This window comes from Uloborus diversus, chromosome 3 (genome assembly GCF_026930045.1).
Source record: "Uloborus diversus isolate 005 chromosome 3, Udiv.v.3.1, whole genome shotgun sequence".
NCBI classification, from domain to species: Eukaryota; Metazoa; Arthropoda; class Arachnida; order Araneae; family Uloboridae; genus Uloborus; species Uloborus diversus.
This window is the reverse complement of record NC_072733.1, coordinates 10,384,973-10,457,061: the sequence shown is the minus strand read 5'-3', so window position 1 is coordinate 10,457,061 and position 72,089 is coordinate 10,384,973. Positions and strand designations below refer to the sequence as shown.

Sequence of the window (72,089 nt, the reverse complement as noted above, 5' to 3'; positions counted from 1 at the left end):
GCAAATCTGATCCGTGTGGCATTATGTTTTGCATTGAATTACAGATACAAAAGAACGATTTATGGCAATGTTACAAACTTAGAGCCAAGTACCGTGAAACTTACCTAAGTCAACCTTAGATAAGACAAAAACTGTGGTTAGTCGAAGTGAATATTTATTCCTGTTTAACTGAATATCTAACGTATGTTACTTATTTTTGCTAAGCTGAATTTCGTCGAGTCGAAATATTCAATAAGCTGAATTTGATTTCACGATTGTTGTCAAATTTCCTTCAGTAACAACGTAACTGTAGAAGTTCTAGCCATTGCAGTCCATCTCTACATGTTTGTTTCCCAAAATGCTCTGTTTAACTTTATTTTACAGTTATTTTAAGTCAAATGTTATTTTCACTGTAATGGAAAATTAATCAAGTTTTTTTATTACAGAGAGGAGACTCCTAAAACTGAGGCACATCCATTCTACTCTGAAGAAGAGTGTTGACTGTAGCACATGTCTACGCATTAGTTTATTTCATGCAACAGTTTAAAAATTAAAATTTAGTTTTTGTAAAAACAATTTTTAAACACGCCAGCATTGACAGCTGCCAGTCCTAAGCCTGGATAAAGTGTGAAGGAAAATTGTAGCATTTTTATCACATTTGTTTGCAGTTCCTTTCATTACCGAATGGCATATAACAGGGAGATTTGGTTTTAATTAATACCAACCTTTCTGTTTATGCTTTTCAGTTTGCATATACCTTAAAGAATTCTACACAAAGAAGCGGATGGATTTCAAGAAAGAAGCTTTGTATTGCAGCATCTGAAGAAATTGATGTCACTGAAGATTTAAAATAATAAAACAAAGTTGTGTTACTCTCCTTTATATCAAACAATCAGATCTTTCAACATATAATTTTATTTTTAAAAAGGTTATTCAAAAACCTAGTACCTAGCAAGAAAGAATCCCAGATCAAAAGTTAAACTTGACCCATTAAACTTTTTAAGATCTATTTTTTAAGTATGTGTGTGATGCTAATAAAATATTTTTTTTTTAATTGAAAACGTGTGTGTTTATTATTATTTCACAACAATCTCCCTGGGGATATTTTCCCCTTTTCTTTTGATACAAAACTGAATATTTCTCTACTTTTTATGTCATCCGTATACTTTGGGCGTTCAGTTTTCTGAACTGGTGTTGATTTTGATCAACTCAGGAAATTAGGATTTAACTGTTCTCAGAAGATCACAGAAAAAAACAATGCATGGTGCAAATTCGAATTCATTGCAAATATTCTTTTTACTGGTACTGTCAAAGCACACTTTTACTCAAATGATTAATGTACGAATGTTCTCTAATAATGAAATGTGAAAATGTTTTGATATTTCAATTCATTTTTGATTATTTATTTGATAATCAATTACATCTCCTAAAATGTATTGTTTAACATTCTGGGTTCCTTTTTGTCAGCGAGAACCTGGAATCATCAGGAAAAGTTATTTGTTTTATTAAAAACTCATAAAATTGAAAACACCTAGAAGAACATCTTTTGCATCATAAACTGCAGCAGTAAGTAGGTTATTTTTTTTACCCACTGCTTTGAAACCAGAATGAATAAATAGTCCCTTGTGAAACGAGTACGTTCCCCAAGAGTTGCAATATCAGTGGAAATAAGCATTAAATTAAAGAATGAGTATCAATTTTTGTTGAAATGCTGTACTTTGTTTTTGCCTGTTTTAAAAGAAATCATAATTTACACTTCAAGTTAAACATATTACAGCTTTTATTTAATTCCTTTTTCTAAAACCAAGTTGTTAATAAGTTGATTTTACGTTCTTTAAGAAAAAAGTACAGTATAATCCGACTTAACAATTGCCAAGGGAATCGTTGAATCCAGGAGCATGAACATTCAATGCAAGTGAAATCCGGAAAAGTGTATCATTAAATTGAGGAAATCGGGTGTTGTTAAACCAAAGTTGTACTGTATATTCATTACCCTTTTTTCTTCTCAAGTTATGAAAATACAGCTAACTTCCGGTTATTCTTAGAACAGGGCAGCAAGAAAAACATCGGATAAGCTAATTTGCCGGATAATCCGAAAAGCTAATATATAAAAGAGAAGCTAATATATACAATAGCTTAGATTACCAGTAACATTAACACATGCATTGAAACTAAAAACAAAACATGTGAAAAACAAGAAAGATAGGCTCATCATTACAAAAGGATCATACGCATATGCAGAGGCAGACTGGGTACCCTAAGAGGCCGCAAATTAAAAACAAAAAATGCACAGGTGCATAAAATCTGAAGTTGCACAGGTTTGTTGAAGGGCAAAGAAAAAGAAGGCGCTCGGGTTCGAAGGTGGGAAAAAAATATACCGAAGAAGCACAGGTTTAAAGGTGCAGTTCTTATGCAAAAATGTCTTAATTTTTGTCTTAGGAAAATTACACTGAAAAAAAAAGACTTTTTCTTGGGAAATCAATTTAGTAGGTACTTCTACGTGTAACAATTAAGAAACCATTCATACAGTTGGTTCTCCTTTCAGAGACATCCTTGCTAAATATATAAAAAATGCAATTTTTTCGCAATAAAAAAATTGTTTTTGCAGAAAAATGAGCATGAAAGTGAGAGGTTGCAATATAAATGGGTGTGGTCTGACAATATGTCACAAAGTGAATTTTATTGTGTACTTGAAACAAATGATTTGTATAGCATTTCATTATCGAAAGACTTTTTAAAAATGTTTTTCTGTGGGGAATTCGTGAGCACTCAGGGAAGAAATATGATCTTCATTTAAATTGCTTATTAAACAATATTTGAGAGGTACGAAGTTGGAGAACAAGAATCCCTAAAAGGCAGAATTAGGCTATATTTGGCTAATTAAGGGGGAAGGGGGTCTTATAATAACTTGAAATAATTATAAGTACTTACATTGAAAAGCAACCGTTTCAAATCGAAATAATTGTGCTGAGGAAAAGAAAAGGATTTATATCCTTCTCGAAAGCAGTGATTGACGACTACGAAAGCTTTTTGAACAGAAATATAAATAAAAACAGGTTCTAAGGTAAATACACCCATAGTGGCCAGTGCTTCAGTCGTGGCTATTTCAAGGTTTATATTTCAAAAATTAGGATTCCAGGTATCCCAATGGAATTACAATTTCATCAAATGTGCACTTACGATATTACCTCCTGCATGTTTGAATCCATTGGAAAACCTGGAACCCTATTTTTTTCAAATATAAACGTTGAAGTGGGCACTGTTGAAGCAGTGGCCACTACCGATATGTTCACCTTAATTGGATACATGTCAAATGCACTCAGCTGTGCAAAATGTAGACCAATGCACTGTAGATAAATTAAAAAGATTAGTGTATGATCTGTAGAATTGAAAAAGTTCTAATTCATAAATACATATTCTCCATTCGGAAAAAAAGAACAAAGTGAAAATTTTTATTATTATTTTTATGTATTCATGAGAGTGACTGATCAAAATATTAGCTTCACTTTCAAGATTAAAAAAAAATTAAAAAGTCGATTTTTGCTCGTTTGTAATTACAAATTCCTAAATTTTTCCAGGTAACTAAGAACACTTTTATTCTGGTCTAAACATTTTGAGATATTTATCAACCGAAAAATTTTACTTGTGTCAAAACTAGACAGTGCGTTTCACCTTTGAATTGTTATTGATGTACAAAATCTACTTTCTTCTCATCTATGAAACGTAAACATGAAGGAAAATGTAAAGGAAATCATTTATTTCCCAACAATGAAGTTTCAAAACACTCTATTAATCTGATTTCAAGTTCAAAGCTTTGATTTTGAAGGGGTTTTTTTTTCGTGCACAAAATCAATGCTTTGAACATAAATTGCTTAAAAATAAATAAGAATCGTACAAACTGCTAAATATATTTCGCAATGTGCTTAGAAAATATGATTCAGTCTTGAATATTATTTTCTTTAATAACAAAAACAGTGTAAGCGAGCATGAAAATAAAAAAGCAACGACGTTACAGCAGAATGACAGAATGTAAACAAACAAAAAGTTACGGTTAAACGTGTTTAAACTAACGCTAGTGTAAACGCCCGTTTCGGCTCGCGGTTTAACTTTAACACCGTTTAAAAATAAACTAGTATATCTCGGCCAGTGTAAACGGGGTATAAGTGTAAAAAGGTTCGGCGTCGCATAAACGGCATGAAGTCCGTCGCCAGGACGACCCAGGGACCAGGGTAGAGGGCTGGAACCCGGGTTGAGTAAAAGGGTCCTCAAATGGTCAGTGTTATGTCGTCCCAGGGACTAACTAAACTGACGTTATAAGACCAAACTGGAAAAAAAAGGTTTTAATTAGTAATTAAACTTTTGTGAAGTAAAATATACGTTTTTCATCTATTTTCAACAATTTTATCATCTTTTGACTCATTTTCTGCGCTAAATTTTACTAAAAATAAAAGTAGAGGCGCCCTCCAGACGTCAAACATACGACCATTATGGGACGTCTCGCCAACCAGTTCTGCTGAGTGGGTACATAGGTAAAAGAAAAATAACTCAGTGTAAAAGGCGCGGCATTTTACATTGCCGCTCATTTTGCAATCCCGCTTGTGATATTAATTTATTTGCATTCGCACTAAAATTAATTTTTGAAACGAAGATTGTTTTCCCCATTAATACGGTTCCTGATCTCATCTAGGAAAAATTAACGAATGAATGAATATTTGCAATAAATAAATTTATAAATTCGTTTTATTTTTAGAAAAATGTTCGATTTTGAAAATTGATGATTTCAAAAAAGGAAGGAAAAAAAGATAGCCTGCATGACCACACTGAATTTTAACGAAATGAACTCCAAATTCTAACCAAAAAATATTCTTTAAAAATGGATGATCCTACTTAATTATATTTGAAAAATCGAGTGCCGAATAAAAGTGGGGACTAACTAGTTATCGGTTGGCGAAATTTTTTCACTTCCTCTGCCTGTTTGCCACTCTCCCCAACCCCATCCGAGTTGGCAGAAAACATTCTTAAAAATGAAACTAGATCCTCTTTGCATAGTTAATACTTGATTGTACAATAAACATTAATGCCACTAATTAGTTACATTAACCTTTATTTGAACTGATAATATTTATATTTTAGTGCTAAATTAAATACTACTTTGTTGGTTAGTTACCTGTTTTACAAATGCAGTGGCGACTAGAAAAAAATGTGGCTACTATAAATGCCTTTTCTCACCACTGGTGACCAGAAAATTCCCCTAATCTTTATCTTTGAATCCTTTTCTTTTTGAAAAAATATTTATTTATTTATCTAATTACTATATGCAGATGAGAAGGCTACGATAGCATTTCTCAAGGGGTTGTTATGGTGAAAGTTCTTTCAAATTGAGCATAACAACGGCAAAGTCGCGGACGGCTACGGATAAGGATTTCCTGAATTTGAAAAATTAAAGATTTTTCTCTGATCTTTGTATGCAGGGGTGCTCACCCTGCTCCAAGCTCAAAGGCAAAAATCACTCCTTCCCCCACTCTCAATGTTTGTAAACTATCTTGCGTTGAAATTTTGGAATAAAACTAAACCTAGCACTTTTAGAGTCTCAGATTCCCAGTTACTAAATTCGGCAAAATACATGAGGTATTACATACACTATATGACCAAAAGTATTGGGACACTTTCAAAAATTCACAATTTTACGGATTTCTCAAAAAATAAAAGACCAATTGCTGTCTGCTCTGTAATTTTTTTCTCATGAAAAGTATACTCCAGACGTCAAATCCAACAACAATTAAGTCTGCTATTCATTTAGGGGACCAGAAACAAATAATCTGTTCTTATCATGAATCACTCTATAACGATGGCAGGAAAGTGTTGCCAGTTTGCTATCCCTTACCATTCGTCGCCTATCCTAGAATTATAGAAATTCGGCTCATTAGATCGGTGATAACTTTTTAAAATTTAAAGAAATTGCGGTGGAATTTTTTTCATGGATTGTAGGATGTATCTGAGCTTTGAATTATGAACGTTATAAATTGCTATCTTTCGTGCCTGCGCAGTGAAAAATTAATAGCTTTAACTGTTCATATTTCATCAAATTTTCAATATTTTAACTTCAAATATTATTATTATGTTTCTCTAAAATGCTGTCAAATATTTTAAAAGTTTAGAAAAGTTTGACGAAATACTCTGCGTAATATAAGGCGAAAACCTTCAAAAAAATTTTGCATTTTTGAAAGAAATGCTTATATTTCCATGGGTATAAGAGATACTTTCACTTTTTGATAGACTTTTAACTCATTTCTGAAAATTATAGCTTATTCCCAGCAATTTGCAATGAAAAATGATCAAAAAACTTTTTTCCTCAATTTGTTGTCGGTCCCCTAAATGAATAGCAGACTTAATTTTTATTGGAAAATGACAACTAGAGCATACATTTTATGCGAAACAAATTATAGAGCAATTGGTCTATTATTTCTCGAGAAATCCCTAAACATGTGAATTTTTGAAAGTGTCCCAATGCTTTTGGTCATATAGTGTATATAGTGCTTCTACTTCAACACATTGAGTTTTTATTAAAATTTTCTAATAAGTCTTGTGAGTATCTGATCCTCGTTAGTTGTCATAATAAATATTAAGGGTTGTCCTTTTTCTCAGGAGGCACGAAAATATTACCTACATGTATATTAGACCGGGATCTGAAGGGGGTTGAGCATACATGGAAAGGCTGACGCAATATTATTTCTTATTATTGTTACAGGCACGATGGTGATTATGAAACCACATGTCGTCGCCCCCCTGGGTGGTCGACAACCCTGGGGGAGGGAGGAAAGCAGTGGGGGAGCCGTTTGCTGAAACACTCATAACTCGCGAAATATTTGAGATAAAACACTGAAAAAAGAGGCAATCGACGCAACAAAACAAGGGCTTCATAAAAGCTAAATATGGTTATGGACCTATCTTTGTTGGTTTCTGAGTAAAATTCCATTTTTCGCAAACAAGCAAAATTTTTGAATAAAATGCGCAAAACAAACTTTTTTCGACCAAAATAAATTCCAAATCAAAATTGTTTGATTTTTTTTTTCAAATAAAGTTCAAAATATCATTGTTCAGTTTGTTAAAATCATTTAAGTACTGTTAACGCGTTGAAAAACAAAATGACAGTAGCAAGCTCGAACACGATTTGCATTTATAGTTCAGGATCTGAAGGGGTATTTTGAGCATGCATGGAAGACCTGAAGCAAAATTATTTCACAGGCACTGTAGTGATTATGAAACCACATGTCTTCGCCCCCCTGGATGTTCGCTAACCCCCGGGGAGGGGGGAAAGCAGTGGGGTGGAGCTGTTTGCTAAAACACTCATAACTTGCGAACTATTTGAAACAAAACACTGAAAAAAGTGGCAATCGACGCAACAAAACAGGGGCTTTATAAAAGCTAAATATGACTATGATCATATCTTTGTTAATTTCTGAGTAAAATTCTATTTTTCGCAAACAAGCAAAAAATTTGAATAAAATACGCATTTTTTTTTCAAATTATCAAAATTATTTAACTGTTTAAGGAACCAATAAAATCTGAAATATCATTATCCAGTTAGTTTAAAATTACTTAAATATTATCAAAGCGTTGAAAAGTGAAATAAAAGCAAGCTGAAAAAGCATTTGAGATATAATTCACAAAAGGAAAAAAAAAAATAATAATTGCGGAATGTACCTTGAAGACTCGACGTAAACCAAAGTAAATCTTGTGACTCTCTTGTTTTGGCGGTTGTATTTCGTAATGTTATCAAAACAATGTCCTAGTTAAGTGATTACTTAACCTTTAACGCATTATAGCTGCTTAGTATGGGTCACAATGGCACTTTTTTAAAAATTAAAACATTCAAGTTTGCAAGTACGAAGTAATTACGGAAAGGATAAATGATCAGGATAACCTTTTTGCAGATTTTACACCTGAGTTATGAAACATAGTGAGCGAGGCTATTGCCACATAAGCAGCATCAAAATTTCAGTCGAACGTTAAAGAAAATGTGAATAGTCTCTTATCCAGAGAAGTCCTGCAATGGCAATGTCTTCAATAGCGACTGCAAAACAGCAAAAGAAAACCAAAAACACATTTAACCTGGGAAACGTTAGCTCAAAAGTGATGTTAGTACATCTAAATAATCATTCCCATATAATAAGCCCAATGCTAGGTTAGGTTCATCAGAATGGTTCACTGAAGCAAAGCGCGAGGTCCGATTTCGTGAATGTAATTGAAAATGATACTTCTTGCAGCAAAACTCTGGAAGAAGCACCCTATTTTAAGAACAAAGTTCAAGTTATCGATGGAATGACTCTGGTCCATAATGTCCTGAACACTACTTTCAAATGTAGCAAAGATTTTGCTGGTCTCCAAATAAAAAATAATAAAATTTTCTCTCCAATAGTCAAACTACAAGAGTGGACCTTAAACACGATCGGTACATCTCACTGTCGTTTTCATAACTTGAAAACCAGAAGTTCCGAAAAGTACATTACACACACACACACACACAATAATTTCTTGTCATTTCCATCAGAAATAAATATAATACCAGCTCTTTACCATGCTCCTGCAATTCTTCCCAACATGTGCTAAGAAGTATTGCTCAACTCTACTATTGAATCAATTCCCCTGTACCTTAGCAGTGCCTTTAGATGTAACCAAGTTTGGGTTTCACTTGAATAAAAATAAAACAATAAAACCCCACACCTTATGATGCAGCCAATGTTACCAGAGAGTTTAATTCCACCATGCGCAGGCAAGAACTGTAAATAATCTTGTAGTTTTTTTATTAATAATTCATCTTGCTGTAAATACTTTGCTTTTAAGACTAAAGCAAAAACCCATAAACTACAAAATACTCGGAAGAGAACGATTCAATAGAACAATTACAAGTCAACAAAAATGAGTATGATCCAGCTTTCAGAATTTCTGATATATTAATGCTTTATGTATGCATATTGATGTTCTACAGTTATTTTTTAATGCGCATTATTTTACTAATTTTATTTAATTAGTTTTTTAAAAACTCTAGTGTATAATTTTATATTTATATTCGTTTTCATAAAAACTCAAGCTTCTCATTTTTTATATTTATTTAGTACATATTATTTCTTGTATCATTGTTCTTTATTGAGTAATAAAAAGCAATATCCGCAAAACAATACCCGCAATATTCTTTTGTGCAAATTAAAAACATAAATTAATAGAAATAAATTAAAATTATATTTGAATTAAAACTACTCTGGGCCTGGTTCCCTAGTTCCTCTCAAATTTAAAGCAGTATATAACAAAATTAAAGCCATAGTTGAATACTTTGCAATTAAAATAAGTTTGTAAACTGAAGAATGAATAGTTCGTCATAAGTATAATAAGGCTATTTTTTTCTCCTTAGCATACTGCCGTTTTATTCAATGCGCTAACTTAGGCAAGTGCTTGCATTTTCTATTTCGCTTTTTAACGCTCACGTTCGTAATAATTAAGTAGTTTTAAACAAACTGAGTAATGAAGTTTCAGGTTTTATTGATTCCCTAAACGGTTAAATAATTTAAAAAAAGAACTTATATTTCAAAAAAAAGCTTTTCGTATTTTATTCAAAATTTTTGCATGGCTGCTAAAAAAGGAATTTTAATTAAAAACCAACAAAGATAGCACCATAAACATGTTTAGGTTTTTCAAGCCCTTGTTCTGTTGCATCTTTTGCCACTTTTTTCAGTGTTTTATTTCAAATAGTTCGCGAGTTATGAGTGTTTTAGCAAACGGCTCCCCCACTGCTTTCCCCCCTCCCCCAGGGTTGTCGACCACCCAGGGGGGCGACGACATGTGGTTTCATAATCACTATAGTGCCTGTGACATTAATCAGAAATAATTTTGCGTCAGGTCTTCCATGCATGCTCAAAATACCCCTTCAGATCCTGAACTATAATGCAAATCGTGTTCGAGCTTGCTACTGTCATTTTGTTTTTCAACGCGTTAACAGTACTTAAATGATTTTAACAAACTGAATAATGATATTTTGGACTTTGTTTGAAAAAAAAATCAAACAATTTTGATTTGGAATTTATTTTGGTCGAAAAAAGTTTGTTTTGCGCATTTTATTCAAAAATTTTGCTTGTTTGCGAAAAATGGAATTTTACTCAGAAACCAACAAAGATAGTTCCATAATCATATTTAGCTTTTATGAAGCCCTTGTTTTGTTGCGTCGATTGCCACTTTTTTCAATGTTTTATCTCAAATAGTGCGCGAGTTATGAGTGTTTTAGAAAACGGCTCCCCCACTGCTTTCCCCCCTCCCCCGGGGTTGTCGACCACCCAGGGGGGCGACGACATGTGGTTTCATAATCACCATCGTGCCTGTAACAATAATCAGAAATAATATTGCGTCAGCCTTTCCATGCATGCTCAACGCCCTTCAGATCCTGGACTATATCTGCCTGAAAAAAAAAAAAAAAAAAACCTCGAAATACTTAGGTGAAAAAAAATCTCAACGCCTCGCTCTGCCAGATTTTAAAGTTTTTATCGCTCTGCCTCATTTTCATGCATCTTGCATTTAATGAATCAATAATAAAAAATAAAAAAAAAGGGCAAGAAACAGATTTGCAGGAAATACATAAAGTTAAAACAAAAATGATAGAAAGCTTACATTTAGGAAAGCAATTATAAGTACAAGTAAGGGTTCACAATTTATAAAAAAAAAAAAAAAAAAAAAAAAAAAGACAACCTTTTTCTTTTTAAGTTCTGTGTTACGCACTTCTGTGCCGAAAAATTATCGTATCGTGTCTTCAGTCACAGAATAAAATGAATGTTCTAATCAAATGATTATCAAGTAATTTTCATTCGTATAGAACAAAAAGTTTTTTGAGATCCCACATTTTCTATTCTATTGACTCGTAGTAATACGTAAATACAGCGAGAGAAAGGATTTAGCTTCTTGTTTAGGAGAGGGAACCATTTCTATATTTAATTAACATGAACTTTATCGTAAGCATACTATTTACTCAGAAATACTCCCTATTTTCCCAAGCACTCTGTTTGGGGGCTATGCCTTTTAATTTTCTCGAAAATAAAATTTTCAAAATGCACTTTTAGACGATCTCTGGTAGTATTTGGAAGTAAGTAAGAGGTCCTGTGATCTTCCACCAGCAAATTTTTGAACTTGAAACGCCAAAAACACAATTTCAGGTTCTTCAATTCTGTTAGGAAACGGGGAGTTCGGAAGCTTTCCTCGAAATTTTTCGAAATAGTCTAAAAACGCAGTCTTAGTGTGATGTTGGGGGGAGGCAAAATTTTCAAAGTGTTATTAGGCCATCTTTAATAACGTTGGGGACATGCAGGCTTTTGAAATCCAAAAATGCAATTTTAGACGACTTTTCTTTTTTTATGGTCAAAGAAGGATTTTTCACAAACTCCCTTCCCGATTTTTTTTTGAAATTAAAGCCATAAAAACGAAATTTAAGACGATCTTCAATGATGTTTATTAAGGGAGGGGGGGGGGGGGTGCTTATGTGACCTGAAAACCTTTATGCCTCTAATTAATTTTTTCTACATTGTATTAAAATGCTGATCTAGCTTCTGAGAATGAAAATAGTGAAAACTTGTAACCCCCATTCTATATTTAGTCCAGTCAATAGATACATTTTACCTTGCAAAAAATGGGGTCAAAGATTTTATTTTTTAAATTTGTGCATATTGGTGCCGACATGGAAAAACCAAGTTATCCAACACGAAAGATCCCGGAAGAACTTTTGGGGGCCGAAAAACCACAAAAATTTATGACTTTTTTGTTTTTTCCAAAATATCTCCGAAATGGTTCAACTTAGAAAAAAGCTTTCAATGTAAAGTTTAAAGAACATAAAATTTCCTACAACTTTTGTATTTACAACTTTTTTGTAGCACAAATACCAAGCTTGCTATAGCTCTTTGAAAATAGGCAGTTTTTCTCCACTCCGAAAAAAAAAAAGCTTTCATACTGAAAGCAAGGCGTCATAATTATTAGAACTTGAATAGAAACTGTAGTTTCAGAGAGTTTATCGACAGTTAGAGTAGTTTGAGTTTCTTGCTCCCCCCTCCCCCCCCCCCGCTGGACACAGTAGCAGTTCTGGCTGACAGATTAGTTCCCACTAGACTCCAAAAACAAACGATGTATTATGAAACTGAAATACATATATACGCATTCATTTAAAGCACATACGACGATGCGATAATAATTTTAAAAAAAAACCTTCCCCACTGCTCACAAACTAACTTTTCTGATCTGACAGAGGTAGTCTTCATCAGACTCCAATAATAGATGATATATTGTTATTTGTAACTGGATTACACAATATATACATTCATTTGAGGGATATAATTCGTACATTCTAGTCTAATTATTGCAGACAAAGATGGGATTTTTAAATATTAATGTGAAGGAATGAATATTAGGCAGCTAATAAGCAAACAATCAACACAGTCATGCAACCTATGCTCTGATACAATAATAATAATAAACCCTCCCCCACCGCTCACGAACTAATATTTCTAGTCTGACAGAGGTAATCTTCAGTCAGACTCCAATAACATATGATTTATATTGCAGTTTGTAATTGAATTACATATACTTCTCATTCATTTAAAGCACATAATTCGTACCATCTATTCTATTACAAGCGAAAATGCAACATTCGAATATAAATATGAATGAATAAATATTAGGGTGATAATAAGCAAACAATAGACATAATAATGAATAAATAAAGGTATAATAGTAATACGTAATGAACACTTTGAAAAAATTCTGCAGAAACCGACTTTTTGAGACATGAAAAACCCAAAAGAATTACCTTACAAAATGAAAATCCAACTGTAGAAGATTAATACATACATCTAAATTACAGAGAGATTCATTCGACCTTAAAGCAAATAGAGAAATGACAACAAAATGCGCTGTTTATCTTCTTCGAAGCCGTTTTGAAGGTCCAGGTTCTTCCGGTTCAGAATCTGTAGGGGGTAGAAAGAAGCTATGGTCCTTTAATTGTTCATCTCCTTGTTGCGGTAATTCCAAAAGCTCCTGGAACAAATCATCTTCTTCGGCAGTCTCATCCAAAGATGAAATTTCTGCAACATTTTCACAATTTGTGCCACTGCAGTGTTTGCACGTGCTGGAGCATTTTAAACCTGCCTTGTGACAAGAACAGGCTCCAGTACAATTTTTCTTGCAGGTACAAGGTACAATCTTCAAAAGATTCTGAGTAACTGAATCTCTTTTCGTGTTAACATGCATTAGACCTTGCGTCTTGCGTTCCCAACCCCATTTCTCTGGATCAATTATGTTGCCCAACCAACTTTGAATTACGTCACCTGTGTATAATATTTGCAAAATGTTTTCTCCAGCTGCAGCTAAGGAAGGCATCATGATGACAGATTGGGTCCATAAATACTTCAACAGCTTCCTTAATTTCATGATTTTTTTTATTTATTTATTTATTTATTTATTTTTTTTTTTTTTTTGACTATTTTGTACAACTTAATTTTGCCCTGGCCAAAGATTGCCGAAGTCGTATCACACCCACTAAACGCATGGATGAAAAGAATATTGCTGGAGTCAAACTTAAAAGATTTAGTGGGGAAAAAAACAAATCACAAGCATTCCCTCTTCCAGGTTTTAAAAAGAACAAGTTGCTGGAAGGCTGTCCTAAAGCTGTCATCAATTTTCTCGCCTACTATAACAACCTTTTCAGTTTCTTTTGCCTTTGAAAGAGCAGAAAGTAAGTCAACATCATCTTGAGTCTGCCTGACTTCAATGCCACACTCTTCGAAATATGTCTCAAGAAGTAGACTAAGACAATTATTTTTGTTACAATTTGCCAGAAACCTTTCTTGTGGAATTTAGTTAACATGTTAGGTTCAACCATTACTTCAAGGGAAGAGATTGATTGCTCATTGATATAGCATTTGTGACAGGCAGTGTGAATTGTCACTTCTTTTAAGAACTTCAAAAAACGCTGATGTTTTTCATTTTGCCGTTTTGCGCTGCATCTTTGAAGATTTTCTGTTCCCTTCTCCTTCACAATCTTTATTTCGCATTCATGCAAACTGATTTCGCAAATAATAATGATAATAATAAAAAACACCTTGGTCAGGCGTAATCATGTCTAGGAAAAAAAATGTAATTCAGAACATACAAATTGATAAAACATACTCTCGCTCAAACCCTGAAGTGACCAACATGAGTAGCTATTGAGTCGATTCATCTCATTTGGAGAAAAAAAGGGAGGGGGGGGGGGTGGAATGGGGGTGTTTTGTTTAACTTAAAGGGAACGGAGGCATTTACCCTCAGCTGTGAAAGACAAATGATTTCCAAGGTCAGACTGCCGGCTTTTCTCCTTTTTTCCTCCGTTATCCGATGCGCTTTCACGCACTTCGCTGAAGGGGTTCAGAAAAAGTGTGACTTTCAAGAGGCTGTAACTCGCTTGCTTTTCATGCTACAAAAATGTTGTAATGACAAAAGTTGAAGGAAATTTAATCCTCTTTATCATTTGCATTGGAAGTTTTTTTGTAATTGTAACCATTTTTGAGATATTTTGAGAATACTACAAAAAGTCACAAATTTTTGGGGTTTTTCGGCCCCCAAAAGTTCTCCCGAGGTCTTTCGTGTTGGATAACTTGGTTTTTTCATATTGGCACTAGTGTACACAAATTTAAAAAATAAAATCTTTGACCCCATTTTTTGTAAGGCAAGCCCGTTTTTTTCTACCTATTGACTGGACTAATTGTTCACATCTTAGTTAGCTTTGTCGGCAACATAAAGCTGAAAACGTCATTAAAACTAATACATACAATGCTTAGTAATTCTACCACGGTGTGTTTTTTATATTAACCGAATCATATTAAATTGCTAATATATTTTTCATGATTTTCTATGTATTGAATGAGTATATTGGTGTACAGAATGTTTTCCGCAATTGAATTTTCCGCCTCCCAAACCTTCTAAAGAAATTTGACGAGTCTGGCTCTTAAAGACACAAATAATTTTCAAAAATGCTTGTTGAGCTGTGGAAAGCACTTTATGTGTGTACCATTTGTAGTAACATAAAACACATGTAAAACGATGCAAAATACCTAGTATCTGGAATACGATTTAATCTATATATAAAAATATTTTTCTACTGGAAGGGGAAAATGTCAACTTTTCGCATTCGACAGCATTGTAACAATGTTCATTATATTGTAAATAAACAATTTGACTCAGAAATATTCCTTTCAAATCTATTTCTTTTCAAACCACAAATTTGAAAAAAAAAAAAGCAGATGTTGCTAATTTAACAGCTAATAGCACGCATCTACATGGATTCACTTTCAAAAGCACTTGATTCTTCACGAAAGCCTTAGGAAAAGAGGAAAGAAGAAAGGACGTCCAGCGAAGGTCATTGAGGGGAACTAATGAGAGGGTAATAAATCTTACACCCCATTAGCACTTACCCCTCAAAAAGGGGAGGTTACTAATATAGGGCGGGGCAAATGCAAAAAGTGAACGTATTTTGAAATTTTTTTCAATAGTTAGAACATGATATTTGTTTAAAAAATGGTCGCATTATTTCAAACAAGATCTCAAAAGAGAGCTGGAAATATTTTGCGTGTCAGGGCGTTCTTAAAATTTCGATAGCACGAGTTGCAGATGTTTTACAGAGCGAAATGTCCAACAGTACCTCGTTTTCGAAGAAATTCATTTTTTCTCGAATTTTAAAAAATCGGAGAATGGACACATCAAAAAAGTAAAAACTAAAAGAAACAGACATGGTCTTGAAAAATACTCAGAAAAAAAACCGGATCCGAAAACTTCACAGGAATTTGTAAAACAAGCTCCAACTTTCCCCCGTAGGTTAACATTAGATCCGAATCTTTCAGACTCTCAGTGAAGAGCACCCATAAGGGTTGACATGCAATAAAAATCATCTTGCATTAATGCTCCCTCAATATTGTTATGTTACTCCATTTATGCTGTCAGCAGGCTGCCACAATATTGACTGACAAGGTGTATGCAGCATAATATCAGGAAAATATCAAGGTAGGCTGCTTTTGTAATATTGAATACGTATTGATATGACAGGATAATATCAAGATGTTGTCATGGCAGCATGAAATGAAGGTCTAGGCAAGATGATCTTGCTTTTGTAATCTTCATACGTATTGATATGACAAGATAATATCAAGATGTTGTCATGACAGCATGAAATCAAGGTCTAGGCAAGATGATCTTGCTTTTGTAATATTGCCTACGTATTGATATGACAGGAAAATGTCAGGGTACATTGACATGACAGTATGAAATCAGCACGTTTGCAAGGTGTTTTATCTATTTATTTATTTGTATTATGTTCACTTTAAACTCGAGAATTAAATTTCATTATTTAATTATTGTGTTATTCTTCAAGATAGTTTTCTAGCCTAAGAATATTTTCTTAAAGTTGACATCTGATCGGAAATTCATATAAAGGTATTAATAGTACTCGCAATTTAAATTAAAAAATGAAAGTTTCTTCGTTTTGCGTAATACTTGACTTATTTTTTAAATTCATGCTTCTTGTATTATAAAGACATAAAATGCCTAGTTATGAATAATTGCAGAAGTTTTCATAGCACATTTAAGAGTAAAGATAGCAAAATAATAAATAAATACAATAAAGTACATTTTCAAATGTATGTCAGCATTGAAAATATCCCATGGACAAAACATATGAATTTATCTTAAAGAATAACATAAATAACCATTGAATAAAATTAATCTTACTCGTGCGATTGAAGTGATAATACGAAATTCTGGGCTTCATGTCCTTTGTTTCAAAGTCTAGGTACGAAAAAAGTTATTTTCGGCCATTTCTAACATTGATCGCACATCGTCTACGATATGACTTGTTTAGTACTATATTAATAAACAAATGCAGTTATAAGTCATTCATAAGTATTCCTAAAACAATACTATTCCACACTAACAACTAAGCAACCAACTTAACGAAGCCTAAAGAATGTAACGACGTCACGTGCAGCTCCTCTGGACCGACTGAATCGAAGAAGGAAAATGTGCCAGCAATGCGAGGGACGCTGGGTAGAAAGAAATGTGCGCATGCGCAAGTATCAACAAAGGTCCACCTGTTCTATTGTGTACTAATTACCTTGACGGCGACAGTATGTATGCAATGTTGTTATTGTAAGGTAATATCAATATTGATATTTTAAGATGAATGCAATGTTGCATACGTGTTGTTATTGTAATATTGCTTTTTAATCTTTATGCAAGCTTTATGCAGTATGAAACACGTCAATATTGACGCCGTCAGTATAATATCAAGATCTGTCAAGGTTGATGCAAGAAATTTTACTAGTAGGGGGGGAAGCCTGGAAAACCTGCTCTCCTTAACACAATCGAAGATATATTCAGTAAATTACCGTCCATTAGCCAGGGCTAAAGCAGAAATTTTGAAAATTGCGTTTGTAAATCTTGAATTTTGAAAAATTTCTTAGGAGAGTCTCTGAATCTCACCTCTTCTCCTAACATCAGAGGAAAGACGGCTTGCATTTACGTAGTTATGATTTCAACTTTGAAAAGTTTCTGCAAGACCGATTTTGGATTCTGTCATTAAAGATCAACTTCTGTTTCAAGGACTTCGATTTCTAAAAATTAAGGGGGAAAATCTCTCAACTCTCTTTATCTTAACATCATTGACGATCACCAACAATTGCATTTTTGGAATTTTAAAATTTCGAAGAATTTCTATTGAAGAGTTCCCAAAAATTACACCCTTTCTTCTAGCGTACGTTAACAAAGTGGCCTGTAATTGCGTTTCATTTAGTCAAGTTTGTTTGGGGGGGGGGGGGGGTGATTTTTCCAGCTAGACTCATTTTTTTTCTTCTTCATTCAATATTTCGTTTTCAGGACTAAAATTTCGTTTTCAGCCATCAATTTCCAAAAAGTTCTGAAGAAATATAACAACACCTGCTTTCATGCGGCTTAAAAACTCTCTTTTTTCTATTTAAAAAAGATCTTTTGGAAGTTTTTAACCCGCGACAAAGCGCGCTTCTCGGACGAACACGAGAACGTGCAAGGGGTGTCCTACACCCCTGTAGAGAATTTCCATAACTTACTAAGCGAAAGTTTCTTTTTCACTGAGTTTTTTGACTTTCTTACGCCAAACATAATTGTTACTTTAAACTTTGCAAAGCATCCTATTTAATTAGTGATTTTCACCAATTTCAGATCAAAATTATTTCATATAAATACTCACTTACATTACTTGATGCATATTCGGTACACATGGCATTAGAATGTTTTTTGCATAAAATGTTAAGCATTTCAAACAACAATAAGATATTGTTGGTACTTCTTACTACCACAGAGATAACAGCAATTGTATGACACCTTTTTTTTTAATTGGCTCCATTGAAAAATTACTTCTAATTTTTAGTTTTGTTTGATGCTTGACACCGCACGCATGTTATTGATAAGTTGAACTGTCTAGTTTGAAATGAATGGTCTACTTTTTTAAATACTTATTTGAGAATCTTTGATTAAGAGCAGAAAACCTCTGCAGTTGATTGTAGCTAAATTTAGAAGAGACAAAAATACCACAATTGGCCTTTTTTTTTTTGTAATACCTGCTGTAGAATAAGCAGCTAACCAATAAATGCCTTCAGTTCATTTTTTGTTGATATCATTGGCATTTCTTTACCAAGGGAAATTATATCTAATATTTTCAATAGGAATTAGTGGACTTCATTGTAATATACAGAATGCTTTCACCAAATAAAATTGACAATGATTCTGAAAGTGTTGAAATATTACTTGTATGCTTCATATTTCCCAGACGTTTCTAAATAATGCTCTTTTCTGGTGTTCTTACTTTGTAATGATATTGTTCTGTCAATCCTATTATTTGACCATCTTTTCCAATGGAAAAAAAGTTCCATTTGTGCAATCAATTATTTCGTCATCTTCACATAAATCCTCAGTTTCACTATCAGTATTATGGTGACTATAATTTAACTCTATTATCAGGCTCGTCATCACATTCATTTAACGATTGATCGTCAGAGGAAACTTCATCCAACAGATTTTGCAAATGTCTCATATCCTCATCATACGTCATGTAGCGCAACATTTTCATCGAAAATCAGAGTATCACAAGGACGTGCAAGGGGTATTTTACACCTCATATAAGGAATTCTAGGAAACCACTGAAGGAATGCACACAATAAACATACCCTCCATTAGCAAGTGACCTTCAAACCAGCTACACTTTCAAATAAGCGAACTTATAAAGTTCCAATAATAAAGTTCTGTGGGGTGTCAAACACCCCCTTGAGCATCCTCGAGAGTTAACTAAGAAACGTTGTAAAAGAATGATGAACAATGCATTTAATATACAAAATACTCTCTTTATAATCGTATTTTTATGGTTTTAAGCCTCTATGGTTTCTCATCAGAAACATGGAAAAAACTGAAATTCTTTTTTTACTTTTCCCTTTTCTCTGCATTTTTTCATGCAGTCTGAAGGGATTATTGCCAAACCCTGAATAGGGTTCATTGATTAAAACAATCTGATCGAAACATTTATAGAAAAAATCAGTCGAACCGAATTCTGTTAAACGTTTTACAAAATGAAGTATTTTAAATGGAAAAGCATTGGGAATACTTACTTTAATTACCGAATTACCTCAACATATTTGTGCTATTGCTAAAACATGTAAAAGAGCATTTATATTTTATTTGGAGGAGGCGGTAGTGGTCTTTATATATTTCAAAAGGGGCACAACTTTTGACTTTAATACGAAACGTTATGAAAGCTAAATCCGGCCATGCTGAGGCCTGGATTCTGTTAAGCTACATGCTAAATTTTTAACTCTGTCAAAAATATGTAGAGATCTGGAAATTAAAAATATTTAACTCATAGTAGACATTAATTGTAAATATAGATGAACCAAATGACCTTTTAATTTTCTTCTAAAGGCAAAGTTGCGCATATACCGTTAATTTTTTATAACGAACTAGCCGCCTGCAGTGTCACTTCCTTTGGCTTTGCTTAGCGATAGAAATTTAAATGAGGTTTTTGGTGAGTAAATTATTCTTTCAAAGGATAACATTAAAAAAAATATAGTATAAAAAACACATCCCAAGCGTCCGTACATAAATTAATAAACAGTATATTAATTTTCCTCGCGGTCCAGCTCTAGAATGATTCGATTCTGAACTATTCAATAACTTCCACTTTAAGCAGAAAAAAAGAGCAAAAGAAAAACTTTCAATCAGTAAGTGACTGTGTTCCGACAGAAGGCAAAATTGTTCTGAAGAAGAATCAACAGGATAAAGAGTTAAGGTTTTAATCGTTTTTATCCGCTAATCAAAGTTGCACAGCTGTGCCACGTAACTAAACATGCAGTCAAGAAAAATATGAATACATCGATACCTGGTTCGATGCTCAGTTTTATGTCATATACCAGGAGTAGCGATGCCATAGATAGATAGATAGTCACAAACAACTTTTTTAAATAAAGATAATTGTTTCATAAATTAGTTTAGTTTAGTTTATGTCCTAAGAAAGACAATATTGTCCTTTCAAGAATTGACAATGTTTCTGACTGTGAGTTCTTTAGATTATCTTACTATTATTTTAAAGTAACGTTAATTTTTTAGATAAATTCACTGAAGCAAAATAACAAACAGAAGTCTCTATATACCTAGGGGCATCGCTAAAAGGTGGGGGCGATATGGAGAAAAGTCTACAATCTACAAAATGTTTGGTCCCAAGAAAAGCAGATTTGAGTTTGTTGACTGAACTTAATAAAGCAGGGAAAATCTTGAAGTAAATGAACAAAGGAAAAATAAATAAATAAAAAATTATGGTGGGTGTAAAAGAGTAACAATTTGATACTAATAGGAACTTTGAAAATTAAATTAAAAAAAATGTAAATAAATAAATGAAAAAAAAATACACAAAAAAATAAATAACAAAACAATAATGGTTAAGAATTAAACCTAATGAAAAGATAAGTTGAATGAAAACAGCAAAAAATTAAAAACACCAAAAACTAAAAATTATTCTACTATAAAAAAATCAAAAAATTCATTTTTATCAGTTTATAGCTGAAAAATTGATTCAGAATTGTGATGAAAATGTAACAAAAAAATACTGACCAGAGCAAAACAACAAATCAAGTTTTTAGTCGCTTTTAATTTCTGAAATAAATTAAATTTTGTAATGCTGAAATATTAATTCTGTATTGTGTTGAAAATATAGCCAAAAATACTGGACATAACAAAACAACAAATCAAGTTTTTGGTCACTTTTAATTTCGTAATAAAAAAACATAGATTCGTATATAATGAAATAATTGAAAATAATTTATGATCAACATATTTTTCAATGAACAGTCACAGAAGGTAAAAAAATGGCTGTTTCTAATGACTAGAGCATCAACATATTCCATCCACATTGAAAGCAGAGGTGGCTCCAAATGTCCCAGACATTTGTCCCACATCAGTTTTACATATGTACAACTATTACTTCCATAATAAATATTTTCTTAGAAATTTCATTCACACGTAATGAAAAACTGTACAAGCCACAAAAATAGTATTAGGACTACAGTCACATTGCACAATGATGATAACATGAAAGTATGTCAGCGAGTCTTCAAATGCAGCGTCTGTGTGATGTGGAGCGATAGAGAAACTGCCAGATGTGAAATGATTTTCCTGAGAGTGAAGATATAGAAAACCAGTAACACTTCAATTTTTACTGGACGCTTTTATTTTTTTTGTGGATTCAGTAATTCACTGAGAAGAACCAAGTGCACTTTTTATTTGTTGGATTCAACACAGTTTCTCAGCATCTCGTAAACCTCTGTGAATGATGGTCGGTCTTCACTTCTAAGCAGAAAGAGAAATAAATTGATCAAAACGGGACACAACTAAAGATAATGAGTCATTTAGGGTAACTTTGAATCACATTTTTAAATATACAGGGTTGCTACAAATAATTTATTTGTTTTCGAAACCTCACATATCCAAAATTATTGCCTGTACTTCCATGATGAGTAGATGAAAATAATCAAACTTATCAAGATTTGGAATTGTGTTAACCTGGTGATAATATGAGTGCAGCATTTTAAAAATGGTGACAAAACAAGAAAAGTATGATTATGCAGAACTGCGATTCTCACCAGGTAGTGCAGAGGATCAGCACCAGTCCGTAGAAAAATTTGACCGGTCCTTAGAGATTTTTTCTCGTTCACGTTAAAAAAATTAAAAAAAAAACAAAAAGAAAAGAAAGAAAGAAAGAAAAAGATGAAGAATCCAACCATTTTATGATTAATTTTCATAACTTTCTATGATTTTCCCAAATATTTATTTACTCATGTATAATTGTAACAATAATTACTAATCTTTGCATTTTAAAGATTTTTTTTTCTTTTTGGGATTGTTTTTTGATACTATAAAAAAATTTCATTTATTTTTTGAAGCAAAAAAATAACCTTGTTGAGGGGGGGGGGACTTCATAATTTTGTGATGGTCCCTTAGTCTAAATAAAAATAAACAAATAAATTAAAAAAAAAAAGGTATGGACGGGCCGAAAATTTTTTTCAAAAGGCTTCGCGGTTCAAAAAAGGTTGAGAAACACTGTTGTAGAGTAACTTGTACCACATATATTTGTAGTGCTGTTCTGGTAAAGTCATTACTGCCATAGAGATGCTATCCTTGAGTTCTTCCACGCTTTTGGTAGTGTAGGTACAGAAACAAGGTCATTAATGGGCCCCCAAAAGTACTGCAAGAACATATGAACAAAAGAAAAAAAAAAACCTTTTCATATCTTGTTACCATTTCAAAAATACTGCACTGGTATTACCACCTGGCTCACACAATTCCAAATCTATAATAATGAGTTTGTGGTGATTTTTATATATTCCTCTTTGCTATATATGCAATACTTTTGGTTTTCGTTTCGAAAAAGAATGGATCATTTGTAGTAACCCTGGATTAAACATATAGGAACAAATTATACAAGGCCTAATGCTGAACTCTGCTGGCAAGATAATAATATCAGTTTTGTGTTTTTTGTTTTATGAAATTGGTAGGTCACAATGCACACACAGCTAATTATCTAATCCAATTATAGAAAACTTAAATATGAAATGAAAATGATGAGTTTTAAAAAGATGAGGGCATTAAAAATTCAATATATCTTTTTCAAAGTTTAACTACAGTTAAACTAATTTATTTCACACCGCATTTGACATGGCTCAAAGTACTCAAGTGGCAGAAAAATGTTTGGGAGTTAATAATTCATTTTAAATGGTTTTCGTAAATATTGTCTATCTATTTTGCATTATAACATACTACAAAGTTTTTCCTCAGTTTCATGCCAGTAAATGCAATAACACTCTTTAAAAACCAGTGGGACAGTCAAAATTAGAAAAATTGAATCTTAAGTAAATTAAAATACTAACTATTCGCAACTCCAAAGCTCGAATACGCTACCTTGCGGTGATTAACAATACTAAAGAAAAAGGTAAAACATTCCATTCCACGTGTTTTCTTTGGGGTAAAATACAGGCTTCAGACAGTTTATGATGTAATGTAATTTCAGAAGAATAGAAAAGAAAGCTTCCCACAAACATGATGAAAAATTACTGTCATTCAATAAGTGTCAAAGCAAGTTATAAGTTACGGCATTTGTTTGTTTTACCTTTTTCATCCGCCATTAGACAGTGGCTGCAGCGCCCCCTATAGTTTATTGGAGTAGCGAATATTAAGAACAAATTTTTGGTAGTTCCTGATTCAACAATATTTGCTGACAAATGAATAAATAATAATAACTAGACACATACCGAGTACTCAGTAACTACTCGGTACTCGGCCTACTCAGCCAAATTTTGATCAGATACTTGGCCAATACCGAGTAGTTGCAAAAAATTGAATCTTGTCCGAGACAGATATTAAAATTTATAAAAAAGCTCAAGCATGTATAATGTTCATAATGTTCTGCAATCATTTACAATTCAAATTTACTCAAATTAGAATAGTGAAGTTTGTAATGCTTCAATGGAATAAATCTTTATTTTAATGTCCCCAAAGTTAATAAAACTTATTTATTAAAAATTGTGCAAAAAAGGTAAGTATAGGAATATAAAAATATGGAATTTTTATATTAAAAATGGATTTTTGCTACATACAAAAATTAGTTATAAGAAATATAAAAATACCTTTGTTTAAAAAATAAAAGGAAATAAAACAACGCTAAAAGCACAGTGCAGACACGTGTTTTAGCATTACAAGGAATTCCTTTTTCAATGCACAAAATGTGAGCTCGTGGAGTTAAAGGCATCCGATAAAAGTCGGATTTTTTTGTCGAACGTCTTTACGTTCTTTAGCTCACATTTTATGCACTGAAAAAGACGTTCCTTGTAAAGCAGAAACACGTGTCTGCAGCAGCATTGTAGTGTTGGCTGGACAAAACCTATTTTGGCCATGCCATTAGCAAAAACCTGCCAAAACTGGATATAACCGCCATAGAGCTGGCCAAAACTGTATTGTATGAAAGCACACTAATATGTATAATGTTGCACATTAAATAATGCGTAGTTACATTTCAGCAGGAATTTAGTTTTAAAAACTATTATATGGACAAGGAGGTCTATACTACTATTCCAATAAGTTCAAAATTCATCACATGTGTGTCGGTGTTTCTTCTTAAAACATAATGGGTACTTGGTAACTCGGCCGAGTAATGAAAGGTTGAGTACTCGGTAACTCTGTACTTGGCCGAGTAATGAAAGGCCGAGTACTCGGTACTTGGCTACTCGGCCAAAGTGCTACTCCGTACGTCTCTAATAATAACTTTAGATTAAACTGTCATGAATCACCTTTAAGCTTATCAGAAGTTGATGAAGAACTAAAAGCTCAGGCAAATTCATAACAACAATAACATGTACCACAATTTTTGAGGGCATGCTTCCTAAGAATATGGGAAAGGGGGAAAAATAAGGTAGATGCATGACATGACACAAGACATAATGCATGTGATATTAAAATGCAAAATTTTTGTTAGAAAGTTTTTAACTGCTGTCCTTGACAACTATTAGGATGGGAACTTTTCATTGGGGGAAAAAACCTGTACGTTATGTGAAAATTAAATTAAATCTACTATATAAAAATGAAATTTGAACAGAAAAAATTCATACTGAAAGAAGGGAAGTGTTCTGTAAAAGGTAACCCTTATCACTATCACTCGTTAGAAGTCATCTTTCCTTGTGCCATTAACAACATTTTAAACAATATTTTAGAACATTACTAAGCCAGTGGGGGAAAAAAAGTGATTAATATAAATGCTATGATTTTAAATAGAAAATTTAGTGGAAAGGATGTAATATTACCATGCTACTTGAAGATTTCACCAGATATGCGATTTGAATCCAAACCTTAAGTTTTCTGTGCAACTTGCATTTGCAATGACCAACATAAAAGGATAATTGCTACAAATATGTGAATTACATTTAGAATATCCATACTTCGAACCTGAACTGCTGTATGTCTGTTCATACCTTGGAAAAACCCTTAAAGTTTATTCATTATGCACCACACATAAAAACAAAAAATACTGTGCATTCAACAGCAGTTCAATAAAGAGAATCAAAACTAAAACGGTATGGCTAGTGTTAAGGTAAAAAAGAGAACATTGACATAGAAAAATCAGCTTACTTATATTGCCAGCATTTCCTCATCAAATTGTACACAGAATCAGGACAGAGTTCTGGTTTTCCTAATCGTTCATTATGTTCAAACATTCTCAGTATATCTCGACCAATCATTCCCTGAAAGAAATTAAGAGGTTGATTAGAAGTGGTAAAATCAATAGTCATCTAACGGAATCTAAGGATTTCGGGGTACATTTATGGAAGCTTTGAGAGTACAAAAAAAAAAAAAAAAAACTAGGTCATTTCTATGCGCAGTATCTCACTAAGGAACTTCAAAAAATAAAATCAAATATGGTAAAAAAAAAACCCAAAACGTTTTGTTGGATGTCCTTTCTCTTTCATAGGTTCTAGTATCATTATTTCCACTGAATTAGCTCTTGCCTGATAATTTCATTTGCTATTTTGTATTTTAAGTGCTGTTTTTTATTTGGTGCATTTTTATAGGATAAAAAATTGATACACATGTGATTTTCTAATCTTTATAATGAAAATGCTATCTCATTTGCTCTTTTTTTCAAAAACAAATAATGCTCAACTTGAACCAATAACATAGAGAAAGAACTGCTGTATTGGAAAATGAGAGCTGTAGTGTAAATCACCTTAATGGCTGTTTTGCAGAGTTGTTAAAATGTACATTTTAACTATTTTTTCAGCTTAATGCAAAATCTGATCATTCAAGAGCTAAAATAGCATTTGAAAATATTTTTAATCATGTAAAAAAATGAAGAAAGTCACTTATATGCACATACTAAAAAATTAACTTCCTTTTCAAAGTAGTGTGAGTCACTCTTGTGTTTTAGAACACATTCATGGGAGAACATTATTCAGTTTTAATCTTACAAGTGAGAAATAATTACTTACATACCAAAATACAGTATACGCCCAAAATGTTGCCAGCCCAAAATGTCGCCAGCCCGAAATGTCGGCAGTCCAAAATGTCACCGGTCCAAAATGTCGTCGGTCCAAAATGTCGTCAGTCCAAAATGTCACTGCCTCAAAATTCGCTTGTTCAATTGAAACAAAATGTACATCGATGCTTTTCAGCATAACAGTTGCAGAAGAATATTAATTTGCTTTCAAAGTAAGTTCCTTGACAAATTCCAAACATTTTCTTTTGTCTATATTCGTAAACGTAACACAGTTTCCAGAAAATTAATAGTTTTCAGAAAAAAAAAAAAACATTTTTCTGTATATCATTACAAACCTAAACATACGAAAGACGGTATTCTTTTTTTCGTTTGATATGACTGCTATGTCTCAAAGCGTAATGAAGTATTCAGACAAAAAGTTGGTATGGAAGTTAAACTAAACGGAAACTATTTCTGTTTTGAAATGATTTTTTTATTTCCTACACCAAAAAGGAAGTATTGTATTCGTGAAAAAAATTTCACTGAAAAATCGACCTTAATTTCTATTTTACTCGCCCCTGGATGAATACAGAGTTTTTTATCAACCCAACCACACGTGGATATGTGCCTACGAACGTATAGACACCCAAAATATCCATTTTGACAATACCCGAGTTAATTACAACGAGTTTTCTCGTGACGTCTGTATGTACGTATGTATGTGCCTATGTATGTATCTCGCATAACTCAAGAGCAATATGTCCTAGAAAGTTGAAATTTGGTACGTAGACTCCTAGTAAGGTCTAGTTGTGCACCTCCCTTTTTCGTTGCATTCGGATGCTCCAAAGGGGTTTTTTCACACCTTTTTGGGGTAAATCATTGTTACTTTCAATGCAAACTCAAGTGGTGTTATGATTTGGCAAACATTTGGCAATATATTGCCAAGCTTTTGGCCTCCAACTTGGCGACAAATTTGCCATTTTTTTTTTCTAAATTTTTTTTTTGCTTTGGTTCGCAACAAACTTGGGGTGAAAATATTTGAAGTGTTTCTTTGCCTACTCCAGTCCAAGGCACTATTATCATAGGGTCTAAGGACCTCTAAACTTCAAAATTTTCGACTTTCTGGAAAAATATATGCTATGCACATATTAGTTCGGAACAATTTGATACCTTATTTATCACCATGTGCAAAAAACTTTTGAAGTTATCATAAAAATGCGTAACCTTTTCCCCAGAAGATTTATGTTAACAGCAGCTGTTTAAGTCTATTTTTCTCAGGTGCCAGTTTCTCGTTTTGCGTGCGTGATGTCTCAAAGTTTCTTATATATTTCCATAAAACTTTCAATGCATGTTTGTCTGGTTTATTTTTATGATCTAAACCTAAATTTACGAATTTTTTTAAATTTATTTATTTATTTCTTTGAATATTAATAAGTTAATATCAAAATTTTCCAAAATTTTTGGGCAATTTTTTTTTTTTTTAATATTAATTTTCATTTTCAGTTAAAGTTTAGGTTCAGATCATAAAAATAAACCAGAAAAACATGCATGAAAAGTTTTACCAAAATTTATCAGAAACTTTCTGAGATATCACATACGCAAAACAAGAAAGTTGCACTTGAGAAAAAGAGGCTTAAACAGCTGCTGTGAACATAAATCTATGTGGGGAACGTTTACACATTTTTATGATACTTTGAAAAGTTTTTTGCGTAAGGTAATAAATAAGGTATCAAATTGTTCAGGATTAAATTATGTATAGCATATATTTTTTCCAGAAATTCAAAAATTTTGAAGGTTTAGGGTCTTTAGGCCCCTTAAACTAGCGTAAAAGAAAGTCATGTGATGCAAACATCAGCTCGTTTATTATTTGTGCGAGTAAGATTTAGTGTAATTAAGTAAACAATGAAATGTACATTAAACTTAAAAGATTAAATCCTTCAAGATTCCCTTAGATTTTCTGAAGATCAGCCAAAAGAGAAAGAGGGCGATTAAGCAAGAGATATTAAAAAAAAGTAAATTAATTTGGATTCTGAAATTTTGAAATCAAATTATGTTTCTCAATCACGAGTTGCGACAAGACCTTACTCATTGGAGTTATTGTTTCTAGAAACGGTTCCTGTCTCCCCAAGCCTGCCCCTCCTCCTGGGTGGTTATGTGTGTATAGTTATCTGTGTGTGTAAACCTGTGTGTACGCACGTAGGAGAGTGTGTATGTGTATGAGCGTGCGTGTGTGCAGGACATGGATGCCACCGACCAGAAAAAGCAGATTCCGGAGGACAGTGCTCAGGACCAGAGGAGCCACGCCTGCAGAGGACGGTGGGCGGGAGTGCTGCAGAGGGAGGCGGGGGGAATAAAATCAGCGTAAAATCAAGGACAGTCAAATGAGAACAATAAGCAATCGTGAGTGCTCAAAAATCTAAATTAGTCAAATATTCCTTTTTTTCTATAGAACTTAATTACTGGGGATTTTAAAGAAAAGATGAATTAGCATTCTTTGACAAATTTTGTTATAAAAATTTGCAACTCAAAAGATTGATTCCTTCCAAGAACAGTTTATTCATTTTTTAAAATTATTATCATTATTAATAATATTTATATTTTTTTGAACTACCAAACCGTATATAGAACTGGAAAAATCACTACAAATTCAAATTTGTATCTCTTGCCATTTTTGACTCGTATCCTCATATAAATAATAGCTGATGATTGAGTAACCCAGGTGTTTTAACAATGAAATAAACTCCCACCATGGCAAGATAATTTGGTTTAAATGGGATTAATTTGGATAAATGTTTTTCGTAATGTTTAACATGCAGGGAAAGGCTTTATTTTGACAAGGCTGAACTTGATCTGGAAACTTAACAGTTTTACTGGCAATGGTGCCATTTTAGAATAATGAAGAAACTAAAAAATGGTCAACAATGAACGCTACCTAATGGAGATTAGGGTTAATCCACTGGATTTAAGGTTAAAATGTCAATTATCAAAATATCACCAAACGGGCAATGGCTTCGTTCAAACGTAGAAACAATTTTCACCTGTCATACCATGACGGGCGATTTTCTAGTTTTTAAATAAATAAAGTGTTTGTAATTGATTTCAGCGCATAAGCAAAACTTTTAAAGGAATTTTCAATTGGAGGGTAAAAGCACTGAATGTTGGGTGCCCTTTGTTTTCTTCAATTACAACAAACGTGATAAAGAAAAAACAATAATAATGCGTGTGAAATGAAAAAATGGAAATCTGAGATTAGGATCATTTCAGTTTAAAATCTTAAAGTTTTAGCAGTGAGTTTTTTTTTCTTCCAAAGTTCGGAATTCTGACTTCTTTTTAAAACACCTAGCAGAACAAGAACAGCTTTATAGAAAAAGGCTGCGGGCTCGAAGTCGGACTGAGTTTGAATAAAAGCATCGGAGTCAGAGTCGGGAGTGTCAAAGGTGTGAAATTACAAGAGTTGTAGTTGGTCATTTTCCCTCAAAGTTCGCAACTCTGCCATTGATAACGGAGCTCACTGTAACAAAATTCCGAAGTGTAACTACTCACTGTTGTGAAAAAACTTAAAGCTACCAGTATAAAGGCTAACTGAGCGTATTTAATAAATGTATCGGCTTTAGCTCGATTACGGTCCGTCGAGATTGACAAAGCTCCCAATAAGAGAGAATAAGCTTGTGGATTCCGTAGCTTTACAAGAACTGCAGGCGAGTTAGATTCATGGTAATTGCCTGCAATTATGTCTTAGCTTTGGTCGTGGTTCCAAGAATACTACAGGAGTTTTCTTGGAAAAGTTATTGGCCCTGACATCTGTCCCGCTGCTGCTTCCTAATATTTTATTTGATTCGGTTCATCATTCCTTCAGAAATGTCAGTCACACATATTGACTAAAACGTTCAGTTGCTCCTCTATCATGAACGAATTGCTGCAAAAAAAACCACTCAGCCCTATATCATGTATGGGTACTTGCGGGTATCGTTTGAATTCTTACTACAGATTTTGAGGTAGAATGGCCACAAAAAATTGGTCACATACAAACGCACACACACTATTCTTGAAGAAAAGTCCAAAACAATTCAGCTAACGTCAGAACTGAACGCCGTCAGGACGTTTCACAGTGGGTAGATAGCGAGTCACCAGAAGTAAGATAACGTAAACTAGTATGTTGTGGCCATCACGAAACTTTCATCTATATTTTTCTTATAATTCTGCTCCCTCCCCATGCTTGACAAGGAAGCAATATTTCCAACAAAAATAAAATTACACACGCCAAAACTTGATGACCATCCCAATTCCCGATCAAAATTGCAAAAGCAAAGAATGAAAATTGAAGATTATTTTAAAAGCCTTGCTTAAAATAATTACAAACATTTATGTGTTAACAAACACAAGATAGCAAAAGTTAAAAATTTTAAATCGTTGAGATAATATTTCCGATCATTTCCATGCAATTAAAATCACGAGATATACACATACGACAGCCTATTATGATTTATCTTTCTTATTGTTGCAATTATAAAGCTATTTTTATTCGAAAAAAAAAATCAGCCCCCCCCTCCCCCTGGAGAGATTGGTGCCAAAATTTAACCAACGCCTGTTTGCATATAAATTCACATTTATTCTAAATTTCATCCAGAATGTAGCATTGCTTAATGAGATATGGCACTCACAATGGAAAAAAAAAAGAACGTTTGATTGTGCCACCCCCTTTTCAGCTGTTGACGCCAAAATAGAATCAGCTCTCATACCCTCTAAGAGTTACTCATCCATAAATTTTTGTTTTATTCGGTTTATTATTTCTTGAGATACAGCAGTCACAATTGATGACAAAAAACTTTCTACAGCTCAACCCCCGTTTGAGCTATTAACACCAAAATTTAACAGCACCTGTACTTGTTAAGGGCAACATATGGACCAAATTTTGTTTGATTCCACCAGTTATTTCCTTTGGAATAACAAGCACGCATAACTCAAGAAACATCCCATTGCTCCACCCCCTTGGAGGAATTCCCGCCAAAAACCAATGGGCACAAGTTCACATAGGGTCACATATGTGTACCAAATTTCGTTTGATTTCATGAGGTAGTTTTTGCTGTAGAGCGGCCACAAAAAACTGGTCACATACATACAGACAGACGTTAAAAAAAATGGTAGAAATGGACTCAGCACACCTCAAAACGTTTGAATCCGTCAAAATTCGAAATTCAAAAATTTGAACGAATCCAATACTTTCTTTTATATATTAGACATAGAAGAAAGTTAAAAGGAAAAGTGGGTTTGCTCCAGGTCGGTATGCAAGGGGTGGTTTATAGGGTTCAAACCCCCTCCGAAATTTTTCATCCAAAGAAATGCTTTCTATTATTTATTTATTTTATTTATTTATTCATATTTTGGTGAAAAAAATAATATTGTTGTTATTACTATTATTTCAATTTTATTTTGGAAATGAAATTAGTATGACTGGAAAATTGTACAGACTCATTGTGTGTTTATGGCAGTTATTGAGAAATATTTATTATGTAAAAACATGGCGTTTTGTAAGAACATCCCCTCCCTCGAATTAGATAATCTATTGTAACAAAAATCAACAGAATATACATGAACCAAATTTGATAGACCATATAAATGTTTAAAAAAATGTGTTTCGTAAAACCCCCTCCGAAACAAAAGTCTGGTTACGACCCTGGTTTGCTCGTATTCTATTTGTTAACTGAAAAACAGCCGAGAGTTACGAGTTAAAATGGGAGAAATTTTTTAGAATTCATCAAGAAACTCATTTAGTCCAGTCCCATTTTTAACGGAGACATTCATTAAAAGCAGTCACCATTAATTCGCAAATTTGATGTTAAACAGCATTTTTGTACATTTGCATTTTTCTCACCAACTGAATGAGCGAATTTTGGACCGGCAAGCTCCTGAACTGTCGACATTTTGAACCAGTGACAATTTTGGACCGGCAACATTTTGGCTAGGTGCCATTTTGGACCGGCGACATTTTGGGCAGGAGACATTTTGACCCCTAACCCCAAAATATAATGGAAAAGCAAAACATTTCAGTTTTTGATTAGTTATACAATTTCAGCTTTAAAAAAAATGGTAATAATTCGTATTAAAAAAAACTAAGATTTATACATAATTCTTTTTTTAATTGGAACTTCATCTCATCAATATTTTCCTCCTGTTGGTAATATTAACAAAGGCATATAGGTGGTACTAATATGGAAAACTGAAAATAGTTTCTGTGAACGAAAAAATTTCCATAGGTGCCAACAAGGGAAGGGGGGGGGGGGGGTTGAGAGTCAACCCATGCGAACCTTTGGTAGTCAATTCTAGTACGATAGTTTTTTTCCACATTAAGACTTATGATGAATCTTCAACCCCTAGCCCTCAGAAGGTGAATTCTAGCTTCAGTCGTGCCTGGTGCAAAGTTGATAATCGTCTAAATTTTCTTGAAACTACAAAAGGTGCTCACATAGAAGTGTATTAAGATTATAAGAAAAACCTTTTGAGATAAAGATCAAAATAAAAAAAGGATTATCTCTAAGTCTGAAGTAGTTTTTTCAAATAAATTTTCTTTAAAACTTTATAAACACTCTGTATTTAAATCTTGGTATGTTATTAGAAGATTTTATTTAATTACAATAATACATGTCAATTACAAACCTTATATGGTTTTTCCCCATACGAGAGTGCTTCCCACAATGTGATGCCATAACTCCAAACATCAGATTTGTTACTAAATTTGAAGTAATAAATGCATTCTGGGGCATACCATTTCAATGGCCACTTCCCAGCAGTTTCAGCCTGTTGGAGGGAAAAAAATCATCAAATGCATGCATTACATTCATATATTCCTCTTTTGAAATAGACAAATACCGAATTTTTCAATAAATCAAAACTAAAACATAGAATTTATACTATGGGGTCAGGTTGAATTAAGTGGTCAATGTGGTAAAGTGGTTATACATCAAATAAAATGCTATACCTTTGAAATAAATGGAGGAATTAGTGTAAAACTTTAATTTTGGATTTTAGCAATTAGGATTTAAGTTTTAAATTCAAAAATTTAAAAAACTTAGCTCATTTTTAGTGAAGAAAATTGCTTTGTTTGCTCATGAAACATTTTAATGTATGTTTCTTCATTAAACTTCTCTCTGAAATTTTGTTCATTATAATTTTTACCAAATTGACAGTACAGGAAGCTTCTCATGGGTCTCAAGAATACTTTTTTTTTATTAACATGTATGTTCATTTTACATACTATTTTGAAATAACGTAAATAAGCTCGGATAAATGGTTATAAGCTAAGTTAAACACACACCCCTCTTCTGAAATCTGTTAATCTTAACTTATAAGGGAGATATTAGTTAAATCTTAATCAACCTGTGTTGTTTTTAAGGTAAATGGGATTTATTTAGAATGAAATTAGAGCAAGATTGTATTCCTATAATGTGTGATAAATTCTTAGCACCTTTTCCACAACCACAACTTTAAATTCCTTCGAGTAGGATAACTTATGTCCTTAAAAGACTTCTATTAAGTATCACAAAAATTGAAGCTTCAAACTAGAAGTATCTCTTTATATACATTAAAGAATTAGATAAATATTGACCAAAGAATGTTTTTCCTTTTGTTTTTAATAAAGTAACATTTTTTTTTTTGGATTAGACAAGTAAAAATGACTTGATATGTTTTTTATTTTTCTTTGTACAATAACAATGAAAAGAAGATATGTGGAAAAAAATTTACAAAAGTATTCATATACATGACAAGCATATGTTAGAAAGCACTCGTATATATATATATATATATAAAGTTCAGAGTTAGAATTCAACCTCTAAAGAATTTGAAACTTGGCATTCTGACAACTTGTTTTGCCACTTGTTTCAGCTGGGTGTACATTTATCAAAATGAAAGGTGTTAATGAGTTAATTTTTTGCACAGAAAACAGGGCAGAGGGTCATTGTTTTAAGCAATTTAAATCTCAGGCTAAGCTGTAAATTAGGAAAACATACTAGTTAGGTAGAGTCGTGGTCACTTGGACATCTTACCAAAAGAGGTTGTTAAGAGCAAGGGGGTAGCTAGCTTTGAGAGGGCCATTGATCTTCAATGGGGACTAATAAACTGACTAGGACCAGCCTAGCAGAGCCCAGAGCCTGTTGCTAGTCGTCATATTTGTATTTTCACACAGTTTTAGCTGTGCAGAATTCAAGACAAAATAGTACACAAGTTCAATTAAGGAATGTAGAAGTTTTGATTTAAAAACCGCTAATTAAGCAAACAGTAATTTTATTTTTCATAATAAAAAGCAGAAAATATTTTTAATTCAAACAAATGAATCTACAACTGCAAATAATCAAGATATAATCATTTACCACTTAGCGTTTCTATGGATTGTTGAGTGTCGGTTAAATGCAACGGGAAAACTAAGAATTTATTGCAAAGATTATCGGAACAGGTTACCTAGCAATAAGATATCTAACAACACATTGATGACCCATTTTCAAAGCTGTGTTGTAAGGTCTTTTTTTATCAGGAAAATAAATTTTAGCATCCAAAATAATAATAGTAAACAAACTCGCCACAAAGTTATGCCTGAGAAAAGGTTACCTATTTTGTTTTGAAATTAAATAAATTGTTGCTATCCAGCAAAAGAGAGAGCCACCACAAACTAAGCACTTTATGCATATAGATATTGCTCAATGCATTTGCACAGATGTTATTATGATATATATGTATTTTATTCCTGGAATTTTAAACTTCTGCCTTTATTTTTTTCATATTTGAATACAAGGAACCACTATGTATCATAATACCTCTCTAAAAAATTTTAGTACTTGCAAAATAATAAATTTTAGGTGTTGTGGGTATGACTGTATGATCACACCTGTAATATGTACAAATCATCATTTTTTAAGTACCAAAAGAAAAAAAAAATCCTCAGAAAGTTGATACTATATATTATGTTACACAATGGTTTCTTACTTTCAAATACATCAAAATTAATAGTTTGAAATTCGTGGAATAAAGGTAAAATATATACATTAAAGTATCATATCCATGTTGATGGATAGAACAATAGACAAAACCGTCTCTATTCCGTCTTCCATATACAAGACACTGAGCAGCATTTTCCCTTTTTAACAGAACAATCAAAGAAAGAACTACAGACCTTTCTTTGACTATTACCTAACATGACCTTCAAAGTTTTCATAATAGCCATTTAGATTTCATTAGCATGAAGTGAAGAAGAAAGCACTCGGGTAGTTTGGTAATGTATTCGCAAAATCCTTTTTTGAGTACAACTGGTTTTACCCACTTGTGTCCAGTCCAGTCTATAACTTGAAGAAGTCAATAAATGATACACAAGCCTAACATCAAGCTGAACTTACCCGATAATATTCTTTTCCCAGGCCTAAAGCTCTTGACATTCCAAAGTCACTGATTTTAACAAAATTTTCATTAACTAAAAGAACATTTCTAGCTGCTAAATCTCTATGAACAAATTGCTTGCTTTCTAAGTATTCCATTGCAGAAGCTACTTGAAGCATTAATATAAGAATCTCAGACACATTAATGTTCCTGAAAGAAAAAAATACTGCATTATTTTTCAAATATGGCTACATACTTATGAAAATATGTTGCAAATCACACATATTATTGCACATACATATTATTAATTAAATATATAATGAATATCAAGAAAACCTAACAGTATGAAGTTTGGAATGAAATAAAAGATCAATATTATTCAAAAAACAGATAATCAAAACAATCCTATTTGGATAGTTATGTTCTTGTTGTAACTTTTGATTTAATTCTTAATTCGGGGGGGGGGGGGGGGGGGCATGAGTTTTTGTGCAAATATTTTTAAAGAAGTGGAATTTTCTTGAATAAAGAAAAGAAAAAAACATTTGGAATGTAAGATAAATAATACTCATAAACAAATACACCGAGATTTACTTTAATTAAAATACAACAGTACACTTATTCATAACCCTGTAGCAATACTCGGATCTGCTGTTAAAAATAGCACCCAATTCTTGACGAAATGCAACTGAGAAAATTAAAAAAAAACTTATAAGTATTCCTCTACGCCTATAACAGTAATTAAGTAATACTAACACTTGGTGCCATTTTTAAAATTCTACTTTTACATTGTCAAACACTCTTGCAACTTAAAGAATATATGAAAGTTTTCAAATGTTTCTGACCCAAAAGAGAAAGAAGTATAGCAATCCATTAACTAAATAATTTCAAGTATTTACTAAATGATCATGCAAAAGAATGTTACACAAACCTGTGAGATCTTAAATAGTTGCTAAGAGCACCTAAAGGGGCTAATTCTGTTACTAACATGAATGAACTGCTTTCTGAAACACCTGAAAGTACAAAAGAATGTTTTATACTGATATTAAACATATTATATCAGTGGTTTCCAATCTGAAGGCCATGTTTTCCTAGAGATACATAGAATACTTCTAAGGGGGACACGCAGCTGTTACAATCATATCATTTTCAATGCACTAAAAACTAAAATAAAATTATTATTCTTATAATATTTTTTAAAAAGAAAAATTAGTTTCACAAAAAAAAAAAAGGAATCACTATGGAATCTATGTTTGAGCGCCCAGATTGAAAATGTCAATACCTTTTCAAAAACACAAAAGTTTGAGAAAATTTTCAAATTTGCGCCTAAACGCAAACCTAGCTATTGTTCTAATATAGTATTAAGTTATATATATATATATATATATATATATATATATATATATATATATATATATATATATATATATATATAAACATTACTATATTTATACAATACAATATAATAATATAATATAATATTGTATTAAATTGTTTCACTAGTGTAGTACTTTTCTGTCTTTTTGCTTCAATTGTTAAAGTAGTAGAATTATCAATATTCATATCAAAATATAATAAGAAATATGTTTTGGTGCATTTTTTTTTTTTTTGTATTAAGTATGGACCTGTTTTTCGAATCCATTAAACAAATTGTAACTTCAGGATAAAATTTATGAAATTGGATGAAAACAAAAATTGAAGGGGGTATAGCACTTTCTTTATGAAAAAAAAAGAGGATGAGAGAATGAAAAGTTTGGAAACCACTGGCTTATATTTTAATGATTCTTAACAAAGGTAGTTATTGTAGCTAAATTCACAAGTCAGTGAAACAGACATTCAAAGGAAAAAAAAAAAAACCCTTTAACACAACAAATATATAAAATTATCCAATAAGTAGAATATTCATGGAATACTGCTATCAGTATTCAACTTGAGAATTATAACTTTAAAAGGTAAAAACCTAAGCACACAGTGGCATACATTAAGTGGTGTATGCACATGTGAAAATTATGAGCAGAGTTTGAAAATATGGGATATTTTGATATATATCTGAGATTTTCAATCAGTGCAAACTTATGTGTTAAAATAGCAACTGCACCCTCAAATCAGTTATTTATTTTTTCTTATATTATAATTCATCAACTTTAAAATAATTGTTTCATTGATTACACCATGCTTTCTTGATTAATGTTAACATAAAATGCATTCCGGATTTTCCAGTTGATAAATTTTAAAACAGCTTTTTTTTCTTTTTATTTTGGATAAACTAAACAATTACAATTGAGTACTACCTTTTAACGACTAACTAAATGATTAGATTTATAGTACCATATTGTAAGTTATTATATTTTTTCAGAGGAAACACCACAAATTATCATATGACATGACACCACTGTGCATTAACTTCTTTCACACAGAAAGGAGGAAGAAATAATAATTTAAAAAAGACTTACCAATTAATCTCACTATGTGTGGATGATCAAGAGCAATCATAGTTTGAGCTTCTTTCAAAATTTCATTCTTAAAAATAAATAAAATCATTTATTAGAAGTAGTCACACATACACATATGTAATTAAAAGAGAGTGCATCCGTATGATTGTTACACAAATCTACAGTTTACGATAAATCTGCACAAAATGTAGAGAGGGCTGTAGTTTTTTTTAAATTAAAAAACTTCCAAATGGTTCAAATTTTCATTTTAAAGCCATAAAGTTCTTCCTTGTATCCAAAGGAATTATCGTATCTGTAACAAACATAGTTTGTCACACCAGCTTCTGCCTAAAGAATTAACTTCATGCTATGCTGATTTCCACATTGCCAAATCACTCAATCCTATTTATAGAGATTTGAAAGTCTTTTTACTGTTACTCTTCACTTAGCTTATTAATACAGCAATTTGGTATTTGTCTTTTCTTTTGGCAGTAGTACGAGAAATCATGACACTAATGTGGACTTCGGAATTTTTCATGTGACTCCCGGATCTTTTTATGTTTTCTGGCAGGATTGTGTTTTTGTTGCAATAGCAAGAAAAATTTGTATGAAGTGCAAATGGATACTTATATGAAGCGTTAAGAACTTTATTATTTCATACTCATATACCGCAGTTGTGCATTTCTTCGAAACAGTATTCAGCCTGAATGATTTTCATCATGAAAAAGAGCAGAAATTAAGTGAGAACAATTTAAATCTTTTCAAATCACCTCGTTTTCAAGTTATGAAGCTCTGGCTACACATGGTAAATATCGTCAATGCTTTCTACAGCAATGTTGTGTGATCGCTCTTCAGCAGTGCTTTTGGATCAGTGACGATTATTGCATAAAGTTAAATTTCATTTAAGAAAACAAGAACATATTTTCTCCACACAATACCAATAGTAATGAAAATTCGAATGGCACTCCCACCAAGGATGTTAATGCATGAGTGTAAAATTCATGTGTGGTGCAATTTTTGACAAAATATACAGTATAACTTTGATTTAACGATACCCGATTTAACAATTACCTCAATTTAACATTGCATTTCACTGGTTTCTACTGCATTGAATGGCTATGCTCCTTGATTTATCGATAACTTTTTCCAGTGCCTTGACAACTGTTAAATCAAGGATATACTGTATGAAAAAGTGCATTTTATGAGAAATCTTATAAAAGTTACCAACATGTGCTATGTGTGATCAGAATAAGATCGCACACATTTTTTCTTTCTTTCCTTTTGCAAACCATTTGTTTCACGTGATTATAATTGGTAAAAGTATGGCAACAGAATTGTTTGTCTTTAAAAGAAATGAATTTGTAACATTGTACTTCATGTAAGTGCTTAAACAAGAGATTTTCACAGTTGATCAGTATGCATATACTAAGTGTAAAATTACATTTAAATATAACCATAAGATTTTGTTATTCAAAATTAACACACTAAACCATTAGAGTATGGTCAAATTTTGAATAATTTTATAACGTATTTAGTTGTAGTATAATAAATTAGCATTTTTGTATTTCAAGTTTCCAGGCATTAACTTAGTGATATCAATCTTTGTGCAAACTTCTAGCATTCCATCATTATACCAGTTTTAGCAACATCATTTCAAATTTAGAGCCATCAGATGGTCCATAAGAAACAGCCTCAGATAAGCATTATTATCATCCATTTGGAAGTTCAAAGCTTTTGAGTAAATTAGAACAAACATTATATGTTTTTTCCAGTTAGCAGCACTTAAATTTTAAAGGCAATCTCTATAATTTCAAGATGGTTAACATAAAAATATTTTTAGTCAAATAAAAGTTGTCTGCCTTTGTTTCCTCCATTTTTATAAATTGTAAGTACACTAAACAATGAAAAATATAGGGTAACAGTTAAAAAAAATAATTCACAATATATATATATATATATATATATATATATATATATGTAAAACTGAACAGAATAATAAACGTACAAAAACTGTTCAGGGTAGAAGAGATAGGAAGCAAAGGATTTGACTTTTCAAAAGATATGTAATTTTTCAAAACATGCACACCTTAACGGTTTATTAAAACAAAAAAAAAGTAAATTAATTTTTGGACAATTTTAGCATTAAAAATCCAACAACTGAGTAGAATATTACTTTAGATAATACATACTTTTGGGTTAGGCACGCTGTTGTTTTTAAGCATTTTTATTGCAAATTGCACTTCCAATGGTCCAGAAGAAAACACTCCTCTAAAAACATCACAAAAGATACCGGAACCTAAAGAATAAAATAATCCTTTATTGATTATTGTAATAAGTAATGTTTGAATGTATTTTAGAATTAGTATGCTACTTTAAAATGTTATTCATCTCAATCATGGAGTTACTTTAGTATTGACTGTTATATTAATTTTTTTTTTTGTTAGCCACTTTTATAAAATTATTTAATTCAATCTATATAAAATAAAACAACGAATATGTGTGTATGTATATATGCGTGTACGTTTCCTATACAAATCCACAGGTTGCGTCGGATCTCGACGCAATTTGGCAGGGAGATTCTTGGGCACCCGAGAAGGAACGGAGGGGGGTTTTTAAACACCAAAAAAGTACTGAACAGTTTGAATTTTAATTTTAGGACCCAAAAATGGCATTAAATGGCTTTTTCTACCCGAGATTATTATCCAATTTCTTTGATTCAGGTTCCATTTGAAAGACTGCGAAAAACACCCATAGCGTATATTCACTTTCTCCGAATTAAAAAAAAGGGCTGTAAAATCGCCAGGAAAAAATTTAAAAGCGTTAATAAGCCTGATGGAGCAAAAATTTCATATGGGGAAAATTATCCTTTGCGTAATCTCATTTTAAATTAGTGTGAATAAAGTTTCAGAAGATTGCCACTTTTCTTTTCCGGACAGCGAGGAATTAAAATTTTGTTTTTGTTTTGAGGTAAAAATTTCTCCTTTTGATTATTATTTGATGATTTATCTTCTTCCTTTTTTTTTGTACCGCCAGCAGAAGATAATCAGGAAAGTTTGCCGTTAATTTTTTCGGGAATTTCTGATTTGACGTTCTCTTTTTTAAGAATGATTGTTTGGACGACAAACTTCACAGTATTTTTTTCTCTAATTGAAGCCTGATTGTTAAACATGTGTCACTTGACACAACTTTTATTATAGAGGTAGACCGTGCAAAGCCGGGCAATGCAGCTAGTTCAGAAATAAAAAGCATTAGTCAGTGCACAGTCATAAGACATGACTTTTTTTTCTCTCACCTACTTTCATTTTTTAACTAGCCATTTTTTAATCAATATAAAAATTGCTACATTGCTACTAATTTTATGAATATAAAACAAAAAAGGAATAAATGCATTACATTTAAGGATCTTAATAGATTATATATAGTATACTACTTTTTGGCCATTTTTAATAATGAATGAATTAGGAAAATTAACACTTATAACTTTCATATTTCAAACATTGTAGTTGAAAAAATAAGTATTGAAAACATCAAAATATGATGATATTTTCGAAGTAAATACCAGATACACATCTCACTATATCATGATGTGTAATTTTGAACCTTGCACTTCTGTGTTTACTCTCTAGTCTATCTAACTTAGTCTTCAGCTACAGCAGCACAAAAATGACATTCCCCTTTCTTATTGTAAAGAGTAAAATTAAGTCTAGCTATAAATATTTTAAAATATTTCTGGGGAAAAAAAAGTAATACTAAAAAGAAAAACTAAAATTACTTTGATGATAATTACTGTAATATTTTAAAGAAAATTCAATAATAAAAACCAGTTTATTTTAGAACCTAGGCAACATACAGTTGAGCCCATTTATTAGAATAGCCAATTTGTTATGAAAAACTATTCTAAAAAGTAGGATATTCTATTATCTGGTATGCGTAAAAGCACATAACAATGGCTTGGTACATTGAAAATTTATATATTAAACAGGTTATTTTTTTAACCAATATTCCGATAAGTAGGCTCGAATTAATACTACATAATTGTTAGAAACATTACAGCATTTAACACAAAGTTGTAGATACGTGTTTTGGAGTTACAAATGCAAAGAAATGAATTTATAGATATCTACAAAAGTCTTTTGTCGCATGTATTTTTACCTTTATTTTAGCAATACAGTACAAGTATAAAAGACTTAAATTGTATCATAACTCACCAATTTTCTCCTTTAAATCAATAGATTTCTGATCCAAATTTAAAGGACCTCTCCGACACTGTCTTAATGTAAGATAAGCCAAATCAGATTCCTCTCTGGACAATGTATTTTTATCATAATTATCTGGAAAATAGAAATAAAATGTATTTTTCACTTATATGCAATTACATTGTTGCTTAAAATCTACATTGTTGCCTCTAGTAAAGCAAAAAATATTATTAAATTATTTCAGAAGCAATGAAAGTAAGTATTATTCAAATATTTATTGAAATAAGTAATAAATAAATTAAATTTTTTTTTTCTAATTACCATAAAAATCATATTGAAATTTTCAACTCTCAATCAATCACAAACTTCCTTTTTCTCAGTACAACATAACATATTCATTTTGAACCATTTTTACTTTCTGATTTATTAGTTCTTTTCCTTTAGTAATATTTTGCGTAACTTATTTAGGCTACTAACAAAATGTTTGGACTTTCCACTTCCTATCTCATGCACCTGTTCAAAGACTTTTGGGCGTGGTGGCATGATCGGTAAGGCATCGGGCTTGTGACCCGAGGGTCCTTGGTTTGATCCTCGCTGCTCGAAGATCCACCGTTTTCATTAATGGTGACTGGGGGTCGTTAAATATGCTGGTGGTCAAAGTCCTCCAAGTGAAACAATACCTCTGGGGGTGCTGGACCAGGGATTGCTTAGCTTCTGGTCTGGATCAAAAAATCAGAGCTGTCTTCAGGGTCCCATCTAACTGTTTAAACCACAAATAGTGGTAGGTACGGGAGTGAATAGCACCTGTTCAAATTCTTCTTACACATTCTGTTGCCAAAACTAGTTCAAAAAATTCCTTTTATCTCTTTTCTGTTGATCATTTTGTCTTCCATCTATAACATCCCTATTAACTACCATCTATACTAATTAGGCTTTCTCATTAACTAGCTTGGAGATTTCTAACTCTCAATTTCCTATGCCGGGCTGATGAGTGCTAACTGCAGTCCTAAGCACGAAACTGCAGTCCTCGGCTGGAAATGACTGAGCTGGCGGTGTATTTCATGTATTTCTGCCTTAGCCCTGGCTATTGTGCGGTAATTTACTGAATATACCATGTCTTGCCTTCAATCTTCGAGTTCAACCGAACCATTGCTTCGGTCACTTGTCTGGTCTGGGCTAATTTAGCTACCAGTTTGTTTGGCACTCTTGGCTTCCTTAAGTGGTTTTCCATCTCCAGCTCAGTCACTTTCCTATGCCGGGCTGATGAGTGCAAATAAGCATGAAACTGTAGTCCTCGGCTGGAAATGACTGAGCTGACGGTGTATTTCAAATATTGTTGATGGTTTAGGGGGCAGGTAATGACCCCCCATGACCCTCACTTTGTATCCATCCCTGCCCAAGGTGTCTGGCTGAAAGGTAAGGAGTTAAGAAGAAAAGTAAAAATAAATTCACATAAGAAATTTAAATTAATAAAAAAACATTCTTACCAATATCAATTAAAATGCCTTCAGGACAGTGATTCGCATTTGCAGGTGTGGAAGACGGCGGTGATGGAACATCATTGCTAAGCAGACATATTACATCACTACTGCCACTGAGGCTGACATACACAGAATTATCACTTGGCAGCACTGCCTCATTCACAACCTGCATAAAAGTATTTCCACCCTCCTGGGAAGGAAGGTGGTTATTTTCCGGTTCACAATGAGAAAGGATATCAGTGACACTATTTTCACAATCGACGAACGGGGCAGTTGTAGACACTTCTTGAGATGCACTCGGGGAAATGGCGTTGGCGGTGTTCATCTCCTCGGTCGCCGTAGAAATATCTTGCGACATATCTTTCTCATCGACGGCAATATCACTTGGAAAAATATCTTCACTAAAAGATTCCTGACCAAACTTTACAGAAAAAGAGAAAAGAATAGAATTAACAAGGAATACAACACACAAATTGAGAACAATTACATAGCTACTAACATTTAAAGCTAAAAATTAGGGAGACTTTTGTGTCAAAGCACGGATATTTTACATGAATAAATGTAACGACTAAAATTTGAGCGTTAAAGGGATATTTTAAATAAAGCAGCAAGTTCTTAAATTAAGCTTGTATAGGATGCAAGATTCGGCTTTCAGAAGTCTAGTAGGATCCAATTTTCAGAAATTGAGACTACTACTACATTTGAGCCTGTTTATTGGAACACTACTAGTCAAAAGAATAGTAGAAGAGTTTGCTCAATGAAATAAATGTTCAGGGTACCAAACAATTTTAATTTGTCATTTTGATTCTGGAAATTGGAATATCTCTCTCATTAGAATAAATTTTTATGGAAAGTTTGCTAAATTCAATGAAGTAGAGATGACTTTATTACTTTTTTGAAGTTAAAAAAACTAAAACTTCTAGGTTTAAAAAAAAAGGTTTGTTTTTTAACTAAGCAAAGGGTTTTTTTTTTTTTTCACATAAATGATGATAAATATTCTTGGTAGCAGGTAAAAAGTTTAGACAAAAATTGGAAACCTTTTACCGCATTTTTAAAGAAATTTGTTTAGGAGATCGTGATTGTTTACAGTAGGGTTTTCCCCAAATTCTAATCACTGAAAATCCCTTTTCAGTGAATTTCATTGTTTTGATGAAAACTTGGGAGACATTTATTTCATCAGGGAGAATTTGTAAAAATGTGATGTCTCCCAAATAAACAGAGAGTTAGCAGCTATGTAATTACATAGTTAATAAAATACAGTTAAATGATTTTATTTGTTTCCTAAACTAAACGGTTGAAATTGGTGCATACATGGCTCAAAGGAAAAAAATCTAGTAGGAGCTAAAAATAAAACAACAAAATTATTTTTAAAAAATATATATATATATATATATATATATATATATATATATATATATATATATATATATATATATATAACATATATTGTTTACTGTAATTTTACACATTATTATAAATGAAGCTAAATAGCAGAGGTACTCGACCTTCCAGCCCCCCCCCCTTGAGGGCATAACTTTGAACCCTAATGTAAGGTCCCCCCCCCAAACATACTTGATCAAAACAAATATGTATAATCAGAGTTTGAAAGAAACTGAAACTGGGACTACAAATAAAAATTTCATGCTCAAAACTTAGTATGAGGTATCATACAAATCTTTATTTTGAAAGTATTATTATTGGAACACATTAACTCAGGGAGTAAAAAAACTAAACACAAATTTATTTGTGATATGTTAGTGAGGCTGGCATGTAATACCCAAATCACTTTAACATCATCCATGACCACTTTGTGCAGTTTGATGATTTGACTAAAGGTATGCTAATGCTGAAAATCCAGATTGACAGAGATATGTAGCTGAAAACTACGCTATGGAATCTCAAATATGTGGTAATGTCGAAAATATTTACATGTGAATATAAAACTGAGTAAATTATAATCAGCTTGACTTTTTTCTCTAATGTTTTATACATTCAGGCCCCCCTTGAAATTCCTCTATCCTCCCTCTCTCCGCCCAGGTTCAGAACTGCTGCTCAACAGCTAGAAAATTATATTTTTTGCACAAATTTAGCAATCAAGATTTTCAACGGAGCAAAAATTATGCTCTAAAAATTAAGGTCTTTTATGGATGTTATTAACACTTGCTTAATTACATTCAGAATGAAACTAAATACTTATCCTAAAATACAAAATATTTCTACTCAACAAAAAGTCTTTTTTGTTGGTTTTGTGATTGGTAGATAGTGATTGGTAGATAGAGGCACATCTGATCACCGAAAACAATAGTGCATATAAAGTTTGCTTTACCAGTATTGCCTGAAATATTCTATGAAAATTATTATTAGGTTGTATTACAATAGTGGTTAAAAGTGAAAATTTTTTTTGGAGCAAGTAAATTTTTTGAGATTTGGATGGTTGATTACAACATTTTTTTAAGTAAGTGTATCTTTTTCAAGATAATTTAACCAAATAGTAAACAAAAAACTTTCTGTAAATTACGCTTACATTTGAACAGCAGTTAATAAGCAAAAACAGATATAATGGAAGATTTTCACTCATGGCCATAATATTGTATTACTGCTTTAATTAATTAAGAAGCTTCCAATTAGGGGTGAAAAAAAGAATGCATACCTCTGAGATTTCTGTCAAAGTAGGAGAAGTGCTACTGTCTACTGAGGCACAAGATTCACAACTGGTTTCAGTCCTGTTTTCTTGGAAGGGGAACTTCTTCCGAGGTTTTGGCACTGGCTGAAATTGGACTTGCAAATTCAACTGACCATTCAGCGAAGAAGCCCTACATTTTTCGTCAATGACAGTTATACAAGAAATAATAGGTTCACAACTACTACCTTCTGAGGTTGACAGTCGAGTGGGTAAAGACGGAGCTTGTGGCTTGACCTTGGAATGAGAAACAACGGATGGAGAAGAGGCACTTCGGATGAATGGCTGAGGAATAGGCAAACCATTTTGAACTGTTTTGTTGCCATCGATCCTTTCAATCAAAGGACTCGAAGCATTTTCACCGAGGCTGATGGATCGGCCAGTGGTTGCCAATGCTTCCCGATTTGCATAGACTGGTCCACTTCTTCTACACATTTTTTTCGCCAGAGATAAACGAGGCGCAGGTATGGGAGCAGACTTATGCACTTTCGTACCATCCTCTGCAAAAGTTCGAGAAGAGCTGTGAACTGTTGCTCCGTTACAGTTCGTGAGATTTTCATTAGTCTTTTCCTTCTCGACTTTGGATTTCCTACTAGTGACTTCCATACCATCCTTTTTAGATTTCTTATCAGCACCGACGCTACCATCTCCGTATATAAATAGGGATAAAAAAGCAGGTAAAAAGTCGAAACTCGAGGCTTTTTGAATGTTTCCTTTCTTCCCCTCCTTAAAAGAAACGTTATTCACAACGGAAGTTAAGGAACTTTTTCTGGAGCAGTTGGGAGGAGTGCAAGGAGTGCTTATTAAGTCAGGAGATACTCTGGCATGAATGGCACGTGAGAGATCACCTCCTTCTAAGTTGTCATCACTGAGTGACGGATACAAGCACGATCGCACACGAGACGTGGATGGATTCTGGTTACCTGCATTTTGCGGAAGAGTCTGAGAAGAAAACTGGGGAGCAACAGTGGAAAAAAACTTAGAGAACAATTTGCGCTGGTTCAAGCTGTTTAAAAAACGACTAGCTTTTGAGGGTGGCGACCCTGTTTCTGATGTCCCTTGACTTTGCCTAGATGGTTTACTTCTTTCAAGAGTTCCACCACTAGAACTGTTATGATGAGTTGCACTACTCCTACTTTCTCCTGGTTGAGATCCTTCTGTAGTCCTTGTCCTATTTTGAGAGTTGTTCCCATCGTTTGCTCTGCGAGGAGGAACCACACAAGGATCTTGCAAAGAACACCATAAACCATCACTAAACAATGTGTAGTGGCTAACCAGCTAGAATTAAAATATCAGATTAGAAATCCTCATCTCAATTTAAGTGTACAATGCATAAAGTCATTCTGGCTCTGATTAAATACTTTTTAAATTGGTTTTGAAAATAAATGACATAATTTATTTCTACTTTCTTTCTTTTTTTTTTTCAAAAGTTTTTTCAGAGCTGAACACAGCTGTGAACTGCTGACAAAGCTGTGGAAGAACTACTATTGTAATGCTTAATTAAGAAAAGTCTTCTGCAACTTTATTTCTTAACAAACAGGGTTGGCAAAAAAAAAAAAATAATTACAAAAAAAAAAAAAAAAATCTCTTCATAATATCATAATGTCTTCCAAGAGGATTTCACACTGATGACTTCATAAAAAGGACAAAACTACTGTCTCTGGATGTCAAAACTGGATTGTTGGTATATTGCATGTAGCTCTAGCTTAAGGACGGTAACTCACTGCTTACTTCCCACTATGTTTCCATCTATACAGCTGATAAAATATCAGTTGTTCCATTATCAGAATCTAGAGAGACCATGCTATTCATGAAAAACACTTTTATTACCAAAGTTTCTAAATGTTTACTCATAAAAAATGTGGTAAAAGCATTTTCCTTTTTCCTCTAAAAGTGGGGGGGGGGGGTTGAACGGACAAATGTGCGGAGTGACTTACACCAGATTATGCGCAGCAAACATACTACGCGTGGCATAATAATGTCAAATATGCGACTGATATGCGAGAAATAATGAAAGAAAATATAACCAAATCGACTGTCAGCGTCTGCACTAGAAATTCCAAATAGTAAACAAATCAGCCAAAATTTATAAGTGTTAGCCAATTTTCAAAAATAAATAAATAAATAAAAAAATAAATAAACAAAAATAATGGTGAATTTGTTTTAGAAAACTTCAAACAGAAAACTAAGTAATAATTTCATAAAATGTAAAATACAAGTGCTTGTGTTTTAAATATGCATCATACCACTTAAATTAAGTAAACACTTAATAGCAATGCATAAGACAATGAGTTCCCAATTTGGCATTTTTTTTTCTTGCAGAATTTCTAATAACTTTGAGGATGGAAGGGAAAACTTTTTCCATTTTCTTTTCCTTTTTTGAATTTTTTGGGAATTTTCTGTTTGCCAATATGTCAAATCAGAGATTATTTGGCCAAAGTTAAGATTTTATCCCATTTGGCACAGTGACCAATGCTTAGAGCAGGCTCTAAATTGTTGAATAGTGCAAAATATTAGCAAGCAACAAAAGTTTTTAATAAAGTTGAAAAATTTTTGGTGAGTTTTAAATGTGAAAGAATTATTGTCAGCTCCGCCTAATTGGGTAACGGACAAACAAATACCACGCTTATACGAATAAAAACTCCCAGAACCCAATATTTCTGCATAGGTGTAATGTTAGAGATCCCTGCTTAATCGAATAATTTCCCCGAATAATCGAATAATAGTAATCAGCTTTCGCATATATTTTTGCCGAGAAATTTTTTGAATATGTTAAAAATAAATTAAATAAGAGCAATTATTAACGTAAAAATTTCAAATAGTATTTTTTGGCAAACAACAGGCGGGAAAAACAACATTCATATAATAGTAATCAGCTTTCGCATATATTTTTGCCGAGAAAAATTTTGAATATGTTAAAAATAAATTAAATAAGAGCAATTATTAACGTAAAAATTTCAAATAGTATTTTTCGGCAAACAGGCGGGAAAAACAACATTCATATTCCATTAAAGCATTTCCACTATTCTATATACAGTAAAACCCCTCCTAACGGACACCCCTCTTATTCGGACAATTTTTAATTCCCCGATTCCAATGCAAATAACATTATTAAACCACTGTCCAGCGGGCAAAAAAATGAGTCCCATTAGTGTCTGCATTAGAGGGATTTCACTGTAGTTTCTTTTATAGTTGCTATTCCCAACAGACAGTCGATAATTAAATTAAAAAACACAACGGAATATAAACATCGCAGACGATAAGAAATTCATAAATATTAATTACGTAAAACACAGTAATTGAAGTTCAGAAAAGTGTTCTAAAAATACGTTGAGTAAAGAATCCTCTATTATGGAATTTCTCCAAACAATATGAACTGAAAAAAATGTGTCGAAACAAAGTTTTAATACCTCAAGCAGTAAGTTAGATATTTATAATTTTCATACGTACTTGTATTATATGTACTTAATCATTATACTATTTTGTTGATTGCTTTAGTTTATTTAAAACGCTTTTTAATCAAAAATATTTCTTCCTTCTATTACTTAGATATTGATTTATTATTACGTTATAAGAAAAAGTTGTCAACCAGGAAAGGTGAATAAAATTTCCCTGCATCTTATACTCCGCTTAATCAAATAATATTTCTTGGAACTGACGGTTTTTGTTTAAGTGGGGCTGACAATATATGTAAGAAAGACTTTTAAATAATGTGCTGAAATGTATCATAAAAATATGCAAACATACATATTTATATGAATATATATAAATAACAAGTTTAGAAAAAAAGGACAAAACTTACAGCCATAATACTTGGAAACCTTTGTCCATCCTGTATTGCAAATTCACCTGAAGGTAGGACATCAATTTTATAATGTTTAATACGACCAGAATGACTTAAACATAAGGCATAACTGCTGTCATCACGCTCCCTTACTCTGCAAGTAAAGAAAGAGGGAAAAATGCATACATACTTTTCAGCTTTATTTTCCACAAAAGCATTCAACAAATATGTAAAAAAAATAGGCCGGGGGGATGCAAAACTATTTCATACAAAGCAAAACTAGATTCATTTTCCAAAAAAGAATCAAGTATAAGAATAACCATTTTAAGCGAAAACTGTCTCACAACAATATGAAAATGTACTAACTAAAATAATACAGTCGACATTCGTTACAACGGCCCATGTCGTCCTAACAAAATCGGTTGCTGTAAAGAGGGGCCTTTATAACACAAGAGTACAAGCTATTCCTTGTTTTTAGCCATATTTAAAAATACTGGAAAATCTTTTACAAGTTACACTTTATTTTAAAAGAAAATCAAGAAAGTAACAAAACAATAAATAATTGTGGATACAAAATAATAGATACTATCATAAATTAGAGACATCTTTAAAACAATACCTTAAGCAAGAAAATGCACTGAAAATACAAATGTGATAGCCAGCAGCAGGCTCTGGACCTAATCTGTTTTAGTCCCCGATGAAGATGGACTGAGAGAAATAAGTTATTTTTTAACAAGAGATCATGACTTTGTTCCTTCCTTGCGATTTTTTTTCAAAATTTAGCATTTCACCTCTTAATTAGATACTACTGTAGGAACTTTGCTTTTTCTTTAAACAATATTTTTTAATGACTAGTGTTTGTGCACAATTCTCGTCAACTTTTTGACCCTTAATCATCAAATAACTACTTTCAGTGGAAATATTTTACCTTAAGAAATGTAAAACTGTTAAGTATTAGTTTTTGAATAGATATTTCTGAAAATTACAAATAAGTTGAAATTTCTTAATTTTGGATATTATTTTGGAAGGAATAGTTCAGTTTGAACGTTTTAAAGAATGTTAAAATAGCATTGTATCTGTGGAACATCAAATAGGACTTCATTAATTGGTCGTTATTATGGACGGGTCACAGCAATAGGAGGTCTTTTAAAAAGCGTCGACTATATTAGAAAATATCAAAAAAATTTAAAAAATGTTTTAAATGATACAGAAATTAGTTCTCATTGAAAAAAATCATAGTTCAGTTAAAAAAAAAAAAAAAAAAAAAAATCTTACAGAAACTTTCCATCTTTATGACCACTTTCTTCAATGCTTCGCTCAGCTTCAATACGTGAAAGAGGACCATGAAACCATGGCTGGATTTCATGTAAAGTCTTGGTAATGAGAAGTTTAATATCACTATAATTTTCTGTTAGACTAGTGTCCAATTTGTCTTCCTACAAATAGATAAATATTACAAATAAATCAACAAAACACAAAACATTTGCAATGGCATGGTTTCTTACGACACATTTGAAACATACAATAATAAACCCTTGTGTGAACGATAAAATTAAACATTTTAAAAAGCCCCGACTGAGTCGCAACTGCAGAATCAAGAGGTAAAATTGAAAATCATTTTAAAAGACTTACATTATCAGAAATCAATGTCAAGTATTTTATTTGCAAATAAAGAGAAATTGGCAACAGATAAAAGTTTTAAATCATCGCGTTTAATTTCCTTGTCGGCCAACAATGAATTTGGTTATTAATCGCGTGAATAATTAATATCTTCGTTAATTAATGTCATCCAAAGATGCAACTTAGTTAAGAACACTCTCGATCAACTCTCCTTTTAAACAAATTTTTCTTTTTCAAAATCAATCCATCCGTTTAGGTGCTAGGGTGCCACAGACAAACACACAAATATACAGACACATCAAACTTATAACCCCCTTCCTTTGTGTGTCGGGGGCTAAAAATGACTGCTTACTTACTATTATTTTATCTGGATCAATGTAATTAATTTATACAGATCCAGATAATCAAATACTCAGAAGAACCAAAAAATCAAATTTGGTTAGTATTTTATTTTGTTCCTTTTCTTGTGATAATAGCCCAGGTCCCAGCTGACAAATAAACTGTTCACAACTTTGCCACAAAAAGGGTAGAAGGGAGAGGAGCAAATATATTTTTACATATTAAAGCAATGTCACTGTGCATTAATACACAAAATTAAAAGATTCTCCTGAGTTTTTGGAATACCAACTTGATAATCATCTAGAAAGATTTCTCTTTTCTGAATCTTTAGTTTTAATTTTTAAAATCAGACTCATTTAGATTAGCTAGAATTCTATGAGGCATGACTTCTGTAATTTGATATCTAACACTTTTTAAGATTTCAGTTTTTACTGTACAAGAATTTAAACTTATTATTAACACTCATGTGTAAATACATATATTGATAACACTGATTTATTAATATGAATAATATCTCTCTACTTTGCGCAAAATAGAGGTTCAACATCAATGGAAAAATATTAGTGTTTCAAAACATTGATGTTCAAAATTAAAACATCAACGAAATTGATACATCATCCCAAAAACCTCAATGTTTTTCATTTTTAGATACAATATATTTCGTATTATGAACTCTTATAGATGCTTTGAGGGGGGAAAGGGGGTCTGTATTCATCGATTTATAAACAAGATTTTTGAGCTGTACTAGCAAAGTCAATGACAATAAGAGTAGTATTAATAATGAAAAATATCTTACTTTGTAATCAAATAAAGCAAAAAAACATAAGAAGCAACTGACGCTTTTTTTAAAATGCAATACATTGAAACATCAATTCAAATCAAATTAAAAGAATAATTTTGGAGTAATTTTTAATTTTTCCAACAGAGTAGTACAAGAATCAAATGATTAATTGGTGAAATTAGTAAAACTTTCCAAGCTTGATAATACAGGAGGAAAATGACTCATGATAATAAATATTGTGTCGAAATAGATTTACTTCCACCAGAATTGAGAAGAAGAGTGTACAAATTATGTTCAAAACACAAAAGGTATAGCGATTTGAGACATGCACTACTAACAGCATGGTGCATATTTAAAGTAAAATCATAATTAATTACATAAATCAACAACTTATTGTGGAAAACTACAATGCTCAACATTCTATTAAACTGTGTACTGAAAAAAAAAAAAAAAAAAAAAAAAAAAAAAAAAAAAAAAACGTTAAATTTCTTCAATTCAAGAGTATTTTTTCAGACTATTAACAATGGAAAACTTTTTTGCTGATTATGTCAAGATTACTGATTTAATAATGTTGCTTTTACCATAAATGTATTTTTGTGAACATAACAATCGGTTCTTATTCTTTTCTTAAAGGTTATTTTTTGCTCTTATATAGTGATGTAAAATACCCGGGTATTTATTTTTAGGGGTAAATACCCAGGGTATATACCCGGGTAAATACTCAAAATGGGTAAATACCCGGGTATTTATTTCAAAAATTTATATTCAACTAAAATACTTTTCTGTATACAACCAACAATATACAAAACAATAAATTTTTGCCCAAAAATTGTACTTTGATCACATATTTAAAGAATTATTGTGCGAAACAGCTTAACAATCTAATATGATATTCACATTAAATGTGTTGGATATGCCTGATCAATGTCGATAGCCAAATTTCAGATATAAAAAGCCATTCTACAAAAAGTAAAAAGATTAACTGGTTACAAAAAAAGCAAACATCAATTTTTTAAGGTCCTAGTCTTTTATAACCCAGTAATATGTCCCTGCATGACATCAAAATGTAACGAAATGTCGCTCAATTTATTATTACTATTTATTTACCTATATCTTATGCAGAAATTTCCTCCAAACTTAGTTCAATTGTTCAGGTGTATTCTGTATCACATACACACATATATATACACACACACACATAATATACATAAACATTTAAAATTTTTAACCTTTTATTTTAGGATTTATGTTTAAAAAAGAAAATAGTCACCTTTTAATACCACCTAAAATTTTTTTTGCAAAATGCGCAATTATTAGGGGATTTACCCTGCCTTCGGAAAAATACCCAAAAAAATATTTACCTTCCCCCCCTACAGGGGAGCAAATGCAAATGAGCAAGGCAACAGAAAAGAATATTTTGCTTTTTTTTTTTTGCTTAATAATGTGAAAACTGTTTCTATATTTTTCATGTTATCACTTAAATATCAATAAAATAAATAACACGATAGTCTTAATAACTTCTTAGTTTATTTTTCCAAACATCCCTCATGCTTCCTTTTTTTTCATTTTGGATATGACTAACCTAGATTGTGATTTTGAAATCCTGAAGTTCATAATGAATTGCTTATACTTCTCCAATTATGACATTGAAAAGAAAGATTCTTTGGTTCACCATATGTTTCTTTCATGATTTCATCAAGTCTTTCAATAAAAAAATATTATAAACTGTGTATCTATCAGTTTTACCAATTATTTCACATTCAGATTTTTAAAAAAAATCCCATTCACTTTTTTGCAATTTTTGTAAAATACCCAGTTTTTGGGTATTTACCCAGGCCTTGGGTAAATACCCAGGTAAATACCCAAAAAATATTTACCTACCCGCTGGGTATTTACCCGATCCACATCACTACTCTTACATAAAACATCAATGTTTTGAAAACATCAACATCGATGTTGTACCTGTAGTACGCAATAACTACGCCATACCTGCCAACCTCCGAGAAAAAAAATCCGGAAGATTTTTTAATTTTTATCCACAAGATTTTAACGCAAAATAAAATCAAACAGGACCCCTTATCCTCTTTTCATTTAACAATATATTAGTTATGAATTTCAAATCAATTGAACTTACTTTCGTTTAGTAAATATTACTTTTATTGCTTTCTATAAAAGTTTAGGAATAACATTTGGTACTCATTTTAAAAAAAGAACAAAGCAAAAACAGCTCGAAATGAGAGAACGAGAAGATAATCGGCGCCGAAATTGTGCCCCTAGTCCCCTAGTTGCCAGGCGCGACGCTTGCTTTGATTGGATCCCGATGAAGTCATGCGCTGTATCGCTCCGTGACGTCATAATCTTGCCTCACTTCTTCTCGTGCCATTCTCCTACAGCAACCTTTCCTTGGATACTTGGCCTAAAACGCGGTGCCGCATTCCACAAAAGAATCGTTAGCGCCAAAATTGGCGAGATACTATTTTTTTCCTACAAAACATGAAAAATACGGAAGATTTTGCTCATAACCGGAAAAACGGAAAAGGACATAAAAATCCGTAAAACTTCCGGGAAATCCGGAAGGCTTGGCAGGTATGCTACGCTATTTGTTCTTGTATTATTCACATAAGTCAAACGTTAATATAGCATATGTAACATTCAGCTGTGAAATCATATCAAAGGGCATATATACTGTTTGACCACAGATTGTATGGCCAGATAAGGAGACTCCATCTGAATGAGGGGAAAAATAAAAATTTGAACGAGACTCTGCTTAATTTAGAGGCTAACATACATCTACAAAATCTGACATCCCTGAAAACTAATAGATGCTTCCATTTCGGCGCGTAAACCGGATGTTTGCCTTTCCATACAATCCGTGGTTAGACAGTACACAAACACTTTTTTATGCATCATACATTATGTGTCCAAAAATACAATGCTTAATTTTTAATTACATGTAGTTTAAATTATCAAAAGATGTGACTTCAGGTGTGATTAGGAATTATGTTTTTCTAAATTAATTCTCTTTAAACTAGTTTAAAAACTGAAAAGCATCTTGCTAATTTTTAGCATGCTAGAAAATATCTCTGCAGGTGTGAAATATTTCTAAGAAATAACAACATTATATCTTTTTTCATTCTATTAGTTTTCCATACAACCTGAAGATTTGTTTAAAATATAAACTTTTTGATTAATGACAAATGATGAAGCATGGGATCAGATTTAAAAAAATAAATAAATGAACTAATAAAATAAATAAATAAAACTTACATCAATTCCCCATTCTTTTGCTTTCTTTAAAATTGCTTTCCTCACAGTTTCTTCAGTAACGCCCCAGTGTGTAAGTGGCAAAACCGAATCTAAGGACTTGTTGCAAGGTAATGTTGGTTTGCAAGCTAGACCTTCAACACCTTGAACTAACTCTACAGGACCAGCAAATTTTTGTCTTGGCACACCACAAAGGCCCACTTCTCCACTGCTAAGCTTCTTAATACGGTAATGAAGAACACTGGAAAAAAAGTAGTTTTTTTTTCTAAATTAAGCAAAATTACATATTTCAGGCATTACCACACCAAAAAACTAAATAAATAATGTGATGTCAAATACCTTTTAACAAAAAATCAATGTAATTGAAATAAAATTTAAATTAGATGGCATAATAGTACTCTACAAAAATTGTAAAATAGGGAAGTACAAACAAACTGGCTAGTGCTTAATCAGATAAATAAAATGATTACTCAGAACTACACTACATTGCTAAGTGCAAAAGTTGTTCTGGAGCTGTGTCCAAAATGAGAAATTGCCGTTAAGTTTTGCTCCTCCATGTATGTAATTCAGATACAGCTTTTTCAACATTTTTCAAAAAAAAAAAAAAAAAATCCAGTGACCATAAAACATTGCATTTAGGTGAAAACAGGTGACAAAGAACCACCTGGTGACCGTAACTGAATTTTGATAAAAAGTGCAGATAAAACTCTTGTACTTAGCACAGCAGTATAACATTATTTTACTGTAAAAATAATTAAATGTAAATAAATGTAACAAAATGAATTAACAGTTAAACTTGATTACAATAACATATTTTATATTAATAGAAAAGGGTGGGGTTATTTTCTCACAGTATGATTATTGTAAAAAATGGAAATAATTATAATAACAAATAATACATAATAATAATAACAACAACAAAATTATAACAGAACCTCCTGCAGGCTTGGGCGGGAGGGCCCCGCCCCCAACTTGCCCTTTGATTCTTAGAACATGCCCAACTGTTGTATCGGCACCCGGATTGCCTTTTTGTTCATGAACTGGCACCCTTTTGATTTAAGATTCTTATAAGGAAAAGGAAGGGAGCAAGTGTTCCCTCTCCTTGTTTTCCTACAATGTCTTTCTTCTAAGTAAAAATAGCGAATATTCGCCCCTCCCCCTATCCTTCCAACTTGTATCTGCTGTAAATTTATTTTTTACTTTAACTTAATTCCAGTCTATAATAATCTAAATCGCGATTATTTGCTGAAATAGTTATTTTTGCGCATAATTTGTGGACAGCTCGTTCTGATTTATCATTATGCATTATACGCACGGCCAGCAGTTTTTGGTCCGAAAAATAGGTTTGTATTTTTGCTCAATATACTTCATATTGTGTACAACTGAAAAAATAACATACTAAGAAATATCGAAAACTGAAAGCAGATGTTAAAAAATTGCTGCTGATTTACAGCAAAACGCTAATATTTCGCGTGACACGTGGCATCAAAGAAATGCAAAAATATGACAAAAAAAAAAAAAAAGCATTCAGTGTATAAAAGTCAAATGGGGATTATTTTGGACATTTCAATTGAAAACAAATGACTTAACTATTGAAAATAAATACCAAGTGCTTTCAAACTGGCGCTGTTTATTGGTTCTTGTTTCCTTATGGTAGTGGTTAGTCCAAGAGCAATTATTATTTTTTTTGGATTCAAAAGTTACAGCTAGTAACAGCTGAAAGAAACAGCTATCATAATTTATTTAAAATGATTATAAACTATTCAATTATCCTAGAAAGTAATTCATGAATGTTTTGAAGTTTTTATTGTTGCAATAGTAAGATATTTGAACCCAGGAATAACAATATATATACTATGACTATATCCATAAATACTTTAAAGCGATAACATGCCTTTTAGTTTCGAAAAAATTAGGGATGCATCAGTTAGTGTTTTTGCCAGATACCGGACATCCTGCACCTCTTCATTTGTCGGATTCGGATATTCGGCTTTATAGTTGCTTTTAGTTAAACGGCGTGTTTACATATTCTTATATGCTGCTTCAAAATAATTAATCAAACTTCTTTCACACATCATTTCTTAAAAAACATATTATGATTGATTAGTTTTAATATTCACATTTATCTTAACAATAATTATTAAGTCATAATTAAATTGTAATTCGACTTGCATGACATAGAAAAATAGTAGAAACAAAATAACTTCATTATAAAGTAAAATATATTTTCTTGTTTCCAGTTTTGTAATGTAACAAAATTTTGCTTTTTAATTATTTTTATTAAGAACAATACACATGTAAAAATACACATGTTTCTAACATACAAGTAGAAAAAGAAAATATTAAAACAAGGCTATGTTCACTTTTTTTAAAAAAAATTAATGAACTCATACTTAAACAATTAACTTAAAATTTTATTTCAATCCCAGAAATCAATTTAATATTTTTTACTTTAGCTCCAAAAAATACAGGTTCGTATTCTTAAAAGATGTGAAATAGCATCCTAAATATCCTCTAATACATAATAGCCAATGATTGAGTAACACTCAGTGGCGTAGCTAGAGAGGGACAGAGGGGGTGGTCCGCTCTGGGCAGCACTTTTTTGGGGGCGGCAATTTCACACTTTTGATGCGAAAAAATTTAACACGTTTTTCCAATACGGAAATCATGCTTTTGATCTATAACTGGAGGTGGAGGCAAAAAAAAAAATGTCTTCGAACTGTAAGGTTTTTGTACGACTATGATAGTTAAATTACTCCAATACAAAACATGTGTTTTTTCTGGCGGACATCTCAGCACTATTGTTTGTTTTTTTCTCTTCCTTCGTCTGAAGCTACAGACTGAGGGAGGTGGTAGTCTTAAGTCAAGGGATCATGTTTTGTCCTTTTTACTGTTAAGGTTCACTATTGCGAAAGAAACAATACGTTTCATAACGTTTCGATGTATGATGTATTTACCACTTGATTTTAAGAAAGTTCCTTGGAAACCATATTATTTAAAATTAAAAAAAAATAACATTTTTTCTAGAGAAAAGTGACAAGAGTAAAAGGAGAGAGGTCTCAAATGGTGGCCGATTTCTTCTTGCTCATTTTTAAGATAGTATTATCTATTTCGACAAATGCTTTGATTAATCATTGATTACAAAATTTTCACTAAGAATGAATTTTATAAAAACGCTTATTCACAACTCGAATAATAATTGCTTGTGTTTCTGTTTTATATCAGCAAAATCCTATAAACAAATGAGTTAAATGAGTTTCAATGAGAAACTCATTTAGTCATTAATTTTAAAGAAAGGTTTTTAATCAGTAAAATTTTCTCTAGGCAAGCCTTTCACATTTACATCAAAAGTAATGATTTTTGATGCACTACGTTTTCCTCTCATGAATCACAGTGTGGTGAATCGAATGTAAAGGGTCTCTTTGTCTTATCGTTATCTATCAGTTAAAAATAAAATCATCCAAATTTGGTAATATAGCAGTACCGGATCTAGGGAAGGGAAAGGGGGTGAGTCGTGCTCGTACCCTGGTTAGGAACTTCTGAGTTCTTCAATATTAAGTGATTCGCTCAAGCACGAACCCAAAAGGGAGTTATAACTCCCTCTGAGAAACCAAACTGACCCTGAATTAGAGTTTCTAAAACTTTAAATTAGGAAACTTTCCCCGACCTTTAAGCTTCTTCCTACTGTCACAAAGCTTGAAATGTATTTTCAGGACTTTAATTTTGAAAAATTTCCAGAGGAGAGCCAGTTACCATCCCTTTCTCCCTTAACTTGGCTAAACATATCCCAAAACAGCGTCCTGAAGGACTACAATTTCAATCCTCCCCCTTTTTCGCTATCTAACGTTGCCAAAGAAAGCTTTAAAATGTGTTTTAAGGCCAGCGAGTTTCGACTCACCGAAAACAGCTTAAAATTGCGTTCTTAAACCCTCAAAAAATGTCACATTTTTTCGGGTAGAGCAACTAACCTTCCTATCCCTTAACGTCACCTAACAGCCCAAAAGTGCAGTTTTAGGCCTTGAGTCTCAAAACATTTCCAATGGATAACACCAATTCAATCCCTTTACATCTCATCCTTTTAGCCTAATATTGAGTTTTTAAAACTTAAATACCAACAAATTCCTGAAGGGGGTCAAGCTCTGACACTTCCTGTAACGTGATTAACTATAGTCTAATACGTTTATTTAGGACATCAATCTTGAATTTCAAAATCCCCATCTCATCTAATGTCTCCATAGCATAAAGCAGTTGAAAGTTACATTTCAGAAAAATTCTAAGGTAGGGACCCCAAATGTGCACGAAATCATCTAACGTCATCACACAGTTGGCTCCAAATTTCGTTTTTATACATTTCTGAGGAAAGACCACAAACCTTTTTTTCGGTGATGAAGAGTTTAAAATGAGCAAGTTTCGAAAAAAGATTTTGGGTGGAAAACCCCCTTCGAACTCTCTTTTACAGCTTTGTTTGCCAAACAACAGCTAAAATCGCGTTTTGGGACATGATTTTCAAAAAGTTTCAAGGGGAGACGGGGAAACCATTTTACTTCACAACATTTTTGGAAACATTTGGGAACTGATGCCGTCAAATATAGCCTACAATTGCGTTTTTGAAACTTCAGAGAGCTTCCGAACGTTCCCTATTCTTTTTAACGCCATCAAAGATAGACTAGAATTGATTTCAAGTTTCAAAATATTTCGGGAGGCTTTGTTATTTTCAAAGACTTTGTTGGAGTTAGGGGAGGCCCTTACACCACTAGATACAGCCTACAGTTCGTATTTTTCAGTTTAGTTGAAAAACTTTCCCTACAGTGCCCCCGAACCTTCCCCAGTACCTTCATGTATCCAAAAAAAGCCTAAAATTGCTTTTTTAACACTTCAATTTCGAAAAATTTGCTTGAAAAGTCCCGATCCTCTAATGTTACAAAAAAAAAAAAAAGTATAAAACTTATTTTTTTAATTTTGAAAAAAAAAAAAAAAAATGGAGGGAGCTCCAAGTTTTTTTTCTATAAGTGTCACTCAAAATTACTTTAAATTCCAAATTTTGATTTAAGTTTTCGAATATTTTGGTGGGAATCTGAATTCCTTTTTTTTCTTCTGCAGGAAAAATACGAAGAAGAAAAGATAAGTGTATTTTCTTCTTTATTAAAATCTTATTAAATTACTTCTGGCTCTTTAATGTATTAACTATTTTCCACCAAAAGGGCAGCAAATTGAGGAATCACCCCGGGTGGCAGAAAGTGTAGCTACGCCACTGGTAACACTCCTGATGTTATCAACAATGAAATTCGCGCCATGGCATGATAATTTGATAATACGTTTTGGTAACGTTTAACATGCAAGGAAAGGCTTTATTGTGACAAGGCTGAACTGTACCCTGTAATTTTACTGTTTTACTGGTAAGACTGTGACATTGTCACAGGGGGTCAACAATGAATGCTATCTACTAGAGTTTAGGGTTACTCCACAGGAGTTAGGGTTAAAATGTCAACTATCAAAATATCACCAAACAGGCAATTGCTTTGTTCAAATGTAGATGCAAATTTCACCCGCCATACCTTGACGGACGATTTTTTAATATTACTAAGAGATATGCTAAACACTTCTCCTTTTTTTTTAAAACAAATTAGTAAACTCATACCTAAATAACCAATTTACAAATTTTCTTCAATTAAAAAAAGATACACAGTCTTAAAAGGACCAAATTAATACCTAAATATATCATTTAGAGTTATGATAAACAAGTTCACTTTTTAAAATACAGATTACTGAACTTATACCTTGATAATCACTTTGAAACTTCACTTTAAATCAAAAAAAAAAAAGATAAAATTCTAAATAAATTAGCCTTAAATATAAATTCCAAAAAATACAGGTACATAGTTTTAAAAAGATGATAATTAACATCTTAAATGTAATATCAGGAGTTATGCCAAACAGATTACTTTTTTAAAATAAATTAGCTTAAACAGTTAACTTAAAATTTTATTTTATGATTCCCTAAAACAAAGTTACACATTCTATAAGGCAGTAAATTAACATCATAAATACATTATTAAGACTTTAGTTAAGCACATTCACTTTATAAAAAGAAAATTAACAAATTGAAATTTATACTTAAATAATCAACTTAAAATATTACTTTTAAGTCCAAAAAATAAGAGTCACACATTTTTAAGAGAAGCAAATTAACAACTTAAATACATCATTAAAAGTTATGCTAAACAAGTCCTCTTTTTTAAAAATAATTTGATAAACTTATAACTTAATAACCATCTTAAAATTTTACTATAATTCCATAAAATAAAGATATACATTCTTAAAAGAAGCAAATAAACACCTTAAACATAAATTCCAAAAAATGTACGTACATAGTCTTAAAAGATGCAAAATAACATCTCAAATATAGTGATCAGAGTTATGCTAAACACGTTCATTTTTTAAAAACATATTAATAAACCTACATTAAAAACCAATTTAAATTTTTACTTTAATTGCAAAACATTTAGGTACAGTGTTTAAATATGCAAATTAACATGTGAACTATTTTAAGAGTTATTTTAACCATGTTCACTTTTTTAAACAAATTAATAAACTTACATTGAAATAATCAACTTAAAATTTTACTTTCTTTCCAATAAGTACAGGTACACATTCTTAAAGGATACAAATTACAAACTTAAAATATATTATTAAGCATTATGCTGAACTACAGATAGAAATAGGTTGTAGAAAACTAGAAATTTTGGGGCAAGGAGGGGGAACGTTCTTCTTTTCATTTTTCTCCCCTCCCCCCCCTCCGAAAGGGGTTTGTTTTCACCCAGAAAATGTCAAAATTGGAAATTTTCTTGCATAAAATGTTGTGGTTGTTTTGGTTCCCTTGCACACATAAATACTTACGGATATTGAGACAAAGTGAAGTCAAAATTTGTTTTAAACGCAATTAAAAGGAAACTTATTTTGAAATTTGAGTGATTTTATTTTTTTGCGAAAACAATTGTTCCTTCTCTTTATACAAAGAAGTAAAAAGTGATCCTTTTTATGTCTTCCGAGTAGTGTAAATTTTAAATCTGGAAGAATTTTCTGGATAGTGCAAGTTTTTAGTAATCCAAGGTCAGGTGAGCCCCAGTTACCTCTGATTTTCGAGACTCCACTGTAGAGCATTAATACTTACATACAAGCTTTACTTGATATTATAAAGAACTGTCCCAAAACATTTAAATATAAAGATAGTAAGCGAATCATTGCAATAGTAACTATGCATAAGAAAATAAGTATTTGAGAAAAATCATGGACAACTTTGAAAAGTTTTCACAAAATTCATGCAAAAAAAAAGTCAGTATTATTATTTTATGGATATTTTTATGCTTTTTTTTTTGAGTAAGTCGGCGAGCAAAACTCTCTGGACACCGAAATTTTTCTGCTGGCCGGTACCAGTCTAACAGACAATCGGTTAAGAATCAATGTTTTCTGTATCAAGAAGCAAATCTAACCTGGCAGCGAACGCTACGCAGATCCTAATCACAGCACTACAATACAGGTGGGTTAGGTTTGCCCCCAGTATAGAAGAACAGTTTAGTCAAGATTGGATAGTTTATTAATTTTATGTTACTTATTATTAAGGCAACAAATGTTGAAAAGTAAAAATACTGCATTTATTCTTGTCAGAGAAGTACAAAAACGAAAAATAAAAGAACTCAATAAATAAAATAATTTGAAAATTGCATTTTAATAATTAGGTGATGGTCAATTTACATAGCTACCGAATAGTTATGATCATCATAACAACTTAAAGTAAATAATAATAAATTCAAAAAAAAAAAAAAAATCATTTGAATTTTGAGCTCTTGAATTCAAATTATGATTTTCGTAAACACAAATTGCGATATAGGACCTGACTAGTTTTGTTGTTTAAATTCATCTATATTGGTGATTTTCCTGAAAAAATGCAATTTTATATTTAAAAAAAAAAACTTTTTTAATGCAAAGTTTGCTTGAGTTAAGTCCTGGAAAAAGTATGAATAAAATCAAACAGCAGACGACTTGAAACTATGACAGCAAAAATTTCGCTCTCTAAATATTGAAAACAATTGTTGTCATGGCAATATCAACTTTGGTTAAGCGAGGGCAATAAGCAATTTGTCATTACTCCATTAAAAAAAAAAATGCTGTAATCTTTACAAGTTCTTCTTAATCTTTTTTGCCACATGTGATCCATGAGAATTTGTAGCTCTATTTTTATGCAATATTTTAACTTTTTTTTTTTTTTTTTGAAGCTGAAGAAAATCATACTTAATTTGGAAATTGTGAGAAAGTCAAAATGTGTGGAATAAGCTTCCATGTCCAGTACGAAGTTGAAGGCAGACTAATTTCGTTTTAGAAGCAGAATTAAAGAAGGAGACATGAAAAGTTATTACATCATCTCAAATATTTAACAAAAATTTAAAATTTTCAATTAAACTCCCTCATATACACCGGATATCCCCCACATCCAACACCGAATAACCACTAAAACAGTACCGGATAACCAGCCGCAAATCCTGTCTGGAGGGAAGCGGCCAGATCGGATATTGCCGGATACCGGATAGTAAAAAAAGCAGCCAGAAATGCCGGATACCCGATAGCTACCAGATATTCGGTGCATCCCAAGAAAAAATGCCCTTTTCTCAAAAGAGTGCCCTTTTTCAAAAAACAGCACCCTGCCCTTTTTTAATCCTGGGGGAAGCTCTGATAAAAAAAATATATTTTAAAATATCATATAAGATTTTTTCTTAGCATATTGTTACCACAGAGCAACAGTAGGATATCTTAGTGTTTTTAATGGGATTAGATGTCTTACTGTTGCTCTGAGGCGACGATAATGTACTTTCATATTTCATGCGAAAAATCATAAACATTTGTCAAAATTTAGACAGCATTTAAAAAATTATCAAAATGTTTCAATGAATTATATGCTTACAAACTTTATTTAGAATTTAAAAATGCATACATTTTTAAAATGTATTTATTTGAAAACATATGATACTGCAAGAAGTTTTGGTTAAGTATAAATTAAATATTAAACCCAAAACTGAAACCAAATATTAAATTAAAGCTCAAACTAAAGCAGACGCTATTTTCAATGCAATGTTTTTGTTGTTTTATTGTAAGACTTAATATTTGAGATAGAAAAAATTTACAGCTTTTTATTTTTATTGAAAATTTAAAATATTCATAAATGCTGTTCTATGCATTACAACATTATATCTATTATTTTGTACCTATAAAAAAAACCTCCTAAATGAAACTAATTTATTATTATTTTCTTAATTATTTTCATTTAAAATTTTCCTCATAGTGGTTGGGAGTTATAAACATGCATTTGTGGTATTTTGTTTTAAAAAATTGTTTTTTAAATGAGAAAAATCAATTAATCATTTATTATTGTTGTTCTGCATTTTTAATTTAGAACTTCCAACTAGCTGAAGAAAGGTGGATGAAATGATATTTTGTCCGGGACGGATTTTCCCAGAGTGAAAAAAACCAGGGAAACTCTTTATAATAGCTTTTTATGTTTGGTATTTATCTGTAAAGGTATTTTTCAGGAAAAAAAAAAACGATTCCGAAGTAAGCAAAAAGGGCAAAAAAATTACCTTTTCTGGAAACAGAGGGACAACACGTAATCTGAGTTACTCTCTCTAAGTAAGTACATTGCCATCTCGACAACCGCGATCCCAGAGGTATCCATTCAGCTGTCTCTCGAGATATACTGCCGTAATAGTACAGCATGGATTCCACCGGTACAGGCAAAAACTGTGACTTCTATGGGAGCACTACTATCAGACATGTTGGTCACATCTTTGCAACAAAAACCAAGCAAGGAAGCCAAGCGAGAAACTGCATTATATCCCGTTTTTAACCCTGAAGGAGAAAGAAAAAAAAAAAGATTATCATTATTATTATTTTTTTATTTATTTATTTATTTTTTTTGCAGTAACTATTCACAGAAATAATAGACTAGATATAAACAAAGAAATACACCATTTGGCTTTGCCAATCATGTGTTTGATTTGGACATTAAATCCACACCAGCAGGTGCCAAATATTGGCTTTCTTTTTTTAATTGCAGAGAAAAACTGTTCTGGCAACCCTATTAGCATTGAAGAACAGTGGTTCCAAAACTAATGATCATTTCCATAAAAACACTAAGGTATTGATTTATTTCAGATGTTTGAAGAAGCACACTCCTTAGAAGAAAGAATAACCATTGGTTCCTGGAAACTGGATGGTAAAACATATGAAGAGGTGTATCATCCACATCAGTGAAATGTGGGAAAAAAAAAAAAAAAAAACAGCAAAGGCAAATATCAGGCAACTTGTGAACAAATTCAGACAAATCAGTATTCTAGATATTGATGGTCATCCAGGATGTTTTGCATCCCCCACGCTACATGTTTGTCTGAAGTTATTCACAAGTATCCTGATTTTTGGCCTTGTTGGGTCCATTTTTAATTTTTCTAGCAATAGCCAACGCACCCAGTCTCAAGGAAACGGTGGTTATTCTTTCTTCTAAAGAGAGCATTTCTTCAAACATTTGCGAAAGAAGTCAATACCTTAATGTTTTCATGGAAATGTATTATAATTTTTGGAACACCTTGTATTAAAAACACAAAATAAAAGTGCTACATAACTGCTCAACATAGCAATTTTTTATGTAATATGCCAAAAAATACAAACAGAAATAGTTCTTAATCAATCATTTTTGCCATGTTTCATGAAATTTTTCGAAGCTAAACAGCTAAATTACTCAACATTTTCAAGATCTTTCAATTTGACAACAAAAACATCTATTGGAAATTTATGGATTACTATTTATATTAAAGCTTTAAAATTTTAAGTAGAATGCTAGTTTGTTGATAAATTACACCGAAAAACTATTTAGATTTTTTTTCTTTGATATTATTGCAAATAATATCTATTTTTAAATCTAGTTACAACCATTATTATTTTACTTAAAATATGTCTTATTCTTCTTAATTCTTCTAAATTCTTATAATTTTAGTTAATGAGGTGTCAGTTTGAAAACACATAATTAATTGCATTCAAAAACCTTAATGAAATTTAATAAACACACCAAAACTGAAATTTCTAAAACACATTTTTCAAGAAAAAAAAATTAAAATTAACAATAAGAAAATTATTTTACAGTAAGTATTGAAATAATAGAGGATAGATAGAGGATTAAAAAAAGAAGAAAAGTACTTGGAAATGATCCCCCTCCCTCCTTAAGACTGTATGAGCATAAATAAAACGACAAAACTGTCGACACTCAAAGGAGGAAAGCATAGATTAAAAAGCAAGGGTTAATACAGAAGATTTGAAAGTATTTATTAGTAAATTTCGATGTCCTATAAACTAAAGGTGTCACATATCATCACCTCAGAACAACACTAAGATATTTAATTCCAGGAATAATAGTAAGATATCCTACTGTTGCTCTGAGGCGATAATATGAGGCAGTGGATGAATGAAACAAACGGATGTAAGTGACAAAATAAAAAATTTGGAGATAACCAGTATAAACAGTAGATGAACCTCTTCCCTGTCTTAGGGCAAGAGATAGTACTAGAAGTCCTGGTAGTTGCTGCTATACAGCATGATTTAGAAAAACTTTTGAATGAAAGCCTACCAAGGATCTAATCTTTGAATAAGTTTTACTCAAAACTTGATTCAATTAATCATTACTTGATTCAAATTGGCACCAACAATTGCTTGCCATGGTGAGAGGGCCAATGATCTTTATTGGGGACTTATAAACTGACTAGGACCAGCCTATCTGGGCCCAGAGCCTGTTGCTGGTCGTTACATTTGTATTTGTAAATTGGTCAGTTCTGGTCAATTTTCTTATGCTTTTGTTTCAAAACTACCATTTTGGAAATTAATTTTTACATATCCATGTTCGATTTGGTAGTAAGAACTCATAATAAAATATTTCTTTGTGGTTGTAGTCTTGGAAAAAATAATAGGGGGACGCTGACAGATACAAACAGAAGTTAATGACAACAAAAAGAGGGGTAGTGTGAAAGCTACTGCAAAGTGGGGGGAGCTCCGTTCCCCCTCAACTACGGCAATGAATTCAACACAGGGCTGTAGTATTTAAACAAAAAACATGTAGCCAGCAAATAATTCTTGCATAGGTTTCTAGAGACAAAATTCTTTTAAGAGTTCTTCCTTTACAGATGAGAGGTGTAACGAGCAAGCAACATCTTTGAAACTCAAATTTCCGCACTATAAACTTCTCAAACTACCTTTAAATTGAAGTAACACTTTGTCCAAATGCAACACAAATTTTACAAGCAGTCTGACGCATTTATATTTTTCCTGAGGTAAAAAAATCTATTATGATGAAAATTCACCTCCTGGATTTATTACCGCACTGCATTTCCTTTCAAAGGTATTGGGTCTTTCAATATCTAGCACTGTATTAGAAAAATAATAGTGTAAGTTTTGCAACACAAAAACAGAAGCGAAAATTGTGCAACAAGCAGAAAAGACTGGATGTACAGATATGCAAAGTTGCTGATTTTATTAGCAGTAGATAAACTTTTAAAAACTAGATAACTTTTTAAAAACTGCAAAACTTTCCTTATGACTCAATAAAAACATTATATTAAAATCATACAGTCAACGCTCAACAACTCAAAGCCTTATAACATGAATATTCTTTTATTTTGAAGTTTTCATAGGGTCCCAAACTCTTGAGAAGGTTTTAGGAACTTCTCATAACTCGAACTACCAATAGCTTGAAGATTTTAGTCAGTCTCTTGGGAGTTCTAGTTATTGAGAGTTGATTTAATTGAGATGCTTTTTATAATTGTTTAATGTACCTCATCAATTATCTTGTCTAAAGTTGCAATTACTTGAACATATGTATGACATGCTAGAAAGACTAAAGAAAGTAAAGCAATCTTTAGAAAGCAAATGCTGAAAGTAAAGCGTTGAGACATTTAAGAAAAACTGCAGGAAGCTAGGCAGTTAGAATGTTTAAAAGCATATTTTAATAAACAATGTTAATTCCTAATAGTTACTTTTACTAGCATTTTTTTACTATTAATTTTAACATTAATCGGATAATTAAAAATGTTTACAATGGAATGTTTCCATATTTTATACAGTAACTATGTTTATAAATATAGAACATATAAACTCATTGCAGAAAAAATAGAAAGTAAAGCAATAATGCAGGAATAAATGCAGTATAATTTACGTAAACAGATTTCAGTGCTTCTCCATAAAACTTACATCTTTGTGTTTTGGTTTATACTAGTCTTGACACAATCCTTAGCTTGTCCGTTATGAACCGTTTTCTAAAGGACATTTCATATAAATAAGTGGTGAGAAAAATAAACCATAAAAAAGAAAACAAATAAAATCATACAAAACTTTAAAATAATAAACTACAAGATAAAAAAGCAAGAATTTAAATCTGTTTGTATGGTCTTAAAATAAAATTTTAACCACAGAGATAAAGTAAAAGTATATTTTTGAGAATTCATTGACCCAAAGAAAAATAGTTGTCTGAAGAGAAGTTGTATATTCATTTGATAAATAACACAAGGCCCAGCACAGACCTACGCCCCATTAATTTAAAAATATAAATCTGAAGCGTGCAACAACTTTTCAATTTCAATGACTTTTTCATTTCAGCACATTTTACAAGGATTCAAGTTAAGTTGGCAGTGCAACTTGTAAAGTAGCAAAGCAAACAGAATTTTTGATTTATCTATAGAATAGCCTAGAAAAACCTCCAAGGAAGTTCTTTCACTGCACACATGTTTCGTAAGACTCAATTGGTGTACGCTGTTCAGATTTGGCCATTGATTGAAAGAAAAATTTTAACATTGCAGAAAGAGTTTAAAGGAGGGCTTCAAGGATAATATAAGTGTGTTTTCTGATTTATTGGGATGTTAAATAAGTTCTTGCTGTTTTTTACAAGAAAATCAATGCTATCTTCTATCAAAAACATGATACTGAAAGAATTGTCTATCCCTAGTTTCCACCTTTCTGGCAGCATTTGAATCCCACATCAGGAAAGCGACACATCTTTTGTAGGCTATCCAAAAGTCAATGCAATTTTTGTCATCTTCATAACAATGGAAATGCTGCTCAGCCAGGTCACAAGTCATCGACCAGAACAAGTGGTAGTTGGAAGGGGCAATATCCAGTGAATACAGCAGGTGGGGGTAGGACTTCCCATTTTAAATGTTTACAAGTAGGTTTTTACCGATATTGCAAAATGTTGGCAGAGCATTGACAGACTACAAAATAACTTTGTTGTGTCTCCTGCTAGCATAGCAGCCATTTTTCCTTCAATGCTCGGCTATTTGATAGTCTGTAGCTATCTCCTTTGATGGTTTCAGTTGGTTTAAGCAGCACAAACGTTTTCAGTGCGCCAGAGTGTTTTTTTGTCTTCAAGATCAAAATCATTACTTTTTAAGCATCTAAATCAATCTCTGCAAGCAGTTTCAGACAGAGCATTGAACGTCATAATTCTCAATAAGAATTCTGTAAGCTTCAACTGCAGATTTTATTATTATTATTATTTTTTTTTTTTTTAATGAAATAATGTAGTAAAATTTTCCACTCTTTTTTTGGCACAAAAATTTGACACATTTAAGCTGTGAAAATTAAAGTTGTTTGTACTTCCACAAAATAACAATGAATCTCAAGCTTGCTTATAGAACTTGTATATAGATGCATCACTATCACAAATTAATGTAATTAGTTTCGGAAATATCTATTCGGAAACAGCGAAAACTTATTCCACTGCCCAACAAGAATAATAATTTTGGACATTAAGGGATAATTTTTGGAATTCCCCAGCAGGATTGCTAGGGATGGCCTGCATCTGAGCTCTACGGGGGTCAAAATGGCTAGTGGTTTGGTTTTAGAGGATTCAGAATCAAAAAACTAAGTTGGAATGGGGGGCATGCTTTAAGGAGCAGAATTCAAATGGGTACTATTGGGATTTTAGTAGAAACGGAAATAGGGTGGCTAATAAGAGAAAAGATTTTAACAGTTGGGATTCAAATAATCGCGCAGCATTAAATAAAGGTAAGATGGGCTTACTTAAGGTTTTTTATACAAATGCTCGTAGTATTAGGAACAAGATGGAAGAATTGAAAAGCATAACAATAGACGAGAGGTTGGATATTATTGGAGTTACCGAGACATGGGCTACAGAAAGTGATGATGATTTATTATCTATTGCTGGGTATAATTTGTTTAGACAAGATGGAGTAGGTAAAAAAGGTGGTGGGGTTTTATTTTATGTCAGAGACACTTTAACTTGTAATGAATTGGTAATTAATTATAAACCTAATGAGATTGATATGATTTGGCTGGAGTTGATAAGCAATAAGGGCAATAAACTACGTTTAGGGAACATTTATAGGCCACCCAACTTAAGCCAGGGTCAAGATGAACAGATGTTTAGTATTAATAGTGACATTTCAAGCAAGGGGTCAGTCATTATAATGGGAGATTTTAATTTTCCAGAAATTGATTGGAATAATTTTTACCATAGTAATAGCAGAGAAGAGGAATTTTT

The 72,089-nt window shown here is 32.1% G+C and overlaps 1 protein-coding gene and 1 long non-coding RNA gene across 2 annotated transcripts in view; both read right to left on the bottom strand.

The window, feature by feature from the left end:
• Window positions 1-21,309: 21,309 nt before the first annotated feature.
• Window positions 21,310-58,472, bottom strand: LOC129218222 (tyrosine-protein kinase SYK-like). Its single transcript, XM_054852443.1, has 14 exons — window positions 58,465-58,472; window positions 56,507-56,744; window positions 51,775-51,935; window positions 50,518-50,653; window positions 46,686-47,993; window positions 44,042-44,456; window positions 42,567-42,689; window positions 40,548-40,654; window positions 38,380-38,446; window positions 36,858-36,939; window positions 35,950-36,139; window positions 33,221-33,361; window positions 25,723-25,835; window positions 21,310-21,894 (listed from the first exon to the last, which is right to left on the bottom strand). The coding sequence occupies exons 1-14, from the start codon at window positions 58,470-58,472 to the stop codon at window positions 21,825-21,827; spliced, it is 3,159 nt and encodes a 1,052-aa protein (XP_054708418.1). The 3' UTR covers window positions 21,310-21,824.
• Window positions 58,473-69,797: 11,325 nt separating this feature from the next.
• Window positions 69,798-72,089, bottom strand: part of LOC129218611 (uncharacterized) — an 11,693-nt gene continuing 9,401 nt past the window's right edge. Inside the window, exon 3 of the long non-coding RNA XR_008580347.1 lies at window positions 69,798-69,846. This is a non-coding gene — a long non-coding RNA (uncharacterized LOC129218611). The remainder of the gene's footprint in view (window positions 69,847-72,089) is intronic.

Excerpts from the sequence above, each read along its gene's own strand:
- LOC129218222 (XM_054852443.1), bottom strand. Across the intron at positions 51,936-56,506 it reads CAAAAGAATGGGGAATTGAT|GAAGACAAATTGGACACTAG; the intron begins GTAAGTTTTATT and ends ATCTATTTGTAG. Across the intron at positions 36,940-38,379 it reads ACACATAGTGAGATTAATTG|GTGTTTCAGAAAGCAGTTCA; the intron begins GTAAGTCTTTTT and ends TTGTACTTTCAG.